The sequence below is a fragment of the Arachis stenosperma genome, chromosome 10 (genome assembly GCF_014773155.1).
Source record: "Arachis stenosperma cultivar V10309 chromosome 10, arast.V10309.gnm1.PFL2, whole genome shotgun sequence".
NCBI classification, from domain to species: Eukaryota; Viridiplantae; Streptophyta; class Magnoliopsida; order Fabales; family Fabaceae; genus Arachis; species Arachis stenosperma.
The window spans coordinates 45,508,873-45,580,961 of record NC_080386.1 but is presented as its reverse complement, the minus strand read 5'-3'; the positions used below and the strand labels follow the sequence as shown (position 1 = coordinate 45,580,961).

The 72,089-nt window shown below is 37.5% G+C and overlaps 2 protein-coding genes across 3 annotated transcripts; one reads left to right on the top strand and one right to left on the bottom strand.

The window, feature by feature from the left end:
* Positions 1-16,896: 16,896 nt before the first annotated feature.
* LOC130954604 (uncharacterized) lies at positions 16,897-20,070 on the top strand. Of its 2 annotated transcripts, none has more exons than XM_057881361.1 (6): positions 16,897-17,121; positions 17,522-17,763; positions 17,854-18,112; positions 19,146-19,325; positions 19,432-19,587; positions 19,688-20,070. In XM_057881361.1, exons 1-6 carry the CDS (start codon positions 17,092-17,094, stop codon positions 19,859-19,861), a joined length of 1,041 nt encoding a protein of 346 aa, XP_057737344.1. In that variant the 5' UTR covers positions 16,897-17,091; the 3' UTR covers positions 19,862-20,070. The 2 variants fall into 2 exon arrangements, with proteins under 2 accessions (XP_057737344.1, XP_057737345.1); XM_057881362.1 differs by having other exon boundaries at positions 16,933-17,121; positions 17,540-17,763.
* A 36,727-nt stretch (positions 20,071-56,797) lies between these two features.
* Positions 56,798-58,516, bottom strand: LOC130957044 (uncharacterized). Its single transcript, XM_057883946.1, has one exon. The coding sequence runs from the start codon at positions 58,514-58,516 to the stop codon at positions 56,798-56,800; it is 1,719 nt and encodes a 572-aa protein (XP_057739929.1).
* Positions 58,517-72,089: the final 13,573 nt, after the last annotated feature.

Here is a 72,089-nt window from a genome sequence, read left to right as displayed (position 1 = left end):
AACACAAAGTAGAGAAAATAAAAATCTTCGCCGTCTCTCAGACGAACCACAGATCACTTCTGAGCACCTGGACCTGTATCTGAAAAACAAGAGATATATACGGAATGAGAACCCCGGGCCCATGGCTTCCCAGTACGGTAAAAGTGCCAAATAAATACAATGCACTGCAATACAACCTCACTAAGCATGCTAAACTTCTTCACCAAATATCCAGCCTAGATTCTCACTAATCCATGAATAGGCAACTGTCGTAAGGGGATACTAAATCTAGTTCCTGTTACACATGTTTCCCAACTCGCTGACTCTTCCACGAATCAGACTCAGAATCATAAGCAAAACCATCACCAGTTGTTCTACCTCAGCAATTTTGTATCAATACATCATACTCTCACGTGGATCTAGTGAAACCACATCACTGCATCTTCCCAGGGAGCTCAAACTATCTCATTCAATGATCATCATAATCATGCAATCGTATCATCAAATCATCTCATCAAGAACAGCCCCCAACATCCACCGACACCAGTATGAGGGCCTCTCAGTTGTACAAACACAAGCAATACAGGCAAGTAATACACAAATAAGGTACAAGTAGAACAAGTAGCACATAATCAGGTAACATAGCATATATGATGTAGAAATCCAAAACAAATAGGCAAACCCAAACAATTCAAACATATGCAAATGATGTATGCCTGCCCTATGGCTGATGATATCATCTGTCGGTTATATAGCCAACCCGACATGTCATGGTAGCTAACCATTGGACAGAAACACCCCTTGCGGAGCAAGTAGGTTTGAGCTACAACCCCCTTGCTACTACCCGCTCAACCTAGAGCCAGTGGAATAACCACTACTGCGGCTACTACCCAGGCGGGTGTTTAAAAGCTCAACCTGGAGCGAGTGGATTCACCACTACTGCCGCTACTACCCAGGCATCACAATCTCTAACCTGGAGCAAGTGGGACGAACCACAACCCTTGCTACTACCCAGGTATCTTAAGCATTGACCCGTAGCAAGCGGGATGAACCACAATCCTTGCTACTGCCCAGGTATCTCAAACATATATTCATTCAATCTCATATCATATTATCAATTCTCATTGTTATCAAATCTCAAACATTAACCTGGAGTAAGTGGGACGAACCACAACCCTTACTACTATCTAGGTATCACAAATGCATTCATTCAAAACTCCATAATTAAACTCATTTATCATAAACATCCTTTTCCGTCTCATACCCGGAGCAAGTGGACAACGCCACTGCCTACTACCTGGGGTCACACATCACATTTCAACATTTTTCATTATTATCCATTTAACACATTCATTCATTAATCATATATGCATGTATACTCAGCCTTAATCAATAATGGCTTTGCCGTAACCCGGCAATAACTCAGCCATCCGGCTCATTTTCCAATCAAGAACTAGCCATTTATCACTAAATATAGCCCTTCGGCTCATGGCATACACGGTACTTCTACCGTCATCCTCCATATCTCATATAATCATCTTTGATCATCATTGATCACTACTTTTCCCCTTGCTTCATTCGCAAGTTACCACATCCCCTAGCTACTTCCTCTTTGCTAGGCATATCATAATGATTTAATACATAAGGGGTGAGATCGGAGGCTTAGAAGTATGAGATTTAGTTTTTAAAACTCAAAAATCAACTTTGGGATGAAAACAGGGCCACGCGTACGCGTACTTCAGGCGCACGCGTGGATGGCCACAAAGCTCATCGACGTGTATGCGCCATACACGCGGACGCGCGGATTGAAACACAGCCAGACGACACGTACGCGTCAGCCACGCATACGCGTGGGTGCATTGACAAACCCCAATTCGACGGTTTATCTTGTATTGAATTTAGGGGATTTTATCACCTTTTACCCACATTTATTCAATGAAATAGCATGGTTTTGTATATTCTCCTTTAATTGTGCTTAAGAGTGAAAACATGCTTTTTAGGTCTTAAAATAGCTAAATTTAATTCTCCTTGATTCCATTAGATGCCTTGATGTGTTTGCTAAGTGATTTTAGATTTAGAAGGCAAAGATTGGATCAAGGGAATGAAGAAAGAAGCATGAAAAGGTGGAGAACTCATGAAGAAATGAAAGAACCGGAAAGCTGTCAAGCCGACCTCTTCGCACTTAAACGACCATAACTTGAGCTACAGAGGTCCAAATGATGCGGTTCCAGTTGGGTTAGAAAGCTAACATCCGGGGCTTCGAAACGATATAAGATTTTCCATAGTTGCTACACGTATGGTGGCGCGCACGCGCATAGTACGCGCACGCACCGTTGCTGCCACCTGGTTCACTTAATGCAACATGTGGCCAGCGATTTTAGAAGCCTTGTGGGCCCAATCCAACTCATTTCTGATGCTATTTAAGCCAAGGATTGAAGAGGAATCAACTGATCTAGTTACCATTAGTTTAGTTTAGTTCTAGAAGTTAGTTTCTAGAGAGAGAAGCTCTCACTTCTCTCTAGAATTAGGATTAGGATTAGGTTTAGTTCTTAGATTTAGATGTAGATTCATCTTCTTCTACTTCTATCTTTTCAATTCTTTGTTGTTAGATTCATTCTTCTTCTACTCTTTTGTTGTAATTTCCTTTATGCTGTTCTTACATTTTGTTGTAGATCTAGTATTGTTTCTTCCATTTTCTTCCAATTCAATAAGAGGTAATTCATAATAATTGTTCTTCTTTGCTTTTCTATTGTTGATCTCTTGCCTTTGTAGTTAAATCTCCCTTTAATTCTTGCAATTTATGTTGTTTACTTCTATTGCACTTTAGGTGTTTGTTGAAATGTCTCTTTTGGATTTTAGTGTAGCTTTCGTTCCTCTTGGCCTAGGTAGAGTAATTAGTGACTCTTGAGTTATCTAATCCCTTTGTTGATTGATAATTAGAAGTTGCTAATTGATTTGAATGCCTCTAAAGCTAGTCTTTCCTTTAGGAGTTGATTAGGACTTGAGGAATCAAATTGATTCATCCACTTGACTTTCCTCCATGGTTAGAGGTTAACTAAGTGGGAGCAATGAACAATTCTCATCATAATTGAGAAGGATAACTAGGATAGGACTTCTAATTTTTATACCTTGCCAAGAGCCTTTTATAGTTGTTAGTTTATTTTTATTGCCATTTACTTTCATGCCTCTTATCAAAACCCCAAAATAACTCACAACCAATAACAAAACACTTTATTGTAATTCCTAGGGAGAACGACCCGAGGTTTGAATACTTCGGTTATTAATTTTAGGGGTTTGTTACTTGTGACAAACAAATTTTTGTATGAAAGGATTATTGCTTGGTTTAGAAACTATACTTTACAACGAGATTTTATTTGAGAAATTCTAAACCATCAAAAATCCAATCGTCAAAATGGCGCCGTTGCCGGGGAATTGCAATGGTGTTGTGTTATTGGTTATTGTATATATGTGAATATTGTGAATATGTTTGCTTTTTGCTTCGTTGTTAGTTTTTAGTTTGTTCTCTTTATTCGTCCTATTTTTTGTTTTTGCCCTCTCTTGCTATCATGAATTCTCACTTTGGCTATGAGTGTAGTTACAATTATGTTGTAGGTGATGAGAACTACAATGAAGATGTGTATCAAGGATGGGATAACCAAAGGTGGGAAGAGCCATATGCATATGATCAATCTTCATGGCAACAACCTCCACCAATGCACTATGAAGAAGAGCCATTTTTTGATGCATATCAATCCAATGGCTATGGTGAATCTCCTTGTGACTTTCAAGAGCCACCACCATATGCTTATGAACCCCCTCCTCAACATGGCCCCCAACCACACTCACAAGCCTCTTTTCACCAACCACCTTCATATGATCCTAATCCATATCCACCATTCCAACAACCATATGAGCCATATGAACCACACATAGAGCTACCACCACCCCAACATCAACATTTTCAAGAGCCACCCCCTCCATATTATTACCAAGATGAACCACCTCCAATATACGAAAATTTTCAACCACAAGAGGAATATTACTTTCCACCACAACCTCCCATGGAAGAATACTCATATCCATTGATCCAAGAGCCACATGATCCTAATCATATTATCCGAGAGGAACAAGAGTTAAGGGATCATCTCAAGGAAGCATTGGATCAATTTCAAGCAACCATGGAGTGTGTTGTGCAACAAGTGGAAAGAATGGAAAACATTGAACCACCACAACTCTACCAAGAAGAACCACCTTCCTACTATGAACCCTTCCCCCAAAATGATGAATCCTTCCAACCACCCCAATCTCTAATGGATGAAACCCTTGGTGTTCTTGTTCAAGGGCAAGAAGAGATGAAAAGGGATGTGCAAAATTTCATGGCCGCCTTGGATGCGGTAACAAATCAATTAGCCTCCCAATGCTTGAACACTCAAGGAACTCCCACGACTACATGTGGAGAATCAAATGAAGAACATAGCATGAAGGAGAGATTGGAAACTCCAGTGGAAAATGAGGGAAGTTGCTTTGTATTGGAACAATTGGAGGAAGCTTTAATTGTTGAAGACAAGGAAGAAGTGGTAGAAGACTTAGGAGATGCGGAGCCTCCATGGGAACATAGAGTTGAAGAAAACTCCTCCAAGATGATTGAAATTGATGCTAGGGAGGAAAGTGCACACCTTCCAAGGTATATTCCATATGAAGACTTGGATGGGAGAAAGAAAGAATTGAGTTCCCTTGGTGATGAAGATCAAGCATCAAGTCTTAGTGGTGAAGAATCCTTTGAGCATGAAGAACCTTCTCCGGTTGGATTTGAAAGCGTTGAGGAGGTAAATTTTTCTCACCCTCCCTATTATGATTTGAGTAAAGGAAAAGGTTTAGATAAAATTGTTGAACAAAGGATTGAGATTAAGAGATCTTGTGAAGAGGTGGAAGTCCCTAGAAATAGAAGAACGAGGGTTGGTTATGCTTTGTCAAGATCTTTGGAAGCATCTTTACCGAGGTTGCCATCTACTCCCTCACTTGAGTGGGTAAAATTCATTTCTATTAGCTTTATTGTCCCACTTGAGTATGGCTTGCTTGAAACGGATGGTCAACTTAGGATGTTTTGTGGGTTGAAGCGTAAGCGAAAGATGTTTCGTGGTTGGCGTTGCAAATAAAGACTCATTATGGTTGATGCATCAAACAGGAGATATAAAGGATGGACTAGTGCTCAAATAGATGGGTCTAGAAGGATTGTTGGGCACTTCATAGAGAATTCACCTTACTCACCACCCGGTTGGACTAATAATGATGATCAACCTCAAGACGGGTGTGAAAACAAAGTGTGGGACCCCGGATCACAAGAAGAGGATCAACTTTGGGAGCCCCAAGCTTGTGAAGAACTCCATCAACACTTGGCTCAATCCATGAGAAATCTTGGGGCACAATGGAGAACCAAGCATTGGTGGGAGTTCCAAGATGAATACAAGCACAAGCCACCTTGATAAGAAGCTCCCCATAAGTCCAACTTAAGGACAATAAATAAAAGTACTAGGTGGGAGACACCCCACCATGGTAAACTCTTTCCATACTCTTTTAGTTTGTCAATAAGTGAATTGAGTTGCCATTATAGGTAGATTCTCATTTTCATTTTTATCTTTTGTAAATATTGGTAGAATTAGTTTAATTTCTTGTTTTTATTGTTCTATCAAGTTTAGTTAGTAGTATAGTATGTTGAATAAGGTTCTAGGGCGTTTTGGTAGCTGTTTGGAGGATTGAAAGGCTTGGATTGGTGTAAGAACTTAGAAAAATATTTTTTGAAAAACAGAACACCATCCACGCGTGCGCGCACCTAACGCGTACGCGCACCTGAGCATTTTTCGACCACCCACGCGGACGCGCACTGTACGCGTACGCGTGGATGCAAAATTTCACCTCCTGCCAAAAACCCGAGAGTTAGGCCTGCACTGTGCGAACATTGGGCCTCAGGCACAAGTCTATGCACGCGTGCGCGCACATGGCGCGTACGCGCACATGATCTTAAATTGGCAATACACGCGCACGCACACTGTGCGCGCGCGCGTCGATTGCACAATCTGCACCCCGGTACTTTTACCCGAGAGTTGTGCCAGACTTGGGCCGACATTATGCCTCCGGCCTAACTCGATGCACGCGTGCGCGCACCTGGCGCGTACGCGTCCTTCAACCAATATGCACATCGACGCGTAAGCACGCATGACGCGCACGCGTCGGTAAAAAAAAAAAGAGTTTTTTCTCCTCTTCCATTTTCTTTTGTTCATCGCATTCGCATACTTCTACTCTTCCCATTTTCATTTAGTTTTTGTAGCATGTTTTCGTTTTTTTTTTAAGTCATTTCAATAATGGTGTTGGATTCTTACACTCAATTGTTGAGAAATTCTTGCATTATTTTGGTGCTTCTTGACTTGTTTGATATTGTTGGGTGATGAAACTTTTAAATCAATGCTTCATCTTGTATAACTCTTTTGTCTTTATGCATTGATATGACCTCATATTGTCTCTCATGACCCACTCCTTCTTATGTGAACTTGATGAGCCATACACTCTTCATGCTTTGACCTTACTCTTGCATCAAGTATCATTGATATGCCATTTTCTCTTATTGTTTCCTCCTCTACATGTTGTAGCTACCATGTAGTAGAGTCCCATCCCTTTATTTGGCATTAGCCCCCGCCTATGTTCTACTTGTTTTGATACCTTTGTTGTAGGCCTAATTGTCGTTCTTCTTTCCTCCCCTTTTAGGTTGGCCACCAAAGAAGGGAGATATGAATAGCTTTAAATGGGGCAACAAACAAGTCATCCGCACCACCATTTGAGGAACTCATCAATTGTAGCAACCCGTCCACCTAGCTCTCCTTTGCGTGCACCGAGGACGGTGCAAACTTTTAAGTGTGGGGAGGTCGTCCGACCGTTCGGCGATTTTGGGTGACAAGTTTCTAATCCCAACACTTTTGCATTTCATTCTAGGATTTTAGGATTTTTACTTGCATTTTCTTATTTTTGCATATATATACACAATAAGCTTAGTCAAAATAATTCAAAATAATGAAATTTTTCAAGATTTCTATCTATAGGGCACCAATTGATTTGAGTAAAAACTTTTCATAGAACTTGCTTGAAATATATATATATATATATATATATATATATATATATATATATATATATTGTGGATCATATTTTTGAGCTAAGAACACAAGCAAGTGAGATTCGAGCCTAATGGTGTGGTTACATCTTATAACCACTTATTTTTCTTTCTTGTGTGCATTATTCTCTTTCTATGATTGTAATCTTTGATTTATTTGATTCTTTATGTCCATTATTTTGTGTATACATGCATTTACATGATTGAGGCCATCATTTCATTAGCTCACTTATCCAAATAGCCGACCTTTTTATATTCCTTTGTTAGCAAATTTGAGCCTATGATTAACCCACTTGTTCTTAATTTTAGCACATTACAAGCCTTAAAGCGAAAAACAATAAATGTCCTTATTTGGATCTTTGATTAGCTTAGGCTAGAGTGTGTGAGTATCCTTCAAGTGTGGGAACCTTGGGACATTGGGTGAATAAAAGGGTAATTTTGTATTGTTAGTGTAAATATTGGGAATTGGGTACATACTCATGTATTGATCAAATGTAAAACCTTATGCATTGATGTTCTTGTATATAGAAAAAAAAATGAGAAAAACAAAAGAAAAAAAATAATATGGAAAAGAAAAAAAAATATATAGAAAAAGAAAGAGAAAGAAGAAAAAAAAAAGAAAGGAATAAAAAGGGGACAAAATGCCCCAAATCAAAGTGTAGTCCAATAAAATCAATGCATAAGTGTTGTGAAATTAAAAAGGAATACATGAGTATGTGAAAGAGTGAAAAAATGGGTAGTTAGGTTGGAATTTAATTGTATAGGATGTCATAGGTTAGGTGGGAAGTTTAAGCTTATCAAAGATTCAAATTTCAAACTCACTTAACCAAATATGCATCCTACCTTGACCCTAGCCCCATTACAACCTAAAGAAAAGACCTCATGATACTTGTATGCATGCATGAAATATATGTCGATTGTTAGAAGAAAAACAAATCTTAGAAAGCATGATTAGGAGAGAATTGAGTGAATCAACCCTAAACACTTGAGCGAATAGAGTGCAAATACATCCGGTGAGGGTTTGATGCTCAATTACATGTTTCCACCAATGATCATATCCTTTCATGCAAGTTTGTAAAAATATTTAACAACTCAATTCAATTGTGGATTAGGCTTGCTAGTCCTTAGCCCTTGTGCATATATGCTTCTGGGGAATTGATTTATTTTGACCAAGCAATTGCATTCATGTAGATAGTTGCATATAGGTAGATTGCATTTAGTTAGTTTTCATTGAATAAATGTTGATGCCCTTTGCTTTCTCTTGGCTTAAGCATGAGGACATGCTTGGTTTAAGTGTGGGGAGGTTGACAAACCCCAATTCGACGGTTTATCTTGTATTGAATTTAGGGGATTTTATCACCTTTTACCCACATTTATTCAATGAAATAGCATGGTTTTGTATATTCTCCTTTAATTGTGCTTAAGAGTGAAAACATGCTTTTTAGGTCTTAAAATAGCTAAATTTAATTCTCCTTGATTCCATTAGATGCCTTGATGTGTTTGCTAAGTGATTTCAGATTTAGAAGGCAAAGATTGGATCAAGGGAATGAAGAAAGAAGCATGAAAAGGTGGAGAACTCATGAAGAAATGAAAGAACCGGAAAGCTGTCAAGCCGACCTCTTCGCACTTAAACGACCATAACTTGAGCTACAGAGATCCAAATGATGCGGTTCCAGTTGGGTTAGAAAGCTAACATCCGGGGCTTCGAAACAATATAAGATTTGCCATAGTTGCTACACGTATGGTGGCGCGCACGCGCATAGTACGCGCACGCGCCGTTGCTGCCACCTGGTTCACTTAATGCAACATGTGGCCAGCGATTTTAGAAGCCTTGTGGGCCCAATCCAACTCATTTCTGATGCTATTTAAGCCAAGGATTGAAGAGGAATCAACTGATCTAGTTACCATTAGTTTAGTTTAGTTCTAGAAGTTAGTTTCTAGAGAGAGAAGCTCTCACTTCTCTCTAGAATTAGGATTAGGATTAGGTTTAGTTCTTAGATTTAGATGTAGATTCATCTTCTTCTACTTCTATCTTTTCAATTCTTTGTTGTTAGATTCATTCTTCTTCTACTCTTTTGTTGTAATTTCCTTTATGCTGTTCTTACATTTTGTTGTAGATCTAGTATTGTTTCTTCCATTTTCTTCCAATTCAATAAGAGGTAATTCATAATAATTGTTCTTCTTTGCTTTTCTATTGTTGATCTCTTGCCTTTGTAGTTAAATCTCCCTTTAATTCTTGCAATTTATGTTGTTTACTTCTATTGCACTTTAGGTGTTTGTTGAAATGTCTCTTTTGGATTTTAGTGTAGCTTTCGTTCCTCTTGGCCTAGGTAGAGTAATTAGTGACTCTTGAGTTATCTAATCCCTTTGTTGATTGATAATTAGAAGTTGCTAATTGATTTGAATGCCTCTAAAGCTAGTCTTTCCTTTAGGAGTTGATTAGGACTTGAGGAATCAAATTGATTCATCCACTTGACTTTCCTCCATGGTTAGAGGTTAACTAAGTGGGAGCAATGAACAATTCTCATCATAATTGAGAAGGATAACTAGGATAGGACTTCTAATTTTTATACCTTGCCAAGAGCCTTTTATAGTTGTTAGTTTATTTTTATTGCCATTTACTTTCATGCCTCTTATCAAAACCCCAAAATAACTCACAACCAATAACAAAACACTTTATTGTAATTCCTAGGGAGAACGACCCGAGGTTTGAATACTTCGGTTATTAATTTTAGGGGTTTGTTACTTGTGACAAACAAATTTTTGTATGAAAGGATTATTGCTTGGTTTAGAAACTATACTTTACAACGAGATTTTATTTGAGAAATTCTAAACCATCAAAAATCCAATCGTCATGCATTTGCGCCCCAAGCACAAAACTGGCACAACTCTGGCACAACTCTCGGGAAAATGGCTGGGCATTGCGTGCAGCGCATCGACGCGCACACGCACACCACGCGCACGCGTGGATGGTGCCTTCTTGAAGAACGACGCGTATGCGCCAAGTGCGCCTACGCGTGGAGGGTCATTTTGCTAAAAATTTTCTAAGTTAAAAGCTGCAGAATTCACAGATTCAACCGCCAATCTTCCGACAGACATAACTTTCTCATTTTAAATCGTTTTTCACTCGTTCTTCGAACGACATGGACATCTCGAATCCAATTTCATTTCTAAATAAGTTTGGCACAAAACAGAAATTCGAAGTCCAAGTTCTGTCCCGTCAAAGTATGCCCAAAAAATAATGTTTTCACTAAAAACCACAGTGCCATTTTCAAAACAAGCCATTTTTAACTCTTTTCAAAATCAACCAAAACATGCCAATTTCAACCCTTTTTGAAATCAATCAAAATATACCAAAATCAACATCAAGCCACCTCAACTCATACATTAACACTTTACCACGATTCACAAAACTGCCATATAACCATTATTACCCATTTCAAACAAATGGCTAAATTACAAACACATCAACATGTCATACATCATTCCTCATCCTAATTTCCAACAATACTATTTCCAATCAACCATCATTATACATAATCAATATTATACTCACTATCACGTGGTTTCACCCCCAAATCAACCTTAATCATTCCTCAAGCATATATCACAACATACGTATCTCTCATGCATTATCATACTATCAAGACATCAATAATCATACTCACAAATATGACCACATAATATATCTCAACCAAAATCAAACATGCCTCATCTACATAATTTCATCCAAAATTACCAAATTCCACACTTCAACTCCTCAAACCTTATTTTTCAATAACCAACCCAATCATTCATATATTCATTACCTGAAATTCATCCAATCACTTGTGTCATCATACAATGCACACATCAACTTACCTTACTTACCTCTTTTCGGCCTCCGGCCCAAAATTCACGGCCTCTGGCCCAATTTCATAATTTAAATACATAAACCACAAATCAATACTCATTATCCAATGCATCAAATTCTCAATACACCAAGCATACAAGGCCACACAATTCTCAACCCAATCATTAATTCACATTACATATCAACTATGCATATTAGCACCAACCATTTACACAATCCAAACTTAATCTTAGGGGCATCTAGCCTAGGAATTCTCACCACACCACACCGTACTTAAATAAAACTTAAACCGTACCTCTTGTAGCCAAACCAATTGAGCCTCTTCTTTAGAAGTCTCCACCAACCTTAGCTCCAAGCCTCACCAAAGCTCCTCAGGCAACACCAATCTCCCAATTGTGCACCAAGATCATCAAATACACTAACATAACCAATATCACATACATACATCAACTTAGGGCTCATAAAAATGACAATTTACAAGGGTTTGAGCACTTCTTACCTCAGCCCATATGAAGTAGGGATAGAACCCACTTGGAATCCATGTTGGAGTATCCCTAAACACCCAAAATCACAAGATTTCAACACTAACTATCCAAAAACGTGTAGCAGTGGGGAATTTCAAAAACTAGGCAGAGATGAATGGAATACTCACCATAAAATTTAGATAGAATTGTAGAGGATGAGAAGAGCGATGCGTGGCCGCAAACGGCTCGTCAATCGGAGCTCCGTAGCTCAAGTTATGGTGATTTGAAGATCAAAGAGAGTTAGGTTTTCTCTCTTCTCTTCTCTCTTCCCAATTTCAGCGCCCAACACCCATTCTTTAGGGCAAAATGAGCTGAAATGCTCATAACTAATATTTATATATGTTGGGTCTTGGGCCCACTTAGACCCGGTTCGCTTATTTTTGTCCGTTGGCCCAATTTTGGACCAAAACCTTTAAGATTAGCGCTCTAAATCGCACTTCAAATATTTCTACCTCCCCTAATTATAATTCCTCATTTCTTAATCCTATTTACTCATAATCAATTTTCTCAGCTGCAGTACCAGACAGGTCTCAACCGGTACTGCCGGTCAAAATTCCACTGCGCGCTTTTATGCAGAAAACTATGTCTTCCGACTCGAAAAAATTCACTGAATCCAAATATCATATTTAAATCATCAAATTCCAATTGTCAAATCTTCCAACCATATTCGCTCCTATTTAACTTATTATTTAATTAATTTCGGTTAGACCGGGTATTACAAGAACTCATTAAAAAAATTTAATTAGTTAATACAAATAATTAGTATACTTGATTTAGTTCAATAAATTAAAAGAAATAAATGTGAAAGGAAAAGAAAAAGTGAATGAATAAAAATGTGTAGCTATCAAAAGATAATAAAAAAAAGTTTTTTTAGTTTTTTTATTTATTAATTTTTAACTTATTATAATTAATTTCATACCATTTATTATATGTTATTCATCTTATAAATTAACACAATTAATTATTTTAATTATAGATAATTAATTATAATTGATATAACTTATTTCACTATATTTTCTAAAAAAATAATTAAAAAGACACGTTTTAATTTTTTGTTAAAGTAAAATAAAATAAAATACATAAATTAAATAGATATAAATCTGAAAATTATAAAATTTTATTAACAATTCAAATAAATTAGTACCATAAAACTAAATTTAATGTCTATTAAAAATAATTATCTCACCTTCTATTCTTTTAATTATTAATAATTTAAAAAAATAATACCCCATAACTTATTTTTTTATTTATTTTAAGTAATTACTAACATTTTATTTTTCTAATTATTTTCTTGTCTTATTTATCATTTATGCTTTTGATCAAATATATTAATAAACAAATAAACTAAATTAACTACCTTAATTATACTTGGACTATTCAACAATTTAACATAATCTTTTCAATTTGGAATTAACTACTAACCATCGAAAATAGAAAATTTAGAGTAATTTAGTATTATGAACATTAATTATGTATTGTGAAATAACCTAAAACCATAATGTAATTTATTTTTAAAGAAATAATCAAACTTTATTGTTAATTGTGAAATAACCTAAAATTATAATGCATTTTATTTTAAAACACCGTAAAAAAGACATATCTCTTTTGTTAATCAAAAGCTAGAAGGAAAAAATATGCGCCTAATAATGAGCAACTAAAATAGATAAAAATATTTAAAAAATAAAAAATATATATAATTAAATTAAAAGAAATAAATTAAATATATTACAAAAATTGTATCATAAACACAAGAGAGAGAAAGAGAGAAAAAAACAAATGAGTAAAAAATACATTATGATCTCGTATAAATAGATGACATTTAAAAAAATAAACTAATTAAATTAATTAATGTATTTTGTTATCATATTTATTATTTACTGAAATAATATGATATTTACTCCAATAAAATCAAATCAAATAATTAATATAATGAACTTAATTAATTAATTAATATAATTAATAATTATAATTAATCAGTTTATATAAATGATAATAAATTGTGAGATTTGAATGTATAATCAAAGTAATTAATTGATATCATTAATTAGTTATAATTGATTTGGTTTATTGAATTAAAAAAATAAATCGAGAAACACTCTCAGAAGCATGCCACGTCAGCTCCATCATTAAGTGCAGAAATCCGATTTTTATATAATAGAATAGATTAACTAGGTCCTAGGTCTTTAAAATTACTAAATATATGTCATATAGGTCTCTAGACCAGGTTGAACCGGTTAACATAAGGGTGAGCACGGGTAGTGAGTACCTGATTACCTGTCTGAACCCGAACCGAACCAATTAAATTAGTTCTGGAACCAACGGGTAATCGGGTTCAACCCGAACCAAATTGGTGATCTTTGTTAGTGATTGGTTCGGGTATCGGTTCTGGGAGTGCAGAACCTGAACTAACCCATGAACCCGATCATATATTAATTAAATAAAAAAATAAAAATATATATATGACTTTTCCATTAGACAAAGATTATTCACTATTAATATGTTTGGATTTTAATGAGTTTAGTTTTTAATGTATTTGGTGTTTAACATGTTTGGATTATTTCTATTGATGTTACATGTTTATTGTACTTCTTGAATTTTTAAGATAAAAATTTGGTTATTTTTATGAATTTCAAAGTCATCGGGTACCCAATTACCCAAACCGAACTAATCTATTCTTAATTGGTTTGATTTGGTTTGAATATATGTACAAAAAAATGTAAATCCGAACCAATTATATTTTGATCGGTTGGGTTCTAATTTTACTATGAATCCGAACTAAACTGACCCGTGCTCACCTATAGGTTAACACGACACTCTCTCCTCTACGTGGAGGTTGTAGGTGTGATGTGTCAGATAAAGCAACACATGTCGCGTTCAGAACAGATTAGTCCCTGGACATTGGCTAAAACGACATCGTTTTGGGACAACGCCAAACGATGCTATTTTGAGGGACAGATTCGTCCCTATCTTTGTTCCCTGGTTCTCGAAACTTCGACATTCTAAAGTCAAATAGGTCCCTAAAATTTTTGTTATAAGTCAAAAAGGTCCCTGATTTATAGTATATATGCCAAATTGTTCCCTCGAATTAAGCAACTAGAACCATAACTAGAATCAAATCATGATGAAATTATTTAAAGTATGTCAAAATATGCAATCCAAAGCACATATCTCAAGTATAATTACAGTCAAACAATTAGAATTCATCAGTATCCTCATTTAACATCTTGTTCTTTTGCATAACTTTAATCTCTTTATCTTCATTAATTGGGTGAATATCAGATTTCAAATTAGCAGAAGTGGGATCATACTAATACATTACCTTGTGGTCATGGTAACCCAAGTCCAAGAAAAATTTCTATAGGTCAAAGAAACAGATCAAGTTAATGTCTATTGGGAGAAATTTTTTTACTTTTCCATTAATGTGCACAAGCACCCCTATGTTGTCTCTAACAAAACTTTTACCATAGTGAAATACAGGTACTATGTCTTTACTCATCTAAATGCCAAAAGATAAAACTCTGTCACAAGTTAACTAAGCAACCAACACAATACAACATCATAATAGAATAAAAAATTCAAATATCTACATTGTTTTTGTTATTATCAAATATCTATCCGTAACCACTTCACAACTCTCACTTAAACTACACCTACAACAAATTGTTTTTGATCTACCCTGAATGTACATCACATGCACGTTCATCATACTTCACTTTTTACTGCCAATTTAATACGGCAAAAACCAACTTAACTTATCTCGAACAATGACAATATGCACGACACACCACTACCAAGTAGTTTCTGTACACACTGTCAAAGCACCGTTACGAACTTGGATAAACGTTAATGGGGTGAAGAATATGAAGGATTAGGTTGTAAAATTTAGGTGAGGATTTGGGATAGTTGTAATTTTACAAAGAAAAAGGAAGAGGATACGTTTTTTTATACAAGGTACCTACTTAAATTCAGGGATCTTTTTGACTTATAACAAAAATTTTAGGGAATCTTTTTGATTTATAACAAAAATTTTAGGGATCTATTTGACTTTAGAACATCAAAGTTTCGAGAACCAAAAAATAAAGGTAGGGACGAATTTGTCCCCTTAAAACAGCGTCGTTTGGCGTTGTCCCAAAACGACGTCGTTTTAGCCATGTGTCCAGGGACTAATCTATCCTGAGCACGACATGTGTTTCTTTACTTGACACGTCACACCTACAACCTCTGCGTAGGAGAGAGAGTGTCGTATTAACCGATTCAACCTGACTTAAAAACCTGTATATGGCATATATCTAGTAATCTTAGGAATCCGAAACTTAGTTAATTTTTCTAGAAGATAAATCTGTTAGATCACTAAATCTTTAGAGATCTATTTGAATATTACTCTTATTGTAATGAGTTCGAAATTCGAATGATTTCAATGTTACAACTTAAATAAAAGAAATTTCATATATACAAATAAGTATCGAGTGCTTTCAAATTCTAGACTATACAGTAGTATATATAATATATAATATATATAGTCAAGTGGTTTATTATTGAAGGAAAGTCACGAGCATGTCCTTTAACGAAGCGGGGCTGCACACTCATGAATCATGATATCGTTTTTCTTCGGTTACACTCTTTCAGGGAACAACAGAAAGCGTTATGAAAATTGCCTACGCTCAAAGATACTAATCCATATAAATACATCTTTTTCAGTAAAAAAATACCTGAGAGAATAAAATATGATCTCTCACCTTTAATTTTATAAGTGAGACTAAAATTAATTAAAAAAAATAATAAAATATTAGATTAAATATTTAATAGCATTCAGTTTTTATTTCGCCGAAGAAGATCCACTCCTCTAATCTATAATCCATGGTGCTTAAATAAATTTGTATAGATATGGAAGAATTCAAATATTTGAGTAAGATATTCTTACTCGTTTGTTTAAATATATATTGAAGAGTTCAAATTTTATTTTTTATATATACAATCTGTTGTTGGACAATAATATATTTTAAATAAAAATTAGATTCACCATAAAATAGATAAAATTAATAGTATTATAAAAAATAAAAAAATAATATTATATAATTATAAAAATTATTATTTTTGATTAATATTTTATTAATATAAAAATAGAATATTAATCAAATGTTAACCAATATTAATAAAAAATATTAATTCGATAACTTTTTCTTTTGAAATATCCATTGTCGTTAAACCGGAAAATTTGCCCAAAAATAAAAAGGGCAACGGTCGAAGTTTGCAATTTTAGAGAAAAGCAGTAAAGCACTTTATTACCCTTTATTCATCAATTCGTTATCCACGCACGAGACCAAAAACATATACATAAATAAATCTAAAAATAAGATAATTACTAAAATAAATAAATAAAAGAATTGAAGAAAGCTCCTAGTCACTCACTCACACACCCTTTTTCATCATCATCGAAACCCTTTCGCTTTTCCTTCAATCTTCTTCTCTCTACGGGTTTCAGCAATCAATGAGAGCTGAAAATCAGCTTTAGAATCCAAAAGAGTACCCCCAAATATGCCTTTTCATTTTCATTCCTTTTGAGCTCGTCAACAATGGCCGATGATCTATCTTCCATCGCCAAGGTTAGTGTGTTTTTCCCCTTTCTTGTTTGGTTTTGTAATTTCCTGTTTTTTTATACTTCGGTCATGTGTCATGTTGGCTCTTACCATTCAAATCCTCCAAAAAACATGAGGTGAAAGATTCCCTTTTTGGTTTTGTTTTCTCATGAGGTGGCACGTGAGATTGTCCGATCTGGTTTCTTAAAATAACCTGAAATCGAATATGTGAGTGCATTTTTTGAATGCCAATGGGGTTGTGATGTAGATTCTGTTTGCATTTGGTTGGTTAGCTCAGTGTTATTAATCTCTATTTCATGTCCTGGATCAACATTGATGAAGTCTTTAATTGTTTATATATTTATGTGTGTGTAGTTGTTGTATACCATACATGTTGAATTAAATTATTGTACTATAATGTTTACAGGATGTTTTCCTTGTAAAGGGTTTGAAAAATACTACTTTGATATGGAGGATGGTCGTGTTGACCCTTGCTATGGTCTGTGGTGTGTATATATGTTCTATTTGTCTAAAGCAAATAGGCATAGGCACCGCCAGCAAGATTGGATTTTTAGATATCAAGATTGTTGACAAGCCGTGCCCGGAACCTAACATTGAACCTTGGGAGATTCCTTATGTTCACTACCCGAATCCCAAAACTTACAGCAGGTGAAGGATGGTGCACTGCTCAAACCTGAGATTTTAGTTGCCAAATCCGTGTGGATTTTACTGATGTTGCTTCTGTGGTGTGTTTGTTAGGGAGGAATGCGCTTGCAGCCCTGTGCGGTATTTCGCTATTCTGTCGATGCAGAGATCTGGGAGTGGATGGTTCGAGACATTTTTAAACAGTCATGCTAACATAAGCTCAAATGGGGAAATATTTTCAGTTAAGGCGAGGAGGAGTAATATGTCCACAATAACAGAGACGCTGGATACCATTTATAATCTAGACTGGGTCAGTAGCGCTTCAAAAAACGAGTGCACAGCTGCTGTTGGCTTGAAGTGGATGCTTAATCAGGTGGATGTTGTTTTGTTTACTACTGCCCCTATCTTTCATCAAATTTTTGTCTTGCGTGATGTTCATCTTTGTATCTATTTCTCCTTCTGATACTTGAGCCAAAATTGGACAAACTTGTGTTATTTGTGGACATTAAAAGTGCATTAGCATGTTGAATTCTTCCAATACTGAACCTCTTACGAATTCTGATATCATCTCTTGTCAGATGGTCGAAGAAACAAAAAATTGATTAATGGTATATCCATGTAATGGTTCAAAGTGTGTTTGTTCAATGAAGTACCTCTAGAGAATGCGGTGTGCCTTCTCACATGGCTTAAAGAGGCCTACATTTTTGTATCGCTTTAACCTTGCTTCTTTTTATGATGCCTTGTCCTCTGTCTGTGTTCTTTTCTTTCTCACCATAATTTTTTTCCCTACGAAAAATATTACTGTTGTTGGTTGTTGTACTAAAAATAGAAAAGAGTGATGTACCTATAAATGGTGGTCTAGAAATCTTGAGATAAGCAGGAGTTATCTTTCAAAACCCTAATGGTCAAATTTATGCTTTACAACATATATGCACCCTTCACTAGTTATATTTCTTCTTGCTATCGACTTATCATTTTCCTAATTGTTAAGCTTTTAGTAAATTGCCCTTTAACAGTTAGGTACCATATGATGCGGAAGCTCCTTTTCTACAAGTTGATTTTCAAAGGGGAGATACAATATTTGAACAGATACAGTAATATGTCACCCAGTTTTCCCCAATGTTCAGTGAATACTGTATTATATTAGATACGTTTTTATTAATAGAATGTCTGCGTCGTTCTACTTGAGCGACTATGCACTTGTTAAACTAGTTTCTGATGCGCAAAGACAAGATTTCATTCAATAAGCTTCCCTATATTTGCCCTCCCTCTCAATATTTTTGACATCTGGCTTTTAATTTTTAAATTGCATACACAGATACCAACATGGCACTAGATTCTTTCATGCATGATCATTTTAAGCTTATAAGGCATCTGATTATATCATAATCTATATTTTAATGCAGGGATTGATGCAGAATCATGAACAAATTGCTGAGTACTTCAGAATACATGGTGTTTCAGTCATATTTCTTTTCAGAAGGAATCTTTTGCGCCGGATGATTTCTGTAATTGCAAATGAGTACGATCGGAGTGCTAAGACATTAAATGGAACTCATAAATCCCATGTTCATTCGCCCAAGGAGGTCTCTCTCTCTCTCTCTGGAATGTGGCAAGATGCTTAATTGGTTAACATAACATCATCAAAGACTGTTGATATTTCATGTTAATTGGTTATGACTATGCTTTCAGGCCGAAATACTTGCACAATACAAACCCAAACTCAATTCATCAATATTGATACAAAATTTGAAGCAAGTAAGCGAAACCACCAAGAAGGCTCTGGAGTATTTCAAGAGCACCAGACACATTCTCGTATATTACGAAGATGTTGTCAAGAACCGGACCGTAAGTCAAGAACCACATGTTGCTCGGTATCTGCTTCGTATTACTTTTATACATGCACATGACAAGCACTTGATGATTCATTTCCTTCTCTTGTTTTCAGAAATTAATGGATGTTCAGGATTTTCTGAAGGTTCCTCGCATGGAACTAAAGACACGTCAGGTTAAGATACATAAAGGAACCTTATCCAGCCAAGTCGAAAATTGGAACGATGTAGAGAAGGCACTCACCGGAACACCATTCGAGAATTTCCTCCATGAAGATTACCGTAGATAACGCAGCTGGGTATGTACATACCTCATGCCCTCTTTGTCTTTTTTCTTTTCCCTCTATTTCCCTTAATGTAAGCCTTCCCCCTATTCTACGCGGCAAGAGCCAACAGGGACGACCGCCACCCTGTTGAAATTTTGGCCAGGGCTCCCTCATCTTTGTACTCAATCTTATGTTGCTAATTTGCCTGGTTATTCAATTTAATATTTAATTCATTCTTTGCATTTTTCTCACTTTTTTTTTTTTTTTTTTACCTTTTTGTTCAACTCTTGTATTGGAGCTATAAGAGAACCTTCTGTTTCAGTTTACATTTTCTTTGTCCCATCAAGTTTTTCTTTCCCCACAATCAGCAGATAGATATTTAAATCACTTCTTCCGTTTCCTTTGATCTGTCACCGTCTCTTTTTGGTATATCATTGTATCCTTATCAATGAATGTATCTATTAGCTACATACTGTGACAGATAAAATGGGTGTGGAGAAAGAGAAATTTACGTTAGAAACCTCCAATATTGAACTAATTTGGGTTGGTCTAGTAGTCAGCTCACTCGTTCGCTTAAGCAAATGTCGAGGGGTTCGAATCGTATATTGTGCATGCAGTAACCTATTGGTTAGTAGTAGACCCCTAAATGGAGTTTAGATTCGCGACGGATTAGTTCTTAGCGTGAATACTGGGTCAACCAAACAAAAGAGAAACCTCCAATATTGTGAAAATTGCCAATAGAGAGCACAACTGAATTATTGTTTCACATTTTTTATAACGGTTAATTAATTTAGCTGCGCACAGCTGTAAACGTTTAAGGTTGTTACACAACAGCCTGTGTACATGTCATTTTCATTATTATATTATAATATTATCAAGTCACCAAAAATATTATAGTATTATTACAGTAGTCATGCCAACTCTGAATTCTGAACCAAAGCTGGGAGTGAGTTGTAATATCTCTCAGGATTCACATTATGCTGCAAGTCAAAATGGAAATTTGAGGCCGCATAATGTCGTTTTTGGGTTCTTAGTAAAAAAATTAATTGTCTGCCGTGCAAGTAAACAACATCAATGAGTCCAAAGTCCATGACTCGATGTACTACGATTTCAAGTGAATATAGATAATTTAGTATATTAGGTATGAAATTTTGTGCATTTGATTTAGCTTTTTCGGACAAAAAGGTGATTTTAAAAAAATTGCATTTTCACATATTTGTATAAATTCTGTAAAATAATAAGAAATAACTTTTTCTAACCAACTTGGGTTAGTCTAATAATTAGTTCACTACTCTTAAGCAAGTGTCGTAGATTCGAATCTTGTCAGATACATGCAGTAATTTGAGGCCAAAACTAAGAAATAATTTTTTTGCTTTATCTTTTTAAGAAGCTAAATAGCATAGTTTCTAATTAAAATCAATTTTCCGTTTTTTTAAATTGAAATTACCTTTTTTAATTCTCGTTTGGCATCTCCAAAGCATGATTTTGGTCAGACACAAAAAAGACATGATTTTTGTCATCATGGTGCTGATAGGGCGTCTTTAAAATATCTTTTGGAATTAATTTGATTTCGATTAAAATGGATTGAATTAAATTGAAAATACATTATTATATTTGTAATTAATTATGTAAAAGAATTAATATTTTCACAGTATTTATTTAAGGATCTACTTCTAGTTAGTGCCAATGAGTTATTATATAGACAAAATAAAATTTGAATTCCCAATATTTCAATCCCCAACATTTGGTTAAGTAATTACTCAACCAATCTAAATCGGTTAAAAAAAGAAATTGATTTGATTTAAAAATTGATATAATGATTTGATTTACTTTTTATCCTTTATTTACTACACAATTTATTATGACCGTCAATAACTAGAGTCAGTCGGGTGTTGGCTTGCGTCGATAACTAGGGTCGGCCTACGGCAATCCGCAGTCAACAGGCTTGGTCAGTGGTTGTTCAGGGGTGGCTAGGCAGAGTAGCGCCATCGACGAGCAATGCGTGATCTCTTCTACCTCTGTATCTCTTTCTTACTCCAAATTCTTATCATGAATATTAATATCTAAAGGATAAAAATGGCTTTTTATATTTTTATCAAATCAAATTATTTTAATTCCAAACAAATTTTATAAAAATTAAACGATTTGAGTTTATTTATATGTAAATTCTAAATAAATTCAATTTCTTTTTCACTCCATTCCAAACAAAAAATTTGATTTTAAAATTAAAATCAATTCTAATTTTATTGTGTTCCAAACTCTCGCATGGAGATTTCTATTTGAAAGGGAAAATGTAATATCTTAAGAGTTGGTATTTTGAGGGAAATTGTACTTGTTATTTCAGCATAAATTTTTGCAAACAATATATACACACACAAAAGGGGCTGATTTTTTTTAATATTGTAGAAAAATATGTGACATGCTTCATTATTTTTATGTGTATGAATTTTACGGTGTTAGGAAAAAGTTTTTATTTTTCAGAAGATAAAAAATGTCACCGCTATTTTCTGTGTAGCTAATATTTTTTAATTCATTAAATGTATAACACGACACCAATATTTTGTTAAAAAATAATTTTTTAACAAAAATTTAAATCACAACACGGCATTGCGATTTTGCATTTGATTTTTTTAATTATAATAATTGAAAACATCATTGACGTTTTATTTATTTAGCAAATTTTAAAATACAATTTGGTCAAAAAGTCACCTACATATTGTAATAAATGTGAAAAGAGTAAACTACCATTTGTACCCACGGAAGTTGAAAACGCTGATATATCTACCCATAGAAAAAAGAAATTACTATTTGTACCCATAAAAAATAATTTTTGCAAACAAAATTATCCAAACCCTAAAAAATTAAATAAAATTCCTAAACTACCATTCTCTCCACCACTATCATCTCCTCCCTCCTTTCTCTCTCTCTCTCTCTCTCTCTCTCTCTCTCCCTCTCTTTCTCTCTCAATTTTCTCAGCCACCCAATTTCAACATCAACCACATACCACCGTATCACCCTCCTCATCACTGTTCACCCCCTTCTCCGCCAGCAACGTCGCAGACCTACGGTGAGCCCAGAGCACCGCGCCAGCTTTTCCTCGCCACTATCACCATCGGCCTCGAACCAGAGCCTACTGCGTCAGAGATCCTCCTCTTCACGCTACCTTATCACCGCTATAGCCAACCCTCTTCACCTCTTTTCGTGTCGTAGAACCACCACCGTCGTTGCCTGATCCCTGCCGTTGTTATATCTACCTCTCCCCTGATTTTCTTTTGCTTTGTTCTTCATTATAGGTTCATGAACCAACCCATTTTTTGCAGGCTCCGATGGTGTCTCCCCGCAGGTGGAGCATCAGGCCTTCACCCCTGAAGAGGACGACACCATAATCAGAGCTCACGCTCGGTTCGTGGATGAGACATTTTTCGGCGAGTCGCGGCAGCGGAGAGTGATTAATAGCGCGATTGTGCCGCTGAGGGATTCGGAGTAGAGGAAGGAAGGAAGAGAAGGATCGAAGAGAGAGCGAAATTCGTCAAAGAAGGCGATGCAGTCGTCGACGACGGGGTTAATGTCAGGGATGTGGGCGATGAGGTCGTCGGAGAAGCCGTGGCCCTAATGGTCAATGGCGCAGGTAGCGAATCCGGCCTTGACGAAGTAGATGGCGGTGAGTTGGAGGAACCAGCTGGATTCGCCGGTAAATCCGTGAACGAGGACGAGGGTTTCGGTGACGGTTGTGGGGGGTAGCGGGAGCCACCATTGAGTGAAGAGCTTGAGGGGTGGTGGTGGGTGAAGGGGGTGGTGGTAGAATTTGAGATTAGAAAGGAAAAGAGGGGTGGTGGCAGGGTGAAGAGGGTTAGGATTAGAAAGGTGATTGGGTGAAGGAGCTGGTGTGGTGGTGAAGATAAGGGTAATTTTGGAATTTTAGGTAATTTTTTAGTGTTTGAATATTTTTGTTGTGCAGAACCCATATTTCATGGGTACAAATGGTAATTTTCTTTTTCTATGGGTAGATATGTCAGCGTTTTCAACTTTCGTGGGTACAAATGGTAGTTTACTCAATGTGAAAATATAAGCAACATTTTGTGCTAGAACAAATAAAAAATTATAAAATTAACTATAAAAGAAGTAATAGTATTATGTCCGGGAACGTATTCAAAAGAGAATTGAAGTGGAGTGTTTTTCATGTTGAATATGTGTAATGAGTGTAAAAGATGGAGAGTTATGTTAGTTTAAAAATATATTATAATGGTTAGATTTTGTCTCATATACATGAGGGTGTTAGTTTTTATGTGAAAACTCATGTTTTATTGTTGTTTCTCTTTCAATAACATATAAAAGACTTAAGAGTGTAATTTCTCGAAGTATAGATCATCAAGTGTTAAAGGAAGTAACAAATATTGTGTATAGACACCTGTGCTAATATTTAGTAGTTTCTTTCAATTTTAAATAAGGCATGTGACTGATGAAGCTATTACAAAAGGAATGTTTTCGACTTACCATTTATCTAGAGCACAAGCTTCACTTTTTGAATTGTATGTTAAGTTCGAGAAAATCGATAATGATAATTTTTTGGAGCCCAATATAGATTGGACGGGTTATAATACTGAAAGCAATGAAGAGTTTGAAGGTAATTATGAAATTGTTGGTCTTGCTAAAAATGTGATGAAGAGTTTGAAGGTAATTATGAAATTGTTGGTCTTGCTAAAAATGTGGAGGAAGATGTAACAAATGTTACAAATGCACTAGCGAACTAACAACCATCTGAAGAGTCATGTTTATGCATATTTTGAATCTTGATGACATGCATGCATTGAAATTTTCAGAATACGTCAATATAGGTAATTTTGCTATTGTTCTTGTTGTTACAACGACAGTAACAATGATGATGATGATAATGATAGAATAGTATTTATATTTATTTTGTTTTATTATTGGTGCAGTCCTCGCTGTTGTCGTAGACGGTCGTCGAAATAAAATTTAACACTAAAAAAAATTGTTATTGCGATAGTAGTTAAAGAATATATCATTCGAAAAAGTATCGATTACAAAATGTATGAATCGGAATCGACGATATTCTACGCTAAATAATTAAATATATAAATTAATAATAAATAAGAGTTAATAATATTAACTCTGTTTTAGGTAACTAAAAATATAAATTAATAATTATTGAAACTTCTAATGTTTAATGTAAAATAAATAAAATTTCTAAAAAGTAAATACTAATCATGAATAACAATCATCAAAAGCTAATATATTTTAATAAAATTTTAACATAAAAAGCTAAATCAATAAAAAATACAACAACTATTAAATAAATAATTCTGTTTCTGAAAATAATTATTTTAAATAAAATCAAAATTATTAAAAATATGTATTAACAATTAATTAATAATATATACTAACAGTAATTAACTAACATCAATACTAATATTATTACTATAGTTACAACAACAAATTATATTCTTTAACTAGTACTAATAAATTAACAACAATTTTATTTAGTGCTGATCAACAATAAAATAATATTAATAAATTTAAACTGTTTCTTTTTTCACTAGTAGGATAAAAAAGTTTATTTAAGCAATACATGATAGTGATAAGTAATTTTTGTGATTTGTAGTCATCAAGTAGTCATTAATGATATTTTAATGGTGTGAGATTTTATCCAATAATGTGAGATTACTCACTTTTCTTTTGCTGATTATATGCTGGTCAGAATTTAATAAAGTTGCTGGCCCCTAAACTTTTCCTAAACAATATATAAAATACTTACTTGTGTGGTTTATTTAATGGTAGGTCTCCTTTTTCTTTTTACAAATTAAAGTGTTCCCTGCTATTTTGTTTAGGTAAGGTGTTCATAGATCGGATTTGATCTGCATATTTGCGGTATTTATTTGAATTTGATCCGAAAATATTGGATATAGATCTGATCTGCAAGGCTATCAGATCGGATTCGCACACTTATAGGATCAGATTGTGGATTTTATGTAGGTATCCGTATATTTGATCCGCATATCTGCGGATCTACAAAAATAAATAAATAAATAAATATTCTTCTTATGTTTTATTTCAACTAATAATTATCATATATGTTGTATTATTTAAATTTTATTATTTAAGAAAAGTATGTTTAATATTATTTTAAGAGTAAATATATTTAAAAGAGTAAAAAAAATTTATTAATATTTTTTAATAAAAATAAACTTTTAAAAATATTTTTTTGTTTTGCAGATATATCTGATATCCGATTCAATCCACAAATGTGTGAATCGTCAGATCGAATCCAAACTTAAAAACAACCCCTAAACAAAGCTGGAGTGAGACTTTCTTAATTTGTGAAAGTGATAAGCCAATCGAAGAAGAAAAGATGAGAGAAGAGATGGATTGACTTTAGGTAAAAATAGAGTGGGAGAGAGTTCGTCCACATGTTGCATATGCAACACGAAATGTCAGTGATGGTTTTTGTGTTCGTCCACAAGTTGCATATGCAACACGAAATGTCAGTGATGGTTTTTGTTTAACGGTGCATCGCGAAATTCCATCCTCCTGTAGCCGCCAATTACAATGATGTAATACATGCTTGCTCAATAATTTTTGTGAGATATACCACTAACAGTCTAATATTGGAAAAAAAAAGGTTCACAAAGAAAAGGAGAAGATAAACCTAGAGTCAGAATATTCAAAAGATCACGGATGTATAATGAATGTATGCGTGGATATCGATTCATATCTTTCAGTTCGGTAGGTCGTAGTAATGGACGGGTCGGATTATTCCCTTGTGAGTTGGTGGGGATGAGCTGGGATCTGGATCGGGCGCGCGGGTAGGCGAGGTCACGAGCTCTTTGAGTAGTGAAAAGGTGGGGGTGTCACCTGCAAAGACACTCCAATGTCCAAGTCAGAAGTGAGCAGGTGGTTTTTGTAGGAAAGGGTGTGATGACGTACCTTGGGGGAGGGGTAGGACCCTCCCCATATATACCCTGTTAGTAGGGCGGGTCCCACAGGAGAGGTCTCCTTCTAGGAAGCTTCCTTTCCTAGCTGTCATATGGTTGGCAGCAGGGGTGCAGGTGCCTTGGTCACTGCCCAGATGCGGGGCGGCCTCTCGGGTCGGGTCGTCCCGTGTGCAGGACCGGGTCAGCATGCCAGCTGGGCTGGGCTGTAACAGTGCCCCCAACGCGCCAGCTATGGCTGTGAGCGCCGTTGTTGGCGCGTTCTGTTCCCTTCTGCGTGTTGTCACTTTGTCGGTCCCCGCGGCCAAAACGCTCCTCTCGTGCGCGTGTGGGCTTCGTCGCTTTCAAGGAAGCGCTGTTTCTCGCCTCGTTTTTTGAGCTAGGCATTTAATGCTCATTATGGGTTATTTAAAACCCCGCGTGAAATGACCATGTTACCCCTGCCTTTCGCGCTTCTTGAATTTGTTACAGTTCAATTTCTTTTCTCCCTCACACTTTGCTTTTCGAGTCCACAACCGCTTCTTCTTCCTCTCTGTCTCCCATTTTCTCATTCTTCTGCATTTTCCCTTTTTCACTTTCAAAATTCCTTGCTGTGATACCTGAATGCTGACGCATTCGCTTCTTCTTGTTTTCTTTCGAATCAGTACAATCATCCTGGTAATCATCCTGTGGCCTTACTTTACTGTTCATGCCTCTGCATGCATGTTGTTTCTCTGATTGATTTGCATGTTGGATAACATTAGCGTTAAGTAGGCGTATTAGGGGGGTTACCATTCCGGTACATTAGTTTTTAGGATTCATTTAAGATTTGCTAGGAGTTGCTTCGGCCATGCTTGGTTGTAGTCATTGAATAGGCAAGATGTAGTTTCTGGGCCAGTTCTGACCTCCCGATCTCGTAGACTAACTGAGTGGTGCCCCCACTGTAGGTATGGCCCAATGCCCTGTTGCACGGGTTCCTGTCGCAAGAGTGGCTTACGACTGGTACGCTTGGGTAACTTCGGACGTGAAAGACTCCCCTAACCAAATGGCCGAAGAGGAGCTCGCAGAGTTCCGACAAGCCTAGTACTTGTGTGGCGGAACCGACGAGGAAGCCAACTATGTGGTCTACGTCCCCGCTGCTCACGAGTGGATATATGAACTCAACCTACACTCCCCGTGGATTGCCGATTGAATTTGGTTCTATAAGGCAACGTTTACCCAATTGGGGGTTCGTATCCCCTTCTCCCCTTTTCAGATGGCGCTGCTCAATAGATGTAACGTAGCGCTGTCCCAATTGCATCCGAACAGTTGGGCTTCCATCTGCTGTTTCAAGATGGTGTGTGAGTATCTAGACCTACTGGTCTCTGTGGAGGTTTTCCTTTATCTCTTTACCTTGACGAACCCTTCCAAGGAAGGGAAGGCCAAAAAGGGGTTTATGTCGTTCCGGTCTGCTCAAGGTCGGAGGATCTTTGGCTTGTTCGAGGATTCATACCATGGATTCAAGGACAAATATTTTAAGGTTCGTCCTGCTAAAGGTCGGCATCCATTTTGGCTGACGTTGGAAGGGGAAAGGCACATCCTGACCTACTGGAGTTTCAGGGCGAGGGCCAACGCCTTCACTAAGGTCACTTACAAGGGGTCGCCTCCCAAAAATAAAAGAGTTGTCGACGTGTTGTTAGCCATCTTTTCAAAAAATCATGTAACCCCCAGCTCCTCATGGGTGATCAGGACGTCGCTAGAAACTACATTTGTGAGTGGTTTTAACTTGGGTTTCTTGGACTACTATTTTTATTTGCTTTCCCGATTTCACGACTAACGGGTCTTGTTATTTTGTTGTAGTAGGAATGTCTGCCGAGGTGACAGGACTTGACGCCTTATTCAACACGTTCCTTGGTGGTGATAGCGATGACGAACACCAGGAGGTGACTCCCAAAATAATGAGACTCAGGAGGCGCCTCCCCATAACGCCGCCGATGTGCTCCCTCATAACACTGTTGATGCCCAGACTCCGTCCCAAGCTTCCCAAGGTAAAGTGATCGGGACAAGCGCTGGCTCGGGTCCTCGGCCTGAACCCGAGGAGGAGGAGGTGATTGTCATGGCCAACCTGAAGAAGAGGAAACCATCTGCCAGCCTTGAAGGAGCTCTTACGGTGATGGAGAAAAACTTCGATGCCGGGAACTTCATTGATTCCCAATTGCTTCCCGGCATGGAGGACTTCTTCCATGGTGGGGATCTCTCCTCACAAGCAAGGTGGATGTATCGTACCTTGCTCCGGGGAGCCTCCATAGCGAGGAAAGTGGAATTAGCTTTGGCGGGGATGCAATCCTTGCAAAACAAGCTTGAGTCTTCTGTCCAGGCAAATAACAAATACAAAGTTGAAGTAGAATCGCTTCGGCAGCAGTTAGCCAGTGCAGAGCAGAGGGCCAAGACTGCCGAAGAAAAGGCCACGATTGCTGAGGAGAAAGTGAAGACTTCCGATGCCGCGATTTCTCGTCTGACCGAGCGAGAGCTCACTTTGGAGGGTCAGGTCAAGGTAGCTCAAGGTCGGGTAGCCAGGTTAGAGAAAGAGCGTGACGAGGCCGCTTTATTGGCCAAGACTGCCCAGGTTGAAGCTGCTGATTTCAAAAAGAAGTATAAAGAAACCGTGAAGCAGGGTAAAAACCCCATCTTGATGACCGAGGAAGCCCTTAAAGCCCAAGTGAAGGTGGTGGCTCCTGAATTCGATACGTCGGCTATAGGGGTCTTCAAGACCATTAGGGATGGTAAGATTGTTGATATGCTTAGGAAGTAAGCTTTGTAACCTTGTGAATTTTGTAATGTCTTTATAGTTTTGTGAACTTTGTACCTTTTGGGTTGATGTTGTGAACGTTGGCCGTTTGGTCGGCTTTTATTTGGTAACTTCCTTTATATTTTGTCACCGTTTTATTGGTATTGGCTTACTTGCTTATTTACCATTATGTTGGTAACTGTCGTAGCCAGGTCGTGGCTTTTACTGTTGTTATGGCTGCTCATTATAGTGTGTTGCTCTTGTTGGTCTCCCGGGGTGATCAGTCCTGGGCTACCGCATTACCGTAATGTTTATTCGATATAACAAACTCGTTACCAATATAGAATGTAAAATGGAAGAAAAAGTTCAATCAAGAAGTGAATACTATTCGCTAATTAGTCAGGCATAAGTAATAACAAAGGATTGACAAAGGTAGAAGATTCATCATAGGATAATGTGGATCTTACTGAGCCTGGCAGGCCGTGTAGTCGGTGTGCTCGGCCTAGGAATAAAATCTTCTTAAGTTACTCGCGTTCCATGTTCTCGGGACTTCTTTGCCATCCTGTCATTCTAACTTGTAGGCGCCCTTTCCGATTACCTCTTTTATCCTATATGGGCTTTCCCAATTGGACGCCAACTTTTCTTCTCCTGGCGTCGGTGGACCGATATCGTTACGCTGTAAAACCAGTTCATTCTGCTCGAATTCCCTTTTGAGTACTTTGGCGTTGTAGCGTAGAGCCATTCTTTGTTTCAGGGCCGCTTCTGACAAGTTGGCTACCTCCCTAGCCTTGTCTACTAGGTCTTTTTCCATGGCCTCCTCGACTCCCCCCAAGATCAGTCGCGGGCTCAGCTCGCCGATCTCCACAGGTATTATCGCATCTACCCCGTAAATAAGGCGGAAAGGGGTCTCCCCGGTAGATGATTGCTGGGTTGTGCGGTAGGACCAGAGGACCGAGGCCAACTCGTCTGCCCACGCCCCTATCTTGTGGTCAAGTCGTTTTTTGAGGCCTTGCAAGATGACTTTGTTAGCGGCCTCGACTTGGCCGTTAGTCTCGGAGTGTTCAACTGACGAGAACCTCTGCTTAATGCCCAAGCTGGCCAGGAATTCTTCAAACTTTTTGTCGGCAAACTGGGTGCCGTTATCCGAGATGACGACCTCTGGGATACCGAATCTGGTTATCACTTGCCTCCACATTAACTTTCGGCAGTTGGCCGATGATATGCTGGCTAGTGGCTTGGCCTCTACCCATTTGGTATAGTAATCGATGACAACGATCAAGTACTTCATCTGCCCGGGTCCCAGCGGAAAGGGTCCCAACAGGTTAACTCCCCATTGCAAAAATGGTCGGGAGGCCATCATAAGGCTAAACTCTGCTGCCGGTGCTTTGTGGAAGTTGGCGTTCTCCTGGCATCTTTTGAATTTTCCCACAAATGGTTTAGAGTCTGCCATCATCGAAGGCCAGTAATAACCAGCCCTGACAAGTTTCCGGGTAAGGGCCTTCCCCCTGACGTGGTGACCACAACATCCCTCGTGGACCTCGCGTAGCACGTAGTCCATTTGGTCGGGAAGCAGGCACTTCAACAAGGGTTGGCTAAGCCCTTTCTTAAACAATTGGCCCTATATTACGGTATACTTGGCTGCTTCTCTTCTTGTCCCTCTTGCCGTTTTCTCGTCACTGGAGAGTTTACCGCTCTCCAAGAAGTCAGTAATCACGTCCATCAATGAGGGGCTTGAGCGGGCAAGGTGTAAGGTCACTGCTGGCTCCTTCATCAGGATGAGGGATTGGTTGCCCGTTCCCGGCTTCGTGCTTGCCAGCTTTGACATAATGCCAGCCCTTATGTTTTTCTCCCTAGGGACATATTGCACGGTGACCTCATCGAACTCCTACTTGTTGACTTGTTCCAAGTACTTTTGCAGCAGTGAGTCCCTAGCTTGGTATGTCCCATTGACCTATGACGTGACGATCTGGGAGTCGCTACACACTTCTACTTTGGTGGCCTCGACCTCCCTTGCCAGATGGAGGCTGATGGTGTTTTTGCGGAAAACGAATTTCCAACACACAAATCTAACCGGCAAGTATACCGGGTCGCATCAAGTAATAATAACTCACAAGAGTGAGGTCGATCCCACAGGGATTGATGGATCAAGCAACTTTAGTGGGTGATTAGTTTAGTCAAGCTAACATTGAGTGAATTGTGTGAGGTGTAGCCAACAGAAAGTAAATGGCAGAAATCTTAAAGATGCAGAAAGTAAATTGGCAAGTAACTTAAAGAGCAAGAAATATAAATTGCAAGAATCTTAAATGACAAGAAATGTAAATTGCATTAAATGTAAAGGGGAGTGGGTGCTGGAAATTAAAGGAAGCAATAGATCAAGCAACTGAAAATTTAAATTGCAGGAAGAATAAAAGGATTTTGGGAGCTGGAATTCAAGAAATCACACAAGAAATTGTAAATGGCAATCAAACAGAGAAGTAAAAGATGCAGTAACTTGCAACCGATCTCAAACAGAAAGCAGAATTGCTTGAAGAAGCAAAAAGAAATTAAATTTAACTCAATTGGAAAATCAAAATGAAGATCTCAGGAAATCAAAGAGACTAGAAAACAAGTCTAGATCTCAATTCCTTCCTTGATAAAAGTAGAAAATAATCAGCAGAAGAGAAGTAAATCAAGCAGCAAGTGAAATGTAAATCCAATTCTCAGTTATGCAGAAGAACAAAGCAGAGATGTTGCAGATGGAGAATGAAAACAGAATTCCTTCCAATCTCCACCCAAGATTCAAAAAAAAAAAAATGAAAACTCAAAGAGAGAGCTATCTACTACTACTACTCCCTAATGGAACAAGCCTTCCTACAAAGATGGAAATGATGAATTATATAGGCTTTACAAAATAAAATGAAATTGAGATGAAAAACAAATGAAAATCCTAATTCTAGTTTGTTCTTGTGCCTTTGAGTGATGATGTGGGCTTTGCTTGCTTTGGATTTGAGGAGAAATGGGTTTGGTTGGCCTTAATTCAATTTGGAGAAGAATTGAATTTAAATGAAATTTTGGTAATTTTGGCCCATGTTGCTCCCAGGAGGCTGCCCTGCCCTTGTGGAGGGCAGGGCAGAAAATGGTGCGTGCGGCCTTGGTGCGTTGGTGCGTGCTTGCAGGATGCTGCCCTGCCCTCACGGAGGGCAGGGCAGAGATTTCTGGTGCGCCAGTTTGGTGCCTGTGCGTGCTGCTGGTGCTGCCGAACCGTCCCTTGGTGCGCCAGTTTGGTGTGTCTGTGCGTGCCACAACAAAATCCTGCCCTGCCCTCACGGAGGGCAGGGCAATGTTTCCAACTTGAAGCCCCGTGTTCGAAACTTGGATGACACACACGCTACCTATTTTCCTTGGTTTTCTTGGTACCAAAGTGAGGTTTAAACCCTTGCTTCCTCATGGTGCCGTGTTCGATTCTTGGTGAAAGCACTTGAGGAGCAATTTTTTCCTTGATTTTCCATGAAGAGCACGACATTGCCCTGCTCTCCAAGAGGGCAGGGCAGAAAATTGAGCGCTACTTTGTTTTGGGGTGAGGCTCCAGCTTCGAGCCTTGGTGAAAGCATTTTGGTTTATTTTCGCTTATTTTTGGCCCTTAAAGATGCCTTTCGTTCCTGCCACAATTGTACGCCAAATATAGATTGCTATATATCGTTGGAAAGCTCTGAATGTCAGCTTTCCAACGCAACTAGAAGCACATCAATCGGACATCTGTAGCTGAAGTTATAGCCCTTTGAAGTAGGCATGGTCATGCTGTGAGCGGCCAGATTTTAACTTAGCGAAAATTTGCTCCAACCTCACTTTGTTTCATCATGATTCTGCCCTGCCCTTGGCAAGGGCAGGGCAGTGTGTGTGTTGGTTGCTTTCTTCTTTGATTTTGTCATGGGCCACGCTTTTAAAAACGTGGCCTAAAGCTCCAAAGTATACCCCAACTTCAAAGTGTGTCCCAAAGCTCTTTTTTTCTCCTTTTTTTGTGCTTCTTTGCTTCTTTTTCTTCTTATTTCCTACAAGATTTATAAAATTAAAAGATCAAGGAAATCTATCATTTAAGTACAAAAGCATTCAATATTTAAGCACAAATCATCAATTTATTGTATGAAAAGCATAGAAAAATAGGTATATGATGACTTGTCATCACAACACCAAACTTAAACCTTGCTTGTCCCCAAGCAAGAAAAGAATCATGCAATAAAGATTGACAACCCAAGGTAAGAAGAATAGCAACTCAATGTTCATGGCAAGCTAGTTTTCTATGCATGCTACAATCACAAAAGAGATGTAAATGATTGATGCTTCTATCTAGCTCATTTTATGAAATCTTTTTCTTATGATTCTTCCTTGAAACAAGCTTTTTGAATTTTTTCTTCTTCTTCTTTTTTTTTTTTTTTAGCTTCTCCTTTTGGGTGCTTTGCCCCATGAGTTAATAACAAAGCTACGATTTCTAAATGCTTTGTTTTCAAGTATTACCACTTGATACATAAGCACCACAAGCATTTAATTAGAGGACTTCATTAAGCTCATCTTTTTTTTCTTTTCTTGACTCTCTAATCATTGATGCTCAGAACCTTGAGCTTTGAGGGAGTGCTTTTGCACTTGAGCCTAGCCTTGACTTCTAAGTGTTTTGTTTTCAAGCATTTGGCTTGATACATAAACACCACAAGCACTTAGTAAATAAATTGCCATTGGTACTCAGAGCCTTCAGCTTTCTCATTCTTTCCCTTTTTCTTTTCTTGCTTTAATTGTATTTGCTTCTTCAAGGTTTTCATGATTTCAAAAGATTTCACAAAATGTACTAGATGAAAAACTTCAATTAAATAAAATCCAATGCAATTGAGCAACAATCAATCATACTAGCTTTCCAATACTTGTATGCACATGCTAAATTCTTCTTTAATTCCTTGTTTGTTTATGATCATGATGCTTTTTTGCTTTTGAACTCACAAAACTCAAGTTGGTAGTCATAATGGTACAGCACCATATTGTAAATCAAATTCAAGCTATGCTTAGTCATACCACACATGCATATAGAAAATATAAAGACAATCATGCAATTTAAAGTGCTAGAAATAAATGAGAGGAAAAGGAACTTTACAACCTTGCAATTCATCTTCTCTATTGTTGTCATTTTCCTCCCATTCTTCTCTTTCCCATACCAACTCAGAATGCTTGCTTATCCTCAAGCAATAATTAGAACAATGGCTATGGGGCTAAGATGGATCATGAATGTCTTACACAATGAAATGTTAGTAGTACATGTGTTTCAAGCAAGCAAAATTGAGGATAACAATCAAGGCACGGAGAAACAAAAACACTATGATTGCAAACATAAGATGGTGTGCATGATACATTGCATAAAAAAAAAATATAAGTGGCACACCAAACTTAGTGTGACACTTTCACTTGGAATTGATGCAAGTATCTTGTAAGGATTGGAATCAAATTTTGTTGCATAGCAACACCAAACTTAGAATACGATCATATGTCAATTTATTTGAATTAAAACTAAACAAAAGAAACTATTATATGTTAAATACAATCACCAAGCCAAGAATCTGTCATTAATAAAGCTCTCTTGGTAATGTATTAACAAACACAGTAAATAAGCAAACTAAAATAAAAGCATTAAAAACAAAGAATTAACTAAAGTAAACAGAATAACAAAATATCAAACCAAAAGAAAATTAACACTGCAAAGACATTATGGTTATGCAGACAAGTGGTGTTGCTGAATGATTTGCATAGAAAAATAGGTGGCACACCAAACTTAGAATCTTGGTGTGTCACTTTCATTTTTTTTGATTTGATGCAATCATCCAAAAAGATTGAAAACAATGTGTTGCATGGCAACACCAAACTTAGAATGTAACCATATGCCAATTTATTGAATTTAAACAAAGCAAAGAAAGAAAACAAAGCAGAGAAGAGAAATTATACCTACGGTTGGGTTACCTCCCAACAAGTGCTCTTTTAGTGTCATTAGCTTGACATGTTGTTCTTCACTTTCTTCCTCTTCTTCCAGTTTGTTAAGAGGAATGACCTCAATGGGGGAGAAGTTTCAGCTATTGTCCCTTCTCTTGGCCTCTTCTCAGCAAGCTTCCTTTTGAATTTGGCTTGATTGAGCTTACTTGCTGGTTCAGGGACAAGATTGGTGCTTTTGTTAGTTGCCTTCACTTTTTGGATGTCAAGACATGGTTGCTGTGTGATTTTTGGAGTTTGATCTTCATCCAGAGCCTTTTAAATTGGTGGTTCAATGAGCTTGTCCTTCATGTGCCTCTCTGTTTCCCTTGAGTTTGGACGTTCTTGATTATCCTCCTCACTAGCTTGTTCTTCCACTTCCTCTTTTACACTCAACATTTGCTTTAATAGCTCTTTCATGGAGGAGGTTTGTTGATCTTCCCAAGCTTTCTTCATCTCCTCTTCATACCTTTCAATCATGGATTCAAGTGTTGAGGCGTTTTGGTCCAGGGAAGTTTGTGAGAGTTGTGAGTTGTCATGTGCTCTTGTCATCTTAAGTGCAGTTTCAGGTTCAAATATTTCCACCACCTCTTCCTTCTTCACTAAAAATTCACTTGACTCAGTAGCCTCTTCCTCTTGTTTTTCCTCTTTCCTTGTTGCACTCACCAATTGAGCTAACATTATTTCCATATTTTTGAATGAATTCTCTTGCTCGTTCCAGGATATCTGTGCCTCCCTCTCCTATTTTTCAATCATGGTCTCAAGCTTTGAGAGGCTTTGGTTCATGGAAGTTTGTATGGGTGGTGAATTTTGATAGAGGCTTTCTGTTGAAGCATGGTCAAGTGATGATATCTTTGGATGAATATCATATGGAGCATAAGAATTTTCTTCCCAGCCAACATTAGAATCATGACTAGCATCATTTTGTGGTGGAAGAAAATATTCCATATGGTTTTCTTGCTCATCTTGTGTCTGTGAAGCAAATCTCTATGGATTGGAGTGCTCAGAATCTGTGATTTCTTGGTGATATTCCCAACCACCATTAGAGATTGGTGATGGTGGGTAATATCCCATAAATTTGTTTGATCATAAGATGAGTTGAACTCCATTTAAATTTTGGAAAACACAACACCAAGGAAAATTGAAATTACTCATATCAGAGATGAGAATTTCTTAGTGAGGCAAAAACTCAAACACCTTGGTTTCAATTTAAAACAGAGAACAAAAACAAAAAAATGCTTGATCTAGACTTCTCACCCACTTAATCATTGTTGATCTAATCAATCCCCGGCAACGGCGCCAAAAACTTGATGGTGTTTTTGCGGAAAACGAATTTCCAACACACAAATCTAACCGGCAAGTATACCGGGTCGCATCAAGTAATAATAACTCACAAGAGTGAGGTCGATCCCACAGGGATTGATGGATCAAGCAACTTTAGTGGGTGATTAGTTTAGTCAAGCTAACATTGAGTGAATTGTGTGAGGTGTAGCCAACAGAAAGTAAATGGCAGAAATCTTAAAGATGCAGAAAGTAAATTGGCAAGTAACTTAAAGAGCAAGAAATATAAATTGCAAGAATCTTAAATGACAAGAAATGTAAATTGCATTAAATGTAAAGGGGAGTGGGTGCTGGAAATTAAAGGAAGCAATAGATCAAGCAACTGAAAATTTAAATTGCAGGAAGAATAAAAGGATTTTGGGAGCTGGGATTCAAGAAATCACACAAGAAATTGTAAATGGCAATCAAACAGAGAAGTAAAAGATGCAGTAACTTGCAACTGATCTCAAACAGAAAGCAGAATTGCTTGAAGAAGCAAACAGAAATTAAATTTAACTCAATTGGAAAATCAAAATGAAGATCTCAGGAAATCAAAGAGACTAGAAAACAAGTCTAGATCTCAATTCCTTCCTTGATAAAAGTAGAAAATAATCAGCAGAAGAGAAGTAAATCAAGCAGCAAGTGAAATGTAAATCCAATTCTCAGTTATGCAGAAGAACAAAGCAGAGATGTTGCAGATGGAGAATGAAAACAGAATTCCTTCCAATCTCCACCCAAGATTCAAAAAAAAAATGAAAACTCAAAGAGAGAGCTATCTACTACTACTACTCCCTAATGGAGCAAGCCTTCCTACAAAGATGGAAATGATGAATTATATAGGCTTTACAAAATAAAATGAAATTGAGATGAAAAACAAATGAAAATCCTAATTCTAGTTTGTTCTTGTGCCTTTGAGTGATGATGTGGGCTTTGCTTGCTTTGGATTTGAGGAGAAATGGGTTTGGTTGGCCTTAATTCAATTTGGAGAAGAATTGAATTTAAATGAAATTTTGGTAATTTTGGCCCATGTTGCTCCTAGGAGGCTGCCCTGCCCTTGTGGAGGGCAGGGCAGAAAATGGTGCGTGCGGCCTTGGTGCGTTGGTGCGTGCTTGCAGGATGCTGCCCTGCCCTCACGGAGGGCAGGGCAGAGATTTCTGGTGCGCCAGTTTGGTGCCTGTGCGTGCTGCTGGTGCTGCCGAACCGTCCCTTGGTGCGCCAGTTTGGTGTGTCTGTGCGTGCCACAACAAAATCCTGCCCTGCCCTCGCGGAGGGCAGGGCAATGTTTCCAACTTGAAGCCCCGTGTTCGAAACTTGGATGACACACACGCTACCTATTTTCCTTGGTTCTCTTGGTACCAAAGTGAGGTTTAAACCCTTGCTTCCTCATGGTGCCGTGTTCGATTCTTGGTGAAAGCACTTGAGGAGCAATTTTTTCCTTGATTTTCCATGAAGAGCACGACATTGCCCTGCTCTCCAAGAGGGCAGGGCAGAAAATTGAGCGCTACTTTGTTTTGGGGTGAGGCTCCAGCTTCGAGCCTTGGTGAAAGCATTTTGGTTTATTTTTGCTTATTTTTGGCCCTTAAAGATGCCTTTCGTTCCTGCCACAATTGTACGCCAAATATGGATTGCTATATATTGTTGGAAAGCTCTGAATGTCAGCTTTCCAACGCAACTGGAAGCACATCAATCAGACATCTGTAGCTCAAGTTATAGCCCTTTGAAGTAGGCATGGTCATGCTGTGAGCGGCCAGATTTTAACTTAGCGAAAATTTGCTCCAACCTCACTTTGTTTCATCATGATTCTGCCCTGCCCTTGGCAAGGGCAGGGCAGTGTGCGTGCTGGTTGCTTTCTTCTTTGATTTTGTCATGGGCCACGCTTTTAAAAACGTGGCCTAAAGCTCCAAAGTATACCCCAACTTCAAAGTGTGTCCCAAAGCTCTTTTTTTCTCCTTTTTTTGTGCTTCTTTGCTTCTTTTTCTTCTTATTTCCTACAAGATTTATAAAATTAAAAGATCAAGGAAATCTATCATTTAAGTACAAAAGCATTCAATATTTAAGCACAAATCATCAATTTATTGTATGAAAAGCATAGAAAAATAGGTATATGATGACTTGTCATCACAATACCAAACTTAAACCTTGCTTGTCCCCAAGCAAGAAAAGAATCATGCAATAAAGATTGACAACCCAAGGTAAGAAGAATAGCAACTCAATGTTCATGGCAAGCTAGTTTTCTATGCATGCTACAATCACAAAAGAGATGTAAATGATTGATGCTTCTATCTAGCTCATTTTATGAAATCTTTTTCTTATGATTCTTCCTTGAAACAAGCTTTTTGAATTTTTTTTTCTTCTTCTTTTTTTTTTTTTAGCTTCTCCTTTTGGGTGCTTTGCCCCATGAGTTAATAACAAAGCTACGACTTCTAAATGCTTTGTTTTCAAGTATTACCACTTGATACATAAGCACCACAAGCATTTAATTAGAGGACTTCATTAAGCTCATCTTTTTTTTCTTTTCTTGACTCTCTAATCATTGATGCTCAGAACCTAGAGCTTTGAGGGAGTGCTTTTGCACTTGAGCCTAGCCTTGACTTCTAAGTGTTTTGTTTTCAAGCATTTGGCTTGATACATAAACACCACAAGCACTTAGCAAATAAATTGCCATTGGTACTCAGAGCCTTCAGCTTTCTCATTCTTTCCCTTTTTCTTTTCTTGCTTTAATTGTATTTGCTTCTTCAAGGTTTTCATGATTTCAAAATATTTCACAAAATGTACTAGATGAAAAACTTCAATTAAATAAAATCCAATGCAATTGAGCAACAATCAATCATACTAGCTTTCCAATACTTGTATGCACATGCTAAATTCTTCTTTAATTCCTTGTTTGTTTATGATCATGATGCTTTTTTGCTTTTGAACTCACAAAACTCAAGTTGGTAGTCATAATGGTACAGCACCATATTGTAAATCAAATTCAAGCTATGCTTAGTCATACCACACATGCATACAGAAAATATAAAGACAATCATGCAATTTAAAGTGCTAGAAATAAATGAGAGGAAAAGGAACTTTACAACCTTGCAATTCATCTTCTCTATTGTTGTCATTTTCCTCCCATTCTTCTCCTTCCCATACCAACTCAGAATGCTTGCTTATCCTCAAGCAATAATTAGAACAATGGCTATGGGGCTAAGATGGATCATGAATGTCTTACACAATGAAATGTTAGTAGTACATGTGTTTCAAGCAAGCAAAATTGAGGATAACAATCAAGGCACGGAGAAACAAAAACACTATGATTGCAAACATAAGATGGTGTGCATGATACATTGCATAAAAAAAAATATAAGTGGCACACCAAACTTAGTGTGACACTTTCACTTGGAATTGATGCAAGTATCTTGTAAGGATTGGAATCAAATTTTGTTGCATAGCAACACCAAACTTAGAATACGACCATATGTCAATTTATTTGAATTAAAACTAAACAAAAGAAACTATTATATGTTAAATACAATCACCAAGCCAAGAATCTGTCATTAATAAAGCTCTCTTGGTAATGTATTAACAAACACAGTAAATAAGCAAACTAAAATAAAAGCATTAAAAACAAAGAATTAACTAAAGTAAACAGAATAACAAAATATCAAACCAAAAGAAAATTAACACTGCAAAGACATTATGGTTATGCAGACAAGTGGTGTTGCTGAATGATTTGCATAGAAAAATAGGTGGCACACCAAACTTAGAATCTTGGTGTGTCACTTTCATTTTTTTTGATTTGATGCAATCATCCAAAAAGATTGAAAACAATGTGTTGCATGGCAACACCAAACTTAGAATGTAACCATATGCCAATTTATTGAATTTAAACAAAGCAAAGAAAGAAAACAAAGCAGAGAAGAGAAATTATACCTACGGTTGGGTTACCTCCCAACAAGTGCTCTTTTAGTGTCATTAGCTTGACATGTTGTTCTTCACTTTCTTCCTCTTCTTCCAGTTTGTTAAGAGGAATGACCTCAATGGGGGAGAAGTTTCAGCTATTGTCCCTTCTCTTGGCCTCTTCTCAGCAAGCTTCCTTTTGAATTTGGCTTGATTGAGCTTACTTGCTGGTTCAGGGACAAGATTGGTGCTTTTGTTAGTTGCCTTCACTTCTTGGATGTCAAGACATGGTTGCTGTGTGATTTTTGGAGTTTGATCTTCATCCAGAGCCTTTTAAATTGGTGGTTCAATGAGCTTGTCCTTCATGTGCCTCTCTGTTTCCCTTGAGTTTGGACGTTCTTGATTATCCTCCTCACTAGCTTGTTCTTCCACTTCCTCTTTTACACTCAACATTTGCTTTAATAGCTCTTTCATGGAGGAGGTTTGTTGATCTTCCCAAGCTTTCTTCATCTCCTTTTCATACCTTTCAATCATGGATTCAAGTGTTGAGGCGTTTTGGTCCAGGGAAGTTTGTGAGAGTTGTGAGTTGTCATGTGCTCTTGTCATCTTAAGTGCAGTTTCAGGTTCAAATATTTCCACCACCTCTTCCTTCTTCACTAAAAATTCACTTGACTCAGTAGCCTCTTCCTCTTGTTTTTCCTCTTTCCTTGTTGCACTCACCAATTGAGCTAACATTATTTCCATATTTTTGAATGAATTCTCTTGCTCGTTCCAGGATATCTGTGCCTCCCTCTCCTATTTTTCAATCATGGTCTCAAGCTTTGAGAGGCTTTGGTTCATGGAAGTTTGTATGGGTGGTGAATTTTGATAGAGGCTTTCTGTTGAAGCATGGTCAAGTGATGATATCTTTGGATGAATATCATATGGAGCATAAGAATTTTCTTCCCAGCCACCATTAGAATCATGACTAGCATCATTTTGTGGTGGAAGAAAATATTCCATATGGTTTTCTTGCTCATCTTGTGTCTGTGAAGCAAATCTCTATGGATTGGAGTGCTCAGAATCTGTGATTTCTTGGTGATATTCCCAACCACCATTAGAGATTGGTGATGGTGGGTAATATCCCATAAAATTTGTTTGATCATAAGATGAGTTGAACTCCATTTAAATTTTGGAAAACACAACACCAAGGAAAATTGAAATTACTCATATCAGAGATGAGAATTTCTTAGTGAGGCAAAAACTCAAACACCTTGGTTTCAATTTAAAACAGAGAACAAAAACAAAAAAATGCTTGATCTAGACTTCTCACCCACTTAATCATTGTTGATCTAATCAATCCCCGGCAACGGCGCCAAAAACTTGATGGTGTTTTTGCGGAAAACGAATTTCCAACACACAAATCTAACCGGCAAGTATACCGGGTCGCATCAAGTAATAATAACTCACAAGAGTGAGGTCGATCCCACAGGGATTGATGGATCAAGCAACTTTAGTGGGTGATTAGTTTAGTCAAGCTATCATTGAGTGAATTGTGTGAGGTGTAGCCAACAGAAAGTAAATGGCAGAAATCTTAAAGATGCAGAAAGTAAATTGGCAAGTAACTTAAAGAGCAAGAAATATAAATTGCAAGAATCTTAAATGACAAGAAATGTAAATTGCATTAAATGTAAAGGGGAGTGGGTGCTGGAAATTAAAGGAAGCAATAGATCAAGCAACTGAAAATTTAAATTGCAGGAAGAATAAAAGGATTTTGGGAGCTGGGATTCAAGAAATCACACAAGAAATTGTAAATGGCAATCAAACAGAGAAGTAAAAGATGCAGTAACTTGCAACTGATCTCAAACAGAAAGCAGAATTGCTTGAAGAAGCAAACAGAAATTAAATTTAACTCAATTGGAAAATCAAAATGAAGATCTCAGGAAATCAAAGAGACTAGAAAACAAGTCTAGATCTCAATTCCTTCCTTGATCAAAGTAGAAAATAATCAGCAGAAGAGAAGTAAATCAAGCAGCAAGTGAAATGTAAATCCAATTCTCAGTTATGCAGAAGAACAAAGCAGAGATGTTGCAGATGGAGAATGAAAACAGAATTCCTTCCAATCTCCACCCAAGATTCAAAACAAAAATGAAAACTCAAAGAGAGAGCTATCTACTACTACTACTCCCTAATGGAGCAAGCCTTCCTACAAAGATGGAAATGATGCCTTATATAGGCTTTACAAAATAAAATGAAATTGAGATGAAAAACAAATGAAAATCCTAATTCTAGTTTGTTCTTGTGCCTTTGAGTGATGATGTGGGCTTTGCTTGCTTTGGATTTGAGGAGAAATGGGTTTGGTTGGCCTTGATTCAATTTGGAGAAGAATTGAATTTAAATAAAATTTTGGTTGAATTTTGGCCCATGTTGCTCCCAGGAGGCTGCCCTGCCCTTGTGGAGGGCAGGGCAGAAAATGGTGCGTGCGGCCTTGGTGCGTTGGTGCGTGCGATGCGTGCTTGCAGGATGCTGCCCTGCCCTCACGGAGGGCAGGGCAGAGATTTCTGGTGCACCAGTTTGGTGCCTGTGCGTGCTGCTGGTGCTGCCGAACCGTCCCTTGGTGCGCCAGTTTGGTGCGTCTGTGCGTGCCACAACAAAATCCTGCCCTGCCCTCGCGGAGGGCAGGGCAATGTTTCCAACTTGAAGCCCCGTGTTCGAAACTTGGATGACACACACGCTACCTATTTTCCTTGGTTCTCTTGGTACCAAAGTGAGGTTTAAACCCTTGCTTCCTCATGGTGCCGTGTTCGATTCTTGGTGAAAGCACTTGAGGAGCAATTTTTTCCTTGATTTTCCATGAAGAGCACGACATTGCCCTGCTCTCCAAGAGGGCAGGGCAGAAAATTGAGCGCTACTTTGTTTTGGGGTGAGGCTCCAGCTTCGAGCCTTGGTGAAAGCATTTTGGTTTATTTTCGCTTATTTTTGGCCCTTAAAGATGCCTTTCGTTCTTGCCCACAATTGTACGCCAAATATGGATTGCTATATATCGTTGGAAAGCTCTGAATGTCAGCTTTCCAACGCAACTGGAAGCACATCAATCGGACGTCTGTAGCTCAAGTTATAGCCCTTTGAAGTAGGCATGGTCATGCTGTGAGTGGCCAGATTTTAACTTAGCGAAAATTTGCTCCAACCTCACTTTGTTTCATCATGATTCTGCCCTGCCCTTGGCAAGGGCAGGGCAGTGTGCGTGCTGGTTGCTTTCTTCTTTGATTTTGTCATGGGCCACGCTTTTAAAAACGTGGCCTAAAGCTCCAAAGTATACCCCAACTTCAAAGTGTGTCCCAAAGCTCTTTTTTTCTCCTTTTTTTGTGCTTCTTTGCTTCTTTTTCTTCTTATTTCCTACAAGATTTATAAAATTAAAAGATCAAGGAAATCTATTATTTAAGTACAAAAGCATTCAATATTTAAGCACAAATCATCAATTTATTGTATGAAAAGCATAGAAAAATAGGTATATGATGACTTGTCATCAGAGGCTGCCAAGGAGAGCCTCGTATTCGGCTTGATTGTTGGATACGGGGAAGTCGAACTTGATCGAATGCTCGTACACGAGTCATTTAGGACTTTCCAGAATGATTCTTGCTCCTCCGAACGTTTGGTTGGAGGCTCCATCTGCGTGGTGCTTCCACCATGTGTTCAGGTTGCCGGGAAGAACTCATGTGACCTCAACTAGGAAATCCGTCATCGCTTGGGCCTTGATGGCGTGTCTAGGCTCATAGTGCTGGTCATATTGGGACAGCTCAATGGCCCAGGCCATCATCCGACCCGCCAGGTCAGGTTTATGCAAGACCTGCCGGATCGCCTGGTCTGTTCTTATTGTTATCGAGTGCCCTTAAAAGTATTGTCGGAGCCTGCGGGACGAGGTCAGCAGCGTGTAAGCAAATTTTTCTAACTTGCTATATCTCAACTCTGCCCTTTGTAGCACTTTGCTTACGAAGTAGACCGACTGCTGAACTTTCCCCTCTTTTCACAACAAGACAGCTGCCAGGGCCTCGTCTATCACTGCCAAGTGCAAGAATAACATTTCCTCATTTTTGGGCTTACCGAGGACTGGGGTGACGAGATGATTCTATTGAAGTGATCGAAAGATTCTTTGCAAGCCGGGGTCCATTCAAACGCGATCCCTTTCTTCATCAAGTTAAAGAAAGGGAGGGCCTTGGCAGCCGACGCGCCGAGAAATCGGGATAGCGCCAAGAAATCGGGATAGCACCGTTAACCTTCTGGCCAGTCTCTGCACGTCCTTTATGCTTCCGGGGTTTGCATCTGTAGGATCGCCTCACACTTTTTCGGATTGGCTTCTACCCCTCTCTGGGTTATCATGAATCCCAAGAATTTCCTGGCCTCCATGGCGAAAGTGCACTTGAGTGGGTTCAGCCTCATACCGTGTCGCCAAAGAGCTGCGAACATGCTTTCTAAGTCACCAATGAGGTCGCCGGCCTTGATGGTTGGTGGACGAAATTGTGATTCAAATTCTTGTATCATTTGTGATCAATGTTCTAATTATGGCTCTGGTGGAATTCACAACTCCGTTCAACTAACCAGCAAGTGTACTAGGTCGTCCAAGTAATACCTTACGTGAGTAAGGGTCGAATCCACAGAGATTGTTGGTATGAAGCAAGCTATGGTCACCTTGTAAATCTCAGTTAGGCAGATTAAAATAGTTTATGGTTTTCGAAAATTAATAATAAAATAAGAAATAATAAAAGGGATAGAATACTTATGTAGATTCATTGAACAGTGCATAGGAATTTCAGTTAAGTGAATGGAGATGCTGCATGGCTCAAGGACGCCTGCTCTCCTACTGCTTCTACTCAATCCTTCTTACTCCTTTCCATGGCAAGCTGTGTATAGGGGTTCACCATCAGCTGTGGCTACTTTCAATCCTCTCGGGGAAATATCCTATGCGGCTGTCACTCGCACAGCTAACCAGTCTGGAGGCATCACCCATGGCTGATGGCTACATCCCATCCTCGCAGTGAAAGCTAATGCTCACGCACTCTGTCACAGTACGGCCAATCACCGGTTGGTTCCCGCTCCTACTGGAATAGAATCCCTCTTTTGCGTCTGTCACTAACGCCCAGCAGGTTACAAGTTTGAAGCACGTCACAGTCATTTATTACCGGAATCCTACTCGGAATACCACAGACAAGGTGAGACTTTCCGGATTCCCAGGATCCTACTTGGAACACCACAGACAAGGTTGGACTTTCCGGATCCTCATAAATGCCGCCATCTATCTAGCTTATACCACGAAGATTCTGTTGGGGAATATAAGAGATACACATTCAAGCCTTGTTGCATGTAGAACGGAAGTGGTTGTCAATCACGCACGTTCATAAGTGAGAATGATGATGAGGGTTATCTAACTCATCACATTCATCATGTTCTTGGGTACGAATGAATATCTTGGAATAAAAATAAGATAGAGACCGAATAAGAGAAAATAGAACTTCATTAATCTTTGAGGTACAGCAGAGCTCCACACCCTTAATCTATGGTGTGCAGAAACTCCACCGTTGAAAATACATAAGTGAAAGAAGGTCAGGCATGGCCGAATGGCCAGCCCCCTAAAACGTGATCACAGGATTCCAAATACAATCCCCGGATGTCTAATACAATAGATAGATGTCCTATATATACTAGACTAGCTACTAGGGTTTACATGAGTAAGTAATTGATGCATAAATTCACTTCTGGGGCCCACTTGGTGTGTGCTTGGGCTGAGCTTGATCTATCCACGAGCTGAGGCTTCTCTTGGAGTTGAATTTCGAGTTATGATGTGTTTTGGGCGTTCAACTCCGGATAATGACGTTTTTCTGGCGTTTAACTCCAGAAAGGAGCGTGTACTTGGCGTTCAACGCCAAGTTACGTCGTCATTATTCGAATAAAGTATGGACTATTATATATTGCTGGAAAGCCCTGGATGTCTACTTTCCAACGCCGTTGAGAGCGTGCCAATTGGAGTTCTGTAGCTCCAGAAAATCCATTTCGAGTGCAGGGAGGTCAGATTCCAACAGCATCAGCAGTCCTTTTGTCAGCCTTTTTCAGAGTTTTGCTCAAATCCCTCAATTTCAGTCAGAATTTACCTGAAATCACAGAAAAACACATAAACTCATAGTAAAGTCCAGAAATGTGAATTTAACATAAAAACTAATGAAAACATCCCTAAAAGTAGCTTGAACTTACTAAAAACTATATGAAAACAATGCCAAAAAGCGTATAAATTATCCGCTCATCACAACACCAAACTTAAATTGTTGCTTGTCCCCAAGCAAATGAAAATCAAATAGGATAAAAAGAAGAGAATATACTATAAAGTCCAAAATATTAATGAATATTAATTTAATTACATGAGCGGGACTTGTAGCTTTTTGCTTCTGAACAGTTTTGGCATCTCACTTTTTCCTTTGAAGTTCAGAGTGATTGGCATCTTTAGGAACTTAGAATTTCAGATAGTGTTATTGACTTTCCTAGTTAAGCATGTTGATTCTTGAACACAGCTACTTTATGAGTCTTGGCTGTGGCTCTAAGCACTTTGTCTTCCAGTATTACCACCGGATACACAAATGCCACAGACACATAACTGGGTGAACCTTTTCAGATTGTGACTCAGCTTTGCTAGAGTCCCCAGTTAGTGGTGTCCAGAGCTCTTAAGCACACTCTTTTGCTTTGGATCACGACTTTAACCATTCAGTCTCAAGCTTTTCACTTGGACCTTCATGACACAAGCACATGGTTAGGGACAGCTTGATTTAGCCGCTTAGGCCTGGATTTAATTTCCTTGGGCCCTCCTATCCATTAATGCTCAAAGCCTTGGATCCTTTTTACCCTTGCCTTTTGGTTTTAAGGGCTATTGGCTTTTTCTACTGCTCCTTCTTTTTCTATATACTCTTTTTAGATCCCCTTTTTTTTTTTGCTTTTTCTTGCTTCAAGAATCAATTTCATGATATTTTTCAGATCATCAATAACATTTCTCTTTGTTCGTCATTCTTTCAAGAACCAACAATTTTAACACTCATAAACAACAAGATCAAAAGACATATGCACTGTTCAATCATTCATTCAGAAAACAAAAGCATTGTCACCACATCAATATAATTAAACTAAATTCAATAATAATTTCGAAAATTATGTACTTCTTGTTCTTTTGAATTAAAACATTTTTCTTTTAAGAGAGGTGAAGGACTAATGGATTTTATTCATAGCTTTAAGGCATGGTTACATACTAATGATCATGAAATAAAGACACAAAACATAGATAAACACCATAATTAAAAACCGAAAACAGAAAGAAATAAAGAACAAGGAATGAATCCACCTTTAGTGGCGTCTTCTTCTTGAAGGACCAATGATGTTCTTCAATTCTTCTATGTCCCTTCCTTGCCTTTGTTGCTCCTCCCTCATTGCTCTTTGATATTCTCTTATTTCTTGGAGAGTGAGGGCGTGTTCATGGTGTTCCACCCTTAGTTGTTCCACATTATGGCTCAAATCCTCTAAAGAGGTACTGAGTTGCTCCCAATAGTTGTTGGGAGGAAAGTGCATTCCATGAGGCATTTATTGATGATGAACTTCCTCATGTTCTCCTTGGGGGCCGTGAGGAACTTCCCTTGTTTGCTCCATCCTTTTCTTGGTGATGGGCTTGTCTTCTTCAATGGAGACATCTCCATCTATGACAACTCCGGCTGAATAACATAGATGGCATATGAGGTGGGGGAAGGCTAGCCGTGCCATGTATGAAGGCTTGTCAGCTATTTTGTAGAGTTCATTGGATATGGCTTCATGAACCTCTACTTCCTCTCCAATCATGATGCTATGGATCATGATGGCCCGATCCACAGTAACTTCAGATCGGTTGCTTGTAGGGATGATGGATCTTTGGATGAACTCCAACCATCCTCTAGCTACAGGCTTGAGGTCCAGTCTTCTTAGTTGGACCGGTTTGCCTTTGGAGTCTACTCTCCATTGGGCGCCTTCCACACAAATGTCCATTAGGACTTGGTCCAACCTTTGATCAAAGTTGACCCTTCTAGTGTAGGGGTGTTCATCACCTTGCATCATAGGTAAATGAAACGCCAACCTCACATTCTCCGGACTAAAATCCAAGTATTTCCCCCTAACCATTGTGAGATAATTCTTTGGACTTGGGTTCATACTTTGATCATGGTTTCTAGTGATCCATGCATTGGCATAGAACTCTTGAACCATTAAAATTCCAACTTGTTGTATGGGGTTGGCTATGACTTCCCAACCTCTTCTTTGAATTTCATGTCGGATTTCCGGATACTCATTCTTCTTGAGTTTGAAAGGGACCTCATGGATCACTTTCTTCTTTGCCACAACATCATAGAAGTGGTCTTGGTGGCTCTTGGAGATGAATCTCTCCTTCTCCCATGACTCGGAAGTGGAAGCTTTTGCCTTCCCTTTTCCTTTTCTTGAGGAAACTCCGGCCTTAGGTGCCATTGGTAATGGAAAAAACAAAAAAAAGCTTATGCTTTTACCACACCAAACTTAGAATTTGCTCGTCCTCGAGCAAGAAAGAAAAGAAGAGTAGAAGAAGAAGAAGAGAATATGGTAGAGAGGGAGAGAGGGGTTTCGGCTATATGGGAGAAGGAGTGTTTGTGTTGTGTGAAAATGATGGAGAATGGGAGGGTATTTATAGGGAGAGGGGAGGGTATAGGTTCGGCCATTTTGGGTGGGAATGGGTGGGAAAGTGAATTTGAATTTTATGAGGGTAGGTGGGGTTTATGGGGAAGAGGAGGTTGATGTGAATGGTGAATGGGTTACTTGGGAAGAGGAATTGAGGTGATTGATGAAGGGTGTTGGGAAGTGTGATATTGAGAATGAGATTTGGATTAGGAGAGTGTGATTAGGATTAAAAGGAATGTGGTAGGTGGGGATCCTGTGGGGTCCACAGATCCTGAGGTGGGGATCCTGTGGGGTCCACAGATCCTGAGGTGAAAAGAAATACCATTCCTTCACCCTATAGGCATGTAACATGCCTTCATGCATCATCCTGGCGTTCAAACGCCCATTGGTGCATGTTCTGGGCGTTCAACGCCCATGTTATGCATGTTTCTGGCGTTGAACGCCAGTTTCATGCTTGTTCCTGGCGTTCAGCGCCAGCTTGTCCTCCTCGTGCACCATCCTGGCGTTTAACGCCAGGTTGTTGCTTGTTTTGGGCGTTCAACGCCAGAATGGTGCTCTGTTCTGGCGTTGAACGCCGGCCAGATGCACCTTACTGGCGTTGAACGCCAGTCTGCGCTACCTCCAGGGTGAAAAAATTTTTTCTTCTGTTTTTGACTCTGTTTTTAATTTTTTTGATTTTTTTCGTGACTCCTCATGATCATGTACCTAATAAAACACAAAAATAACAAAGAAACAAAATAAAATAAAATTAGATAAATAAAATTGGGTTGCCTCCCAACAAGCGCTTCTTTAATGTCAATAGCTTGACAGTGGCTCTCTTGGAGCCACAAGATGATCAGGTCAACTTAAGTGTGGTATTCCCAACACCAAACTTTAGAGTTTGGATATGGGGTTTGAACACCAAACTTAGAGTTTGGTTGTGGCCTCACAACACCAAACTTAGAGTTTGACTGTGTGGGCTCTTCTTGACCTTGAACTGAGAGAAGCTCTTCATGCTTACTCTCTTCTGTCACAGAGGGATGGCCATGTGTCTTAAACACAAGGTAGTCCCCATTCAATTGAAGGACTAACTCACCTCTGTTGACATCTATCACAGCTCCTGCTGTGGCTAGGAAAGGTCTTCCTAGGATGATGCATTCATCATCTTCCTTCCTAGTGTATAGGATTATGAAATCAGTAGGGATGTAAAGGCCTTCAACCTTTACTAGCACGTCCTCTACTATTCCATAAGCTTGTCTCATGGACTTGTCTGCCAATTGTAATGAGAACAAAGCAGGTTGTACCTCAATGATCCCCAGCTTCTCCATTACAGAGAGTGGCATAAGATTTATCCCTGACCCCAGATCACATAGAGCTTTTTCAAAGCTCATGGTGCCAATGGTGCAAGGTATTAAGAACTTGCCAGGATCTTGTTTCTTTTGAGGTAGAGTTTTCTGAATCCAAGTATCTAGTTCACTAATGAGCAAGGGAGGTTCACTTTCCCAAGTCTCATTACCAAATAATTTGGCATTCAGTTTCATGATAGCTCCTAAATATTGAGCAACTTGCTCTCCAGTCACATCTTCATCCTCTCCAGAGGATGAATATTCTTCAGAGCTCATGAATGGCAGAAGGAGATTTAATGGAATCTCTATGGTCTCTAGATGAGCCTCAGATTCCTCAGGATCCTTAATAGGAAACTCCTTCTTGCTTGAGGAACGTCCCAGGAGGTCTTCCTCACTAGGATTTTCGTCCTCCTCCTCCCTTGTGCATTCGGCCATATTGACTATGTTAATGGCCTTGCACTCTCCTTTTGGATTTTCTTCTGTATTGCTTGGGAGAGTACTGGGAGGAGTTTCAATAACTTTCTTACTCAGCTGGCCCACTTGTGCCTCCAGATTTCTAATGGAGGATCTTGTTTTATTCATGAAACTGAAAGTGGCCTTTGACAGATCAGAGACTATATTGGCTAAATTAGAAGTATTTTGTTCAGAATTCTCTGTCTGCTGCTGAGAAGATGATGGATATGGCTTGCTATTGCCTAGCCTGTTGCGTCCACCATTGTTGAAACCTTGTTGAGGTTTTTGTTGATCCTTCCATGAGAAATTTGGATGATTTCTCCATGATGAGTTATAGGTGTTTCCATAAGGTTCACCTAAGTAATTAACCTCTGCCATGGCAGGGTTCTCAGGATCATAAGCTTCTTCAGAAGCTGTCTCTCTAGTGCTGTTGGATGCATGTTGCAATCCATTCAGATTTTGAGAGATTATATTGACCTGTTGAGTCAACATTTTGTTCTGAGCCAATATGGCATTCAGAGCATCAATTTCAAGAACTCCTTTCTTCTGAGGTACCCCATTATTCATGGAATTCCTCTCAGAAGTATACATGAACTGGTTGTTTGCAACCATGTCAATGAGTTCTTGAGCCTCTTCAGGTGTTTTCTTCAGGTGAATAGATCCACCTGCAGAATGGTCCAATGACATTTTCGAAAATTCAGAGAGACCATAATAGAATATATCTAATATGGTCCATTCTGAAAACATGTCAGATGGACATCTTTTTGTCAGCTGCTTATATCTTTCCCAAGCTTCATAGAGAGATTCACCATCTTTTTGTTTGAAGGTTTGAACATCCACTCTCAGCTTGCTCAACTTTTGAGGAGGAAAGAATTTATCCAAGAATGCAGTGACAAGCTTATCCCATGAGTCCAGGCTATCCTTGGGTTGTGAATCCAACCATACTCTAGCTCTGTCTCTTACAGCAAAAGGGAAAAGCATGAGTCTGTAGACTTCAGGATCAACTCCATTCGTCTTTACAGTCTCACAGATCTGCAAGAACTCAGTTAAAAACTGATAAGGACCTTCAGATGGAAGTCCATAAAACTTGCAGTTTTGTTGCATTAAAGCAACTAGTTGAGGCTTAAGCTCAAAGTTATTGGCTCCAATGGCAGGAATGGAGATGCTTCTTCCATCAAACTTGGACGTTGGTTTTGTGAAGTCACCAAGCATTCTCCTTGCATTATTATTATTATTTCCGTCTGCCATCTCTTTCTCTTGTTCGAAAATTTCAAGAAGGTCTCTTCTGGATTGTTGTAATTTAGCTTCTCTTAATTTTCTCTTCAGAGTCCTTTCAGGTTCTGGATCAATTTCAACAAGAGTGCCTTTATCCTTGTTCCTGCTCATATGAAAGAGAAGAAAACAAGAAAAGAAGAGGAATCCTCTATGTCACAGTATAGAGATTCCTTTATGTTAGTAGAAAGAGAAAGGGGTAGAAGAATGAAGAGGGGGATTCGGATTCTTGGAGGAAGAGAGGTGGAGAGAAGTGTTAGTAATTAAATAATTAAATAGAAGAAGAAAAGGGAAGAGAGATTTCGAAAATAATTTTGAAAAGGGGTTAGTGATTTTCGAAAATTTAGAAATAAATTGTAATTAGAATTAAACATGAAACAATTAATTAATTAAAAAGAATTTTTGAAAAAGAGAGAGATATTTTCGAAAATAGAAGAGGGAAAAGTAGTTAGGTGGTTTTGGAAAAGATAAGAAACAAACAAAAAGTTAGTTAGTTGATTGAAAAAGATTTGAAATCAAATTTGAAAAAGATATGAAGATAAGAGGTTAGATAAGATATTTTGAAATCAAATTTTGAAAAAGATAAAATTTTTGAAAAAGATCAAATAAAAGATAAAAAGAAATTACTTACTTCACTAACAAGAAACTACAAGATAAGATTCTAGAACTTAAAGATTGAACCTTTCTTAACAAGAAAGTAACAAACTTCAAATTTTTGAACCAATCACATTAATTATTAGTGAATTTTCGAAAATTACATATAAAGATAAGAAAAAGATTTTGAAAATAATTTGAAAAAGATTTTTGAAATTTTCGAAAAATAAAAAATGAAAAAAGATATGATTTTTGAAAAAGATTTAAAAAAAAAGATAAGATTTTAAAAATTGAAATTTTGACTTGACTTGTAAGAAACAACTAATTTTGAAAATTTTTGACCAAGTCAACCCAAAATTTCGAAAATTTGGAGGGAAAAAAGGAAAAGATATTTTTTTGATTTTTGAATTTTTAATTATGAGAGAGAAAAACAACAAAAATACTCAATGCATGAAATTTTTGGATCAAAACAATGAATGCATGCAAGAATGCTATGAATGTCAAGATGAACACCAAGAACACTTTGAAGATCATGATGAACATCAAGAACATAATTTTGAAAAATTTTTGATGCAAAGAAAACATGCAAGACACCAAACTTAGAAATTTTTTAATGCTTGGAAATATGAATGCAAAGATGCACATGAAAAACAAGAAAAGACATAAAACAAGAAAACCTCAAGATCAAACAAGAAGACTTATCAAGAACAACTTGAAGATCATGAAGAACACTATGAATGCATGGATTTTCGAAAAATGCAAGAAAAATTTTTAAAACATGCAATTGACACCAAACTTAAAAATTGACTAAAGATTCAAACAAGAACACAAAATATTTTTGGTTTTTATGATTTTTTTATATTTTTATAAAATTTTTTTCGAAAAATATTTTTGGAAAAGACGAAAAATAAAAGAAAAAATTTTGAAAAAGATTTTTGAAAAGAAAATTACCTAATCTGAGCAACAAGATGAACCGTCAGTTGTCCATACTCGAACAATCCCCGGCAACGGCGCCAAAAACTTGGTGGACGAAATTGTGATTCAAATTCTTGTATCATTTGTGATCAATGTTCTAATTATGGCTCTGGTGGAATTCACAACTCCGTTCAACTAACCAGCAAGTGTACTAGGTCGTCCAAGTAATACCTTACGTGAGTAAGGGTCGAATCCACAGAGATTGTTGGTATGAATCAAGCTTTGGTCACCTTGTAAATCTCAGTTAGGCAGATTAAAATAGTTTATGGTTTTCGAAAATTAATAATAAAATAAGAAATAATAAAAGGGATAGAATACTTATGTAGATTCATTGAACAGTGCATAGGAATTTCAGTTAAGTGAATGGAGATGCTGCATGGCTCAAGGACGCCTGCTCTCCTACTGCTTCTACTCAATCCTTCTTACTCCTTTCCATGGCAAGCTGTGTATAGGGGTTCACCATCAGCTGTGGCTACTTTCAATCCTCTCGGGGAAATATCCTATGCGGCTGTCACTCGCACAGCTAACCAGTCTGGAGGCATCACCCATGGCTGATGGCTACATCCCATCCTCGCAGTGAAAGCTAATGCTCACGCACTCTGTCACAGTACGGCCAATCACCGGTTGGTTCCCGCTCCTACTGGAATAGAATCCCTCTTTTGCGTCTGTCACTAACGCCCAGCAGGTTACAAGTTTGAAGCACGTCACAGTCATTCATTACCGGAATCCTACTCGGAATACCACAGACAAGGTGAGACTTTCCGGATTCCCAGGATCCTACTTGGAACACCACAGACAAGGTTGGACTTTCCGGATCCTCATAAATGCCGCCATCTATCTAGCTTATACCACGAAGATTCTGTTGGGGAATCTAAGAGATACACATTCAAGCCTTGTTACATGTAGAACGGAAGTGGTTGTCAATCACGCGCGTTCATAAGTGAGAATGATGATGAGGGTTATCTAACTCATCACATTCATCATGTTCTTGGGAACGAATGAATATCTTGGAATAAAAATAAGATAGAGACCGAATAAGAGAAAATAGAACTTCATTAATCTTTGAGGTACAGCAGAGCTCCACACCCTTAATCTATGGTGTGCAGAAACTCCACCGTTGAAAATACATAAGTGAAAGAAGGTCAGGCATGGCCGAATGGCCAGCCCCCTAAAACGTGATCACAGGATTCCAAATACAATCCCCGGATGTCTAATACAATAGATAGATGTCCTATATATACTAGACTAGCTACTAGGGTTTACATGAGTAAGTAATTGATGCATAAATTCACTTCCGGGGCCCACTTGGTGTGTGCTTGGGCTGAGCTTGATCTATCCACGAGCTGAGGCTTCTCTTGGAGTTGAATTTCGAGTTATGATGTGTTTTGAGCGTTCAACTCCGGATAATGACGTTTTTCTGGCGTTTAACTCCAGAAAGGAGCGTGTACTTGGCGTTCAACGCCAAGTTACGTTGTCATTCTTCGAATAAAGTATGGACTATTATATATTGCTGGAAAGCCCTGGATGTCTACTTTCCAACGCCGTTGAGAGCGTGCCAATTGAAGTTCTGTAGCTCAAGAAAATCCATTTCGAGTGCAGGGAGGTCAGATTCCAACAGCATCAGCAGTCCTTTTGTCAGCCTTTTTCAGAGTTTTGCTCAAATCCCTCAATTTCAGTCAGAATTTACCTGAAATCACAGAAAAACACACAAACTCATAGTAAAGTCCAAAAATGTGAATTTAACATAAAAACTAATGAAAACATCCCTAAAAGTAGCTTGAACTTACTAAAAACTATATGAAAACAATGCCAAAAAGCGTATAAATTATCCGCTCATCAATGGTCTTCACTAGGATGTCGTCTACGTAGACTTCCACCGTTTTGCCGATGAGATCACATAATATCTTGTTTATCAGCCTTTGATACGTGACTCCCGCATTCTTTAGCCCAAAGGGCATCACCTTCTAGCAATACGTTCCCCCTGGCGTTATGAACGCCGTCTTTTCTTCATCTGGCCGATGCATCAGGATTTGTTTATACCCTGAATAGGCATCCATGAAGCTGAGGTACCAGTAACCCGAGGCCGCGTCTAACAGTGCATCAATGTTAGGGAGGGGGAAAGAGTCATTGGGGCAGGCTTTGTTGAGGTCAGAGTAGTCTATGCACATCCTCCACTTTCTGCTGGGCTTCCTGTCCATGACAACGTTTGACAGCCATGTTGAGTACTCCAGCTCCTGGATGAACTCCGCTTGCAAGAGGTCGGCCGTCTGTCTGGCCACCTCATTGGCTCTTTCCTGGGACATTTTCCTTCTTCTCTGCGCTACCAGCTTGGCGTCCGCTCTCACGGCCAGGTGATGCGACATGAGCTCGGGGTCAATACCCGGCATGTCAGCTGGCGTCCACGCGAACAGGTCACCATTTTTCCAAATCACTTCCACCAATGGCTCCTTTACTTCATAAGGAAGGTTTCTGTTCACGAAGGTGAACTTTGCCTCCGAGTCGCCGATCCTGATCTTCTCGAGGTTTCCCTCGGGCTCTGGCCTGGGCTTGTCCTCAATTCCTGCATCTAGGTCGGCTAAGAAGACTCCAGCTGCTTCTTTGGATTTCTTCCTTAGGGAGAGGCTGGTGTTGTCGCATGCGACTGCCTTCTCTAAATCTCCCTGGATGGATCCAATCGACCCATTATCAGAAACAAACTTCATCACCAGCAACTTAGTGTAAATGATCGCTCCGAGTTCATTGATGGTTTCTCTTCCCATTATGATGTTGTATGCTGTGGAGTCCCTTAGGACGACAACTCCGCCATTACGGTCCTCCTCACTGGATCTCTGCCTATGGAGACCGGCAAAGAAATTATCCCATCTGACTTGATGAAGTGATCTCCGAGACCGACCACACCGTGTTCGTGGGTCTTCAGGTCGGCATCTCGTAGATCTAAGGCATCAAACACATTGAGGAATATGATGTTCGAATCTGTGCCAGTGTCCACCAGGATTTGCTTAACCAGCCCGGTTCCAACTCTGACTGTGATCACCATAGGAGGGTTTTCTTGCATGCCTTCAATCCACTGGTTTTTAGGTCCAAACGAGATTAACGGTACTTTCCCGGGGGAAGATGTGGTTCTCGACGAGGATACTGCCAAGACTTTGGCGTCCTTTCTGCACGCCGATCTCGACCTGGGTGCAGCATCCCTTTCGACCACGACATTCACCACCGTGAGTCCCTGTTTGCTGTCCTCCTCTGGTTCCCTCTTTTGCCTCACGACTCTGTCTTTGTCCTCGGGCCGATCTCTATCTCTCCTTCTCGGCTCTCTTATGAGATGGGATAGTTCCGCCAGCTTTTTGTCTCGGATTGCCTGTTCCAAGGCGTCTTTGAGATCAAAACAGTCTTGGGTCTTATGACCGAAGCCCTTATGGTAATCACAATAGAGGCTCTTGTTTCCCCCGGTCCTATCCTTGAGAGATCGGGGCTTTGACAGGATACCCTTATCGGCTATTTGTTGATAGACCTCCACAATTGGGGCGGCTAAGGGGGTATAATTGGTGAACTTGCCAACCCGGGGAAACGGCCTGGAGTTTTTGGTCGGGACTCCGTTCTTGGAGTGTTCCTCAAGCCTCTCTCCGCTGCTGTACTGTCGAGGCTGGTTGTAGGCAGGCTGTCGCTTGTTGGCCACCACTACCTGGCTGTCTTCTTCATCATTGATATACTCCCTCGCCACGTTCTGGATTTCCTGCATCGTCCGCACGGGTTTGGTGGTAAGATGCTTCCTGAAATCCTCGTTTAGCAACCCGTTGGTTAAACATAAACTGGCCACCGAGTCGGTTAAGCCGTCGATCTCTAGGCACTCGTCGTTGAACCTGTCCGGGTATTTCCTGGTCGGCTCTCCGGTTCTTTGTGTTATGCCAAGGAGGTTGATCGGGTATTTCGCCTTAACGATACGGGTAGTAAACAGGCTTAGAAAGGCTTGGGTGATGTCTCCGAAGGTCGTTATAGAGGCCTGAGGGAGGCCGTTGAACCATCGTATCGCTAGGCCTGCTAAAATGACCTGGAAGGTGCGGCATCTGACTTCGTCACTGACCCCTTCCAAGTTCATCCTGGCCTCGAAGGCCGTCAGATGTTCTTGGGGATCTTGAGTCCCATCGTATCGCATGTCGGTCGGCTTATCAAAGTGCTTCGGAAGTCGGACCTCGAGGATCGAGTGGTGGAAAGGGGTTACTCCCATGATCATAGGTTGTTGGCTTCTGCTCGCCCTTTCTCCACCGTCCTCTCCGCGTGACCGGTTTCTCCTTGGTCTTTCTCTAGAGCCTTCGCGATGCGTTCGGGTATATACCAAGGGGTCTCGCCGTCTTCTCGGCGCTTCTCTACTTTCTTCTTGGCTCTTGGGTTCCGATTCGGGGCTCGAAGTGCGCCTGGAGTGACTACTTCGAGGGCTTCCTTCCCTTCTTTGGGAGGGTCGAGAATGCTCTAAACTTGGCGTTGATTGGCGGCGCTCCCTGACTGCCATTTTCCGTTCCAGGTTTTGCACTCTATGGCGCAGCTCCTGGATTATTCTGGCTCTATCGCTACCGGTTCCTCCAAAGGGTCGCCTCTCGGGCTGTCTCGGTGGGGATCTTATGCGCTCGTGCTAGGGAACCCCCGAGGTTGCCCCTCCTTCCATTCTCCGTGGGTTGCCCCCATCGTCTACCGCTACAGGCTCCAAAATGAAATCTATGTCATCCGTCCATCCCCATAGACGGCGCCAATATTCGGTCAGTCGTAGTACCGGACGGGCCGGATTGTTCCCTTGTGAGTTGGTGGGGATGAGCTGGGATCTGGATCGGGCGCGTGGGTAGACGAGGTCACGAGCTTTTCGAGTAGTGAAAAGGTGGGGGTGTCACCTACAAAGACACTCCAATGTCCAAGTCAGAAGTGAGCAGGTGATTTTTGGAGGAAAGGGTATGATGACGTACCTTGGGGGAGGGGTAGGACCCTTCCCATATATACCCTGTCAGTAGTGCGGATCCCACAGAAGAGATCTCCTTCCAAGAAGCTTCCTCTCCCAGTTGTCATGTGGTTGGCAGCAAAGGTGTAGGTGTCCGGGTCGCTGCCCCGATACGGGACAGCCTCTCAGGTCAGATCGTCCCGTGTGTAAGACCGGATCAACATGCCAACTAGATTGGACCGTAACAGTTTCAAATATTATATGTGATCCTCACTTGTATGAAGTTTCAATTTTTTTAGAGGGCAAATGTTCACTTTAATTTTTATAAATATAGATTTGAATTATTTTAACTTTTATACCGTGTACAAATTAAAACAATTTTTGTAAATCCTAAAAGTGAGTCAAATTAGTGCATTTTGACATAGATATTGATGTCATATTGTCATCCCTAGGTAATTTGCTTAGGACAAAGCTGGTCAAAACACCGCGTCATAGGGTGGCACCTAAGCTAAATAAAAGTCGTAAAAGATCCCATTGCATTTGCATAAGTACAATAATGTTGACTAGCCAATCTTCACACGTTGGAATTCAACAGGGCGATGCCAATTTTTTGACCTAGTCGTGTTCTCGTGTGTGTTCCTAAACAGTGAATAACATTCACTTACAAAAATGAAATTTTGCAAGCTTTACTACCAAATTCAACTACTGCTTTTATAATATAAAAACCATATATCATTGACTTAGCGCGTTTAATTTATTATCTGGAGTGCAAATTGCCAAATTGATCCCGAACCCTTATTATTATTAGATTATATAACAGCCATATTTGAATGCTTTCCATGTTTTAAGACATGTGTGAGTTAGATGTCAATTCATCGGTATGGATTCGGAATTTAGGATTAGGATGCAATAATTAATATGTTCTTTGTGGAATACGTAATAACACTATAATGATGGCAAAGGTATTAATATATCTTTTACCTTATGGATGAAACTTGAAAGACGGTATATTATTTTGAGAGTTGCAAGTTCATCATACCTTAAGAACGCTCATTAAAGTAGTTTTTAATTTTTATAAATGGCTAAATTAATTTTTAAATTTACAAATTATAAATCTTCATTCGTTCCTAATCAGTGCTGGTATGGAATATTACAGTGCTAGCATAGCATTCTCTTAATGTGATTAAGATTTTAGAATGATCTAATAGGTATTTCAAATTAATTAATTTGGCTTATTTAATTTAAGTGGCACATGTATTATTATTATTATTATTATTATTATTATTATTATTATTATTTAGCTAACATGTTATAGGATACATGATAAAACTACAATTAACACTACAAGAAAAACACCCATTTAAGTACATTTAAAAAGTGTAGCCAAAAGTGAAAAAAATAATGTCTTAGGCTACGGCTACGCTTTTTGGGCTACGGCTACGCTTTTTGGGTGATTTCTATTCGGCCGTTGCCTATTCTCAAAGGCTACGCTTTTCAGCACCAAGGGCTACGCTTTTGGCGTTTGGGAATAGGCTACACTTTTCAAGTGATGCTGTCCAGGACCAAAGGCTACGCTTTTTAGCTTCCATTTTTACCAGAATAGGCTACGCTTTTCAATGCTACTGCATCACTTGTAAAACGTAGCCGCATTGTATATTATAGCTACTCTATATAAGTGTAGCCCTAGGTCCTTTTTTTTAATTTTCTGTATAACCATAGCTACTCTATATAAGTGTAGCCTTAGGTCATTCATTATTTTTTTTTAATTTTCTATATATATATATATATATATATATATATATATATAATATTCTAATAATTTTTTATACAACATAATATTTAATAATATTATTACATATATAATTTTATATTTTTAATTAAATGAGTTAAATATTATAAAATAAAATTAAACACATAATTATACTAAATAATTTTTTTAAATAATAAAAATCGTCTTTACACAATTCAAAAACATAATCTTAAGAAGAGATAATTTAAGTCACATGAAACTTGTATCACATATCAATTAAAATGCAAAGTTTGTACTCTATATCCGAAAAAAACTTAACAAACAAAAAATCATTAATCTTCTAATCTTGGCATAATGACTAAAAAATATTCTAAAGCACCTTCAAATTCTTCTCAAACACATCTTTTTCATGCTGATCTTCATCACCATCAAGAAAACTCTTGGCCTTAACAATTGTATCAGCGTTCATTCCCTTGTTCATTCCCAGCAAGAACTAATTTCCAAGCAGTTACTGCCCTGCTTACAGCTGCAGATTATCATAATTCAAAAATAGAAGCATGTAAGGATTTTGCATACTGATTCACCACCATACGCAATCAATACAAGATTATGTTGAAGAAAATGACCGGGCTACTTACAAATATTCTTTTGACCATTCTCGTGACACATGAAGAAAACAAAATGAAGAAAACAAAATCATAGAACCGAATGAATTCTGAAAAGTCTGCCTGGCAAGAGCAACAAATGAAGCACATGTTCCAATTGCAAGTATCAGATTAAAGATTAAAAATACAAGAAAACGAACTTGTTGCTTTTCTATTGTTCTCATTAAAGCTGAATGCTAAATTCACAAAATCATGCCAATCAGCTTAATTTCAAGTGCAAAAGGGAAAAACGGCGTTGTCTCAAAGAGTAAAGTGAGAATCATCAACCTAAATTGTAAAATTAAAAATGAATTGAGACAGATATATCAATTTTGCACCAATATCCCAAATACAAAAGGAAAAACCATAAAGTAAATAAAACTGTGCTCTTTCCATTGTTATTTAATCATGTCACTCAATCAAACACAACACAACAAAACAAAACAAAAATTTTTTTGGGGGTACCAATAATGGTAGGAAAAACCATGGAAGCTGGATAACAACATAACTAAGGGTAAATTAAAAAAACAAAGAAAGAAAAGGAAAGAATATTGCTCACAAAAGCTAAACAGAATTGAGGGTGTATTATTGAAAAGATATATGTATAGTTAACTAGTCTAGCCATTTAAAAAGTAAATAAAAAACAATCTTTTTAAATGAAAGCTAAGAATTCCAATTCTAGAGTCCTAGATTGCATTGAAGCCATGTGAAAAATTGGTCAATTACCTTGATAAAGGACATCATCATCAACGTCATCATCTGCTTGAAAGTTATCAGTTTTGCACTTGATATTCAACCACTTATTGACCAATGTCTTGGGCCATGAAAGCTTCACTAAATAAAGGAGAGTAAGCAATTTATTAACCAAATATGGAAGTTCAGAAGAAACAGAATAAAAGGGCTATAAAAAGCTCACCTTATCCAAATTATTAATGTGAACAGAACCAGGAGAACTTGTTTAATTACTTACTTTAACTGAGATAAAAGCTGAATCTGAATTATATATCAGTAGAAAAACCACAAGAGAAGGACATGTCAAAAAAGTCTATACTTGTTAACAAGAATTTAGAAACAAGTTAATCAGATTTATATTTTGTAACTCATAAACATAGATATATCTAACTGATTTGGATATATATGTGCATTGTGTATTGTATCTCTGTCAGTGCAAATATTCCCTTTACTTAGTAACAAAATACTAGTTAGTTTTGAACTGACATACTACAAAAACAGCAGCTATTGCATAAACTAGTGCCCCAATGAATGAGGCTGCTACCATGACCTGTAGGTCACAGGATAAGTTAGTTACTTTTGATCTCTATTAATCCTACCGAATCCTTGATAATACTATTTAGAATTTGATGCTTAATCTCTCCCTTTTACAAAAGAGGAACATGCAGAGACATCCTTAGATTTCGGCCCAGCATTCTGAAGTAGTAGGACACAGAGAACCTGAAACAATTCTAAATGTAAACTAATATGATATATTTAGCAAATCAGTAGTAATACATCTAGATACCTGCACACCCAATGAATACACACACACACACACACACACACACACACACACAAAGCTACCTCCAAAATGGGAGCTGAAGTAGGATACTCGGGCAAATGAAGCAAGATGCAAAATCAAAAAGCAAATTCAAACGAAGCAAGCAAAATAAACGCAAAAAATTAACTTTAACTCCTATCATGTACTATTCATACAGTAAAATAAAAATGTTCACTCAAACAGAATTTAGAGTAGATTCATAAGATAATAAGCTTGCTCATTAAATTAAATAAATAAGATACAATACCACAGTATCTATTTGATTGATCACTTACTTTTTCTCTTCTCAACTTGTTGGGTTTTTATTATTCTCATTAAAGCTGAATGCAAAATTCACAAAATCATGCCAATCAGCTTAATTTCAAGTGCAAAAGGGGAAAACGGCATTGCTTCAAACAGTAAAATGAGAATTATCAACCTAAATTGTAAATTAAAAATGAATTGAGACAGATATATCAATTTTGCACCAATATCACCAATGCAATTGATGGACCAAACATGAATTCCCTGGCTTAATCTATTTTTGGAGAATTAGTACCCAAAAAAGAACCTATAACCCTAAAACCCAAAAAAAAAAGAACTTATCTGTATGTGAAACTGTAATAGTGACTAATTTTACTTAATTTTGATAAGTTTTATACCAAAATGATCTGAAATAGGGTGATGTAAATACCATGATAAATCCTATCTCTTCAGGGTCTAGTTCTTCCATGATCAAAGCTGCATATTCTTTAGCCTGCTGCTGTATGTTTGAGAGTTTGTTTGTTGTGGCACTAAGGCAGATGGTCTGAAAACAGAATTGATCATTTGTGATCAAGGAAACTCCTATTCTCATGGGAACAAAATGCAAAGCTAGGAAAGGAAAAAAGGTTGCCGATAAAAACTACTTCACTATCTTCATTCTATTTTTTCTGTTGATGAATTTAAAAAGAAAATTCATATAAACCTCTTTAATTTCTTCTTTGGTGATTCTTCCATCTGCATCTTTATCAACCCTGCATTATTCCAAATGAAGGTTAACATACTTAATGGTGAGAATTAAAGAAAATACCAACTAATTTCTTTTCCTAGTTCTAAAATTAAGTAAAGAGGTAATGAATTAGTTACATGTCAAAGACGGTTCTAAGCTTGGAATCAAAACTCTGGTCAGAAATCTAGTCCCAAAAGTCCTTCAATTGAGCCTTATTAATTGAATCCCCATGAATATCCCTCCTCCTAGCCACGAATCAAAAAGTACACTAGCATGCCTCAGATTCCTTGCTCATCCCCACATACAAACAACTCAACAAATTCGAACCATAGTTATCCAAACACTTCCTAAAAGAAAACTACTCAAAACAAGTCCTTATTTCACTCACTCACACACACATACACACAAACAATTTCACAAACACTTAGAAAGAAACAACAAAAAAATAGTGCAGATTTGTTATGAACTCTTCAATTTCAATTATTACCTATACATTTTCCAAAGAGAGAATGATGAAGCCATCCATCAGTTGAAGTAGTAAGAACATCAAACTGCTTCTCCAATTCATGCCACCCTGCACCACCAACACCGCCACCACCACCACCGCCACCACCCTTAGCGATGAACTTAAGTCCCTTGAGATCAGGGTGTTGGTGGTGGAGGCACGAAGTTACGTTGTGTTGGTGATAGTCTTGGTGAAAAGGATAAAAAATTACTAAGTGTCGATGGATTTGGTCCTTGAAAGTTTACTAGCCAAAATCACTCTAATATATATAATGCCACCAACAGCCTTCTTCCTCAAATCAACAGCAGGCAAAGTAAAAAGCTTCTTCCACCATGGTCTTAACCAAGGTGTCAGTAAAAAGTTTTTCCTACAAAAATTTAAATTCAAAATAAGCATGATTACATGAAAGGCTTCAAGCTGGTATCCATTTACATAGAATCAGCTTCATAATCCATAATGCATTACAATTTCTAAGAGTTGCATCAAAACCGTACTTCATATTCTTTCTGCAATAGCACCGCAAATAGAAGTCTTTTACAAAAAATAGCACAGATTGAAATCCCCAAATTAAAACTCCTACAATCGGAACCCTAAGCCTCTGAAATTTCAGAACCAAGTAGAAATTACTACATACCTATTCAATGATGTGAGCACAGAGAAGATGATGATGAGAAGCACGGAAATGACGATGGTGAGAGCGGCAACAGCGACGATGGTGAGGGCGGTGCAGCGACGATTTATGCAAGATGGCGAAGAGGAGGGTTTCTTCTTGTGTGAGAGGGTCAATGGCGAGAGCGACAGTGAGAGGGTTAATGGCGAGAGTGAAGAGAGTGAGTGGGGGGCGACAATCGACGGTGGGCTTTGGACGGAGGCAGGGTTGTGAGGGTGTACGAAAGTGGATGAAGGTGTGTGCTTTGGAGGGAGAGGGTCAACGGCGAGAGTGAATGGGGGGCGACGATTGACGGTGGGCTTTGGACGGAGGTAGGGTGGCGAGGGTGTACAAAGTAGGTGCAGGCGAGGCAGGGTTGCGAGGATGAATGTCAAAAATTTGGAGGGTACGTTGTTCTTTGGAGGGAATGTCAAAAATTTCACTAAGTGTATTGTATGTGACTTTGCTTTCAGGGAAAAGAGGGAAAAAATTCACTAAGTGTCAAATTTTTTATTCTAGACACATTAGACATCACTTTTTAAACGCACCCAAAACTTAAATAAATAGGTTAGTCTTTAAAAGCGTCCCCTTTGATACAAAAAGTGAATATATAGATATCAACCTACGGCTACGCTTTATAAGTGATTTCTAAAATACCTAAGGCTACACTTTTTAAATGATGCCACAATTGTGTATCCTTTTCTCATATAAAAAGGCAACACGGAGAAAAGCATAGCCTATTCTAGGCTACGCTTTTCAAATGTAGCTTATAAAAAGTGTGGCTGAATGGGTATTTTTCTTGTAGTGTAATAACACATTTTAAATATTTTTTTAATGAATAAAAATAGATACATTGAAATCTTAGACTTTTGTCTTTTCAATTCTTTTTAATTTATTATCTTAACATGGTTGGGTTCTTAAAGTACAAATTAAATAAATTATTATTATTATTATTATTATTATTATTATTATTATTATTATTATTATTATTATTATTATTATTTAAAACTATACTATATACAGATTATACAAAGTACATCAAGGTTAATTGAAGTTTTTTTTTTCTCTTATTCTTCACTGTGCAGGGTAAATCACTAATTATAGTTATGAGGGGTGGTAAACGCGCTGAATTGGCTCGTATAACTTGTAATATCCTTATTATCAGAATGTTACGCTTTCGGTTGCGCCACTTTGATAGCAAGAATATTATGATAACATCCATATATATATAGTAATAAAATATGAGCCTTTAACTATAAACCATATCGACTTTTCCTCGAAAAATCGAAAATACTTTTTCTTTTGAAAAACATACATAGATACAAATCATAACACTTCTTATACAAGTAACTACAAATATTACATACAAATATATCATTACATCACGACTCCTTTCCCTCTTTACAAAAATATAATAATACTGGCAAGGAAAAATAATAACTAAGTTAATACAACAATATTGCATAATCAAAACACAGTAATCTCTTCATAAGCTTCTTCACCCATTTTTCTAAAAAGATAAGGCTGTAGAGGGTGGAAACCTAACCACACGGTCTCACCAGAAGAATTTTAGAATTGTCATAAGAAGATATATAAAAGAAAGTGTTTTCAACCTCAGTGATCATCGCTCGTCTTATGAAGCTTTTCGAAAATCAACAATTACTTATCAAAAATACAAATTCATATTTCAATTATAAAAATTCCAATCAAACATAACATTCCCTAATGGTTAAATTACACAGTTGGTCCCTACACTTTCAGTGAAATTGTAAATTGGTTCTTACAATTTAAAAGTTTGTAATTAGGTTCTTAAAGAAAATTAAAATTTGTAATTTAGTCCCCGCAGTTCAAAAAGTGTTTGATTTAACAGAATATTCTCAACATATTCTCCATTTTAACAGAATATTCTCAGCATATGCTGAGAATATTCTCTTAAATCAACACTTTTAGAACGGTAAGGACTAAATTGCAAATTTTAATTCTCTTTAGGGACCAATTACAAACTTTTAAAGTATAGGGACCAATTCGCAATTTCACTAAATGTGTAGAGACCAACTGTGTAATTTAACCTTCCATAATATTTCACTACTTACCAAAGGGACCATACTAACCAAACTTACCACTAAATCATCCAATCAGGCCCTCCAGCCCAAACGTAACTAAATCACGGCATCCAGCCCAACACAAATCAAATCACGGCATTCGACCCAAAGCATAATCAAATCAATACTCAAACCCCCATAATCTGAACTAACCAGTCACAATCACAAGTAATGAAGTTCAAACACAATCAAGAGTAATTACAACAAGTATAACAATTAGCAGTTAGTAAAAAATATTCACATAGAAAAACCGAACACAATATGCACACCCAAACAATGTCACATAGATATATATAATGCACGCTTGTCCTACTATCCTATTGCTAGAACCTAACACATCCGGTAGCTAACTCGGACATGGTCTCTTGTTGCGCATCCCCAGGAGAAAAAATATTCTAGTTTCAGAGGGAGAGTGTCCAATCACCTTCTCACTGGAGGTATCATTTTGTCTCAGAGGAAGAGTGCCTTGTCACCTGTCTCAGAGGGAGAATGTTCTGTCACCTTGTAATTAGAGAGACCGTGGACGGAACGACTTACCACATCCCAAAGAGGAACATTTAAGCCTATCACAAGTTGGTCTCAGAAGGAGAGTCCCTTGTCACCTTCTCTTGAGATGTCAATCACGCAAGCGGAATGAACCACGTCCTTGCCAATTCAATTTTTCACATCACATTCAGTCATAATTACCAACTCAATCAATTTCATAAGATAATATATATAGTAACCCCATCAATTTACTCACATCATCAATCTCATCATTCTGTGAGTGGGAATAAGCCACTGTCATCACCGTAACAGAGTAAAAGCACCATCCCTACAAATCCACAACGCACTAAGCAAGCAAGATAATACTACCGTCCTTGCTAGACAAGCAATCAATGTCGCTTACTTTCTTTAATCATATTTCATTTAACAAAAATTCTCATCACGAAATTAATCAATTCAATTTGTTGTATTCACTCCCAAATTATTTTCACCAAAAGACCTAAAAAACTACCTTATTTTGCCAATTCAAATTTTAATTGAAAATATAATCATTTTTGTTCTTAAGAAGTTACTTTAAATTCATTAAAGTCCTCAACCCGTAACTCTGTAATTAGAATCAATCAAATAAACTCATTCTTTAGTTAGCCAAGTTCCCAAAACTAATTTCAATTTCATTCCTAAGTTTAAAACATCCCCAAAAGACTCGAAATTCATTCTGTTTTGATAAAAAAATTCGAATATTTTAAATTTACTAAAAATTTCTCGAAGCGTAATTCTTTAATCAAAATTAACCAAACAAAATTTTAAAATAAAGCCTCTAGTTTTTTTATGAAAATAGCACTGGTTCCCATTATTCTTATTATTCCATTTCACTCAAGTACCTATAAAAATTTTGGTAGCATATCCTCTAAAACTCGAGCTTTGCCACCTTTCAAGGGTCCTATCCAAACCATTTCTCAACTCTTATCAACGGTTTCAAAACTAAAACATTCCTCAATATAAATATATAAATCATATTTTTAATACATAACTATTTTCAAATTCATTCTCTTAAAAAGTAAGTTAAATCTTCATTTTTACTCAACTAAAAACTCCAAACTAACTTCAAAATCTTTTCAAGTTTAAACCTCCTTCAAAAGACTCAAAAATAATCCTGTTTGCAAATCGAAATCTTAACCGAAACAACATAATCATTCCATCATAATCCAATTTAACAATCGATGCAATTCAATCAAGTAAATTAAAATTCTCAGCGACTCCAACACTATCAAGAAACCAATATAACCATCAAGCGACCACTTCAACAACAACCAACTAAACATTCTCAAATAACTTACAAATATACATTACCAAACCAATTGTAATCCAGCTCCCAAAACAAAAAAATCAACATAACTAAAGTTACAGCAACCAATCATTTCCAATAAATTAAGAAAATCAATTCAATAAAGTTAACCAACAAACCAGAATACCATCCTTCTCAAATAATCAATAAATCAATCAGGCGAATAATTACATTCATCCAAAGCAACTCGGTTCAATTCATAAGACTCACGTAATCATAAAAATATATTTTTTATATGAATATCGACTTATAACAATTATTAGATATAATAGTTTAAGAAAAAGCCCCAACTTTGATCGTGACTTAACTACGAGACAAGCTCCCTATTTCTCTTATTTCACCGCAGCGGTATTAGTTTCGACCATCTTTTGTAGCAGCAATAGCCATAAACGCAGCATGCAGAAACAGTACTCAGCTCTATGACATTAAATATCTTAAAATCTTTAATAAACTATAATCAAACACTAACGACGAGAGTTTCGGAATAAAATACACCTAATGTATTTAGGGAAAAACAGGGGAATACACACCGGTGATGACTTTCAGTAAGCAGAACAGTGACAGAGAGTTCCAGTGATGATGAAAAACCTCAGCGGCAACTGCAGCAACAACAATATCCCCAAAAATTGAAAGAATAGAAACCAGAAGCAAGAACACCCTCACTAGCAGCTAGGGGTGGCAATGGATAGGGAGAGTTTGAACCCCATCCTAGCCCTGCCCTACCCACGGATTGAGAAATATCCAATCCTAATCTTACCCGTACTCAACCCGTGGGTTTTTGACTCTACCCGCGGATTGACAAAAAGAAATATCATTATTATGTAATCTAAAAAGGATACAAATTAAAAATTCAATTTAAAGATCCAAACGACACAAATTATCCCACAAATAACACAATTATCTCATACACAATATAACCATCAAATATTTAGTTTTGCATAAAAGTCTTTGCTTAAGTAAATAACACAAACATAAATAAAATTATTTAATTCCATGTCTCCATGAGCATTCCATTTATTGCAACAACACCATCACTAGTCTATGACTTCAGGTACAACAACAATAACATCATCATCATCATCGTCATCGTCATCATCATCATCATCATCATCATCATCATCATCATCATTTGCAGTTTGATAATAAGGTTTTTCACCTAAAAATCAAAGATAATAAATTTATTTATTAATCAATCTATATATAAATTTAACATTACCATAAACAAATAGAAAAGTTAAATCATAAATAACCTCTTTGACAATATGCTGCTGATGCACGCCAGATCGTCGGTTAGAAAGTTTTTACCAATTGAAAAAGAGTAGATACGTTGTGAGTATAGCTCCCAACCGACAAAACGATGCGAATCAAAGTTTAGAAGAAGAGTGTCACAATTCAAATCAATAAAAATCGAGAGTTTTACTTTCTGCATCATTTTTCCTTGGTCTAGAAATTAAGTGTGTAAGTTTGGTTGTGAATTCGAGGGTTTCATGCATAAAATAGAAAAAAAATTAGAAACTAAATGAACTAAAATAATGAATTGCCAAAAAGATAAAATTATAAAACAAGCAGGACAATGAGCTAAACAAGCATGAATAAGAACAATTACTAAGCTATTACTAGATCAAAAGACAATTGATACAAATTAAAGAAGATTGAAGTAATAAACTAATGAGAATGTAATTCAATGCCTGAAAGAACCTTGACTTGGAGTTGAGAGTTAAGGAATCCTATCCTTATCATAACTACAACCATGGGAATTACAATGAGTTAATCCCACTTAGTTAACCACTAAACAATGGAAAAAGTCAAGTAGGCATAATTGGCCTTAATTTACAAATCCTAGCTAACTTACTAATTAAGCTTAGTAAAAAGCTAGCGTTAATAGAAACAAGAGCAATTAACAACCTAAAATTACTACTCAATGTTAGACATTAATGACTCTAGGATCCTAGTTACTCAAATCCCAAGCCAAAGAATGAGAATCTACTCCATATTCATAATGGACATTTCAACAAATACTTGGTCGGCACAATAACAAAACATAGTAAATTACAAAAGATACTTGAAACTATCACCAACCAATGTAAACAATCAACAATAGTAACTCAATCAAACAGTGACGGACCCAGAATATTTTTATAATGAGGGCAAAAATACATTAAAATAAATTTTGTTAAACATTAATATATTTATAATTTGAAACTAAAATTTTATATATATATATATATATATATATATATATATATATTCACATAAAAAATTAATAATTTTACTTATATTTATAATAATTATGTATAAGAGTTAAAATAAAGAATATGAATTAGAATTCAATTAAAATGTTAATTTTTTTCATCTAATTTCAATTAATATCAGTTAATTTTTTAAAATTATATTATTTATCTTAAGATTTAAACTCTCAAGTTTCTAAAAAATTGAAAATTTTTATAATTAAAAAAATAATTAATGTTAGATTTCTTATAATTTTTTATTATTTAATATATAAATAATATTTTTTATCTCAACTAATTTAAGAAAAAAATAAAAATTTTATTTATATTTAAAAGAGTAAGCATCAGTTTAGTAATTAATTAATTGACTATTTTAAAAAAATATTATCATTATTTATTATTTTTTATTTTTATGCTAAATTAAATTTAATACGATATATATAATTGCATATTAAATTTAACAAAATATTTTTTAATATAATTCTCAAAAAAAATTTGTAGTTTAATATAGAAACAAATATAATATAATAATAGGATCAAATATATTCATTTATATATAATTATTATTAAATTTTTATCACCTATTTATATATAATTATTATAAATTTTTTATCACCTAATGGGGGCAAATGCCCCCTCTCTCTCTAATCTAGGTCCGTCCCTGCAATCAAATGTATATAAATATCAAAACATCAAATTCATTAATAAGAAACTCAAGAATTCACAAGTAATTAAACTAACAAAGTAACTTTAATTATAAAAAAAATATGAGTAAGTATAGTGTAATTGAAGAGAAAATTAAGAACAACTTACAATGGAAACAAGTTAGAATCCAAGATTAAAATGTAAATAGCAAACTCTACTAAAAACTCAAATGAGAATTGAGAGTGTTTTCGAAGAGAAAATTAACTAAAAACCTCAC

Bases quoted from the DNA above. Each gene is read 5' to 3' on its own strand.
- LOC130954604 (XM_057881361.1), top strand. From the start codon at position 17,092: ATGGCCGATGATCTATCTTCCATCGCCAAG. The intron at 17,122-17,521 runs GTTAGTGTGTTT...TAATGTTTACAG, and splicing joins ATCTATCTTCCATCGCCAAG to GATGTTTTCCTTGTAAAGGG. The intron at 17,764-17,853 runs GTGAAGGATGGT...TGTGTTTGTTAG, and splicing joins AATCCCAAAACTTACAGCAG to GGAGGAATGCGCTTGCAGCC.
- LOC130957044 (XM_057883946.1), bottom strand. From the start codon at position 58,516: ATGGCAGTCAGGGAGCGCCGCCAATCAACGCCAAGTTTAGAGCATTCT.